A 52,911-nucleotide genomic window follows, 5' to 3' on the forward strand; every position below is an offset into this window, starting at 1 on the left:
TTATTATTATAGTCATTATTATGATGTGACAGTAAACTGGACCCTCACTTCTTGACAGCCGTGTTGAATAAGTCCATGGTTCGTGAATCCTGTGAAGAATCATCCAGCACCTGAAATCCTGATTCAACCGGCTCATGTGGTTGTCAGGAAGCTCACTGCCCTCTAGTGGTGGCGCAGTAATATAATACATTGAGCTCGTCCCAATGTAAATCTTTCAGTGTAGTGGTTCACGTTTGTTTGATTTTTTTGTCTTATGATAATTATTTTAAATTCAACTTCATGGAAAAAATGTACTGAATTGAAATTATTTCTGCTTATACAGTGCATCATACCTTGAAGCAACGGCAGCAGAAGACCATGATGGAGGACAGAACACTCCTTCCACTTTGTTTGGTGTCATTTGTACCTAATAAAGTGGCTGGGGAATATGTAAAATATCGACATTCGAGGTCAGGCTTTTAAATGTTGGTTAAAACTACTGGATTAACATTAAACAAATTCTTGCATAAGTCTAATTTCACATTTTTTGTATTTTTGTATAATTTATTTACCTTTTTTGCCAGTACATCAACATCCAATAAGCCAAATGTCACATGACTGGTCTGACCTGAGTGTTGCATGTTTTGCATGTGTCTGGCAGGAGCCCCAAGTTATCGCGTTACTTTAGTAGCTGTTACGTCACTTGCGTTGCGGAAGTGTTTGGGCGCTGATCATCGAACAAGCGGTCAAACGTCAACAAAAAAGTACAATTGTGCGTTCTAACACTGATGTTATCATAGTAAACTCTGAATTTATTTTCAACAAACAGTTGTCATGGTCTCGTGCATGATCACACGCTATTGTAAAGTATTTGGCTCGCTTTAATTGCAGTGTCTTGTCCTAAGATTGTTAGCATGTAGGCTAATAAACAATGGCTGGCTAACACATTTTTGAAGAAAAACACCTTATTCCGGTATTATTACACACGTATTAAGGACGTCCCAGCATTTAATAGCACAGTTACGAACTCTATGAATTAGTAGTGCCATGTATGTCTGCATATTAGAGTGTTGCTAAATTATTGAAGAAAGAACTACACAAGAAAGTGTGGACAAACGCGACTCAGGTGACGTCAGCTCAAGTTGTATTGTGAGTAGTGCACATACAATTTATTTTCATGCTTTATGCTCCAACTCATAATAACACTAATAACGTTATCTTCTTAATGTAGAATAACTGAACTTTGCCTCATTTTCTTGAAGCTAATTTAGAAAATACTTTTATGGCATATTAATTAATATTATTATGTCAGTCTCCTGATCTGGAAATCATTGTTTTTATTTTATTTTTCAGGCCAAGCTTATGTGGTGATACAGAGACAATAGATGAAGTGGAAAGAAAAATCAACACAGCAGTGACAATGGATTTACAGACAAAGACTGGAGCCAGGGGTTTGCGACGTGTAAAGACAGATGCTGTTTGTAAACGAATTGGACCCATTCAGCAACAGAAGCTCAAAAATACACTTGACCATTGGTTGGTTAAGCCCCAAAAGAACCTAAATACAGATGAAGTGAGCCAAACCCAGGATGATGTAGACCTTTCAGTTGATGGTGCCTTTCAAAGCACATCAGCTCAGTCAGTGGACTGTGGAAATGCTGAAAAATCTGCAGAATATAACATGGATGAAGAAACCCAGCCCATGACACCACAAGACCTGGAGGAAGATAGTCCAGTGTCTCCAGCCTCCAAGGATTCTTCAGGCAGTGGGCCTGTATGTCCCATTGATGACACAGGATTAGAAAACCAAGAAATAGAGACATGCTCAGCAAGCTCACAGGGCTTTGTCAGACACAACACCAAAATAACACATTTCTTTTCGGGGATCTCATCGCCACGTCTGCCTGTGAAACGGAAGAGGCCAGATACATCTCCAGTGAAACAGTCCACAGAGAAAAAAGGTGCAGAAAAGGAAGCCACATATGCTGGAGTTAAATGGCTGGGGACGCCAATCACTGAGCTTAAGAGAATGCCTGAATGTGGTGGTCGGCTTCCTCCCCTGAAGGATGTTCCTGGTCAGCACACTGTGATGATAAGGGTTTGAGCAGTTTTTTTTTTTTTTTGTACTATTCACTGTACAGCAAATGGTTTCATCAAAACACACACACGCACTACAGCTACACGGCACACACAAACTTGCAGCTGTTCACTCACCAGTTTTCTAAAGAAGAAATTGCTACAGGAATGCTATATTAGTATGTGGAATGTATTATGGGATACACTGTGTAATGGGTGGCCCTTGTATTCAGATATTCATATTAGTTGTCACTAAATCCAGTATTTACTTAAAATCAAGGTCAACATGGAGTTGGATAACTGAACCATATCATTAAAATGATAATTTTGTGCAATTTCTATCAAAGAGCATCTTAATCTGGAAACCTCATTTGCAACATACAATACATTTTCATCAGGCTTTAAAAATAATTTGTAAGTTTGTAAAAAGTACAAATATCAACAATATACTTTGATACAATATTTTGATTCTTTGAGTTTGTCATAAATGTTTACTGTGAATATGAAGTGTTGCATGTACTAATGTCAGTCATTTTTATTCTCTCCTGTTGACAGACAGACCTGTTTTACAAAGGCAAAGTTCCTGTTCCTTATCCTGCTAGGTTTAGGGATACTTGGGATGATGTCCATGTTAAAATGCCATGTTCCAGCAGCAACCTGTTTCCTGTTGAAGATGAGGTACTGGTTCAAGTGTTAAAAGTCATGTTATTTTAATGTAGATGCATACATTGTATATTACAGTATTTTGTAAAATTGTACACTTGTATTTGATATCAGTCATATTAATGCAAAATGTAATTGTTTTTTTTTTATGAAAGTGTAGAAATATCACTACATGTAATTCTGTCAATAGATTCTACAAACTGTGGTGCTTATTATCTGTTATGTGTCAGAGAAGCTTTTTATTTTTCTTGTCTTTTATTTTGGGGCACAGAGCTTTTTGAATACATTGAGGTCCTGCAATAAAAGGGCGCAACAACACAGCATTAATTGCGTTTATGCAACTTTTTGAAACCTGAACTGAATTCACCCTGCAGATCTATTTAAAGTTGTTCTTCCACAGGAAACACAAGAAGTGCAGAATAAGAGTCGGTGGGAGTTGATCAAAGAAACTTTAAAGAAGAAATTTACTACTTCACTTGAGTTCAAGGCAAGTTTCTTATCTTTGTTCTTTTGCTACTTAATCCTTATTTTCCACTGAATGTGATGTGAATTTGAGTTGTTACCAATCAAAACCACAAGATGGCACCATTTGCCAACGGACTATGTGACACTTGTCTCATATTTATTTAAAAACCTTGTATTTTGTCACTTAATAATTTCATTCAGAACATTTTTGCCAGGCATTCTAATATGATATTCAAATTGGTTACAGAATGCAGTACTAAAATACAGCCCCTCAAATGCTAAGAAATGGGACTTCACAGCATTTAATTTGTACGGCACTAAGGTAAGCAACAGTATCCACGACTGTCACCATAACTGATATTTTATGAATTTCAGTTAACCCAGATGTTATGCTTTCAAAAATCCAATTTTCTAGTCATTGAGAAGATTAATTGAAATTATATTGGCTTGCTGATATGTAATCACAGATGGGAACACAAGTTGAAGACATTAAATGCTTAACTGCATGATTATCAGCCGCCCAATGATGGCACTTAACTGCCCAGCAGAAGGCATCATACACCAGTGTTGGTGCTGCTCACAGAGCTCAGGTCAGTGGAGGTGCAGATGGCTCGTTAGTTACTGATGATAATATTTTTAATTTGTAAAAGGCGCCACGATACAAATGTCTTATTTAAGACCAGATTAGATTTGACTTAATCAGATTCAAAGGTTGTATTTTACAGTTCTTTTTGGGCTCCTGCTAAGTGATTTTCTTTACAGGCCGGGGGTTGAAAATAGGCCTGAATTGCGTCATGATAGTCAGCGCCCTGTTAGTTCACAGTTGTTTAGTTGTTGCTCTTAGTTCATTGGTCATTGCTCAGAGTTGTCAGTGTGTCTCCAGTCTCATTTGGAGGCCATCCATCATCTGTTGTCTTGATGCACTCTGCAGTATCCTGTATGTGTAGAGAATCAAGCAGGGCTGCACTATTGTCTGGTTCATGAAGGGAATGGGAATATTGCACTTGGCGAGATGTGCCATGTTGTGACATGATTGTTTGATTTAACAACAATAAACAATAACACCTATAAGACTGAACCATTTTCTCTTTATAGAATGGCAGCAGTGTGTGCTGGGATAGCATCATCTAGACTACACCAGTGTCATGATCTGTGATATCTTACATTTAAGGAAAAAAGTGCATTTGATGCCAGTATGTCAAACGTGGTTCTGTCATTTTTGCACAAGAACAATAATGGATTTTGTGCAGCAGAATGTTGAAGCCATTCAGAGGCAAAGTGAGAGTAGAGAAATAATTTAATCTTTTGCCAAAAGGTCATATTTACTAACTTGTCAGAAATGAAAATGGCTTGCTTTATATCACAGAGTGCTTTACTCCAGCCTTGTGCTATTGAATCAATTGTTTTCCAATTGTATGCCATAAATCATATTAGAATGGGAGTTTTATTAGATCAAATCTGAACATGTTAAGAGGCTTTAGCCATAGGCCAAGTTCTGTTGTCGAAGCTGGATTCTGTGGAAAAATTAGATTATGGTCAGACTGTGAAATGTCAAGTACCATCTATAGAAATGGAGTTAGATTTGAAATGTGCTGTCACATGGCTTGTAGCTTATTATATTAAATATTTGATCATACAGTTATGTTGATTGAAATGGAGATTGTGTGATGCTGTCATTGGTGGTTCAGGAAATACACTAAAACTTGTGACTATAACACCATGTCTGTTCCTTTTGATATTTTTCAAGTGCAACACAAAAAACTGTGAGCAAACAGTGCAATGTTTTCTACCACATTTCTCCCTTTGTTACTTCCCCTGGAGAGGCCAGATTGGAGACTCTGTAGCTGGATGATTTTGAGTGTCAGAGAAAAGTAGACATGAATGGCACAGAGTGACTGGCTGGCCACCTCCACTGAATATTCATCTCCGCACTCGCTCCTTATGAATATCTGAAAAAAGCCGTTGACAGACAGCATCACTTTTGTTCATGTCTCTTTCTCCAAGCCAGACCAGTGCTGTATTTACGGTTATGAGCATGCAGGTCTTTTATTTTTACATGGTCACACATCCACTGATGCAGTAAAACAGTTTGCTTCGCTGCCTCAGGGCTGCGGGGAATAGATGCAGGAGCATTGTGTTAAATCTGTGGTTTCTCACTGTCCACACCCTCAAATCCTGCTTGATTACTTTGTCAGTTTGCTGTGACTTACAGACCGGTATCATGTCATACAGAGAGTTAGATCAGTTGATTTGATGCACTGTCTTTTGCTGATTTAAAGAGCTCGGCTTATACTACTTCAGCTATATCCGCCATCTCGCCCTGTCAACTGCCTTCATTTATTACGCCCATAGGAGCAGTTTATGATGTCACCTAGGTCATTACTTATGACAGTGTTTAGTCAGGGTTCCTTAGCTATAATATAAATGTCCTGGGCTAAATCAACAGTCAAGGCTCCTTATCCTGGGAACACACTGTCTTTTCTGTTCCAGTCGTCTATTCCAGTCATTTGCATCCGTTCAGGAAGACTGTTTAATCAGCTGGCATGGCCCTGCAACCTTGATGGAATTGCTTTGTGATTGATCAGTGTGACATTTTGTAGCCAACATGGTGTAAATATGGGTAGTATAGTATATTGTCTATGTTGTTGCTCAGCATAGACAGCGTGATGTATCACTCAAATATTTGGTTCTTGTGATATTATCATAAATGAATCTCTCAAAAAAGGTGTATTAAAGCCATATCTTTCACCTTCCTTTTTAACCCTTTAACACCTAACCCTCAAACTTTCTGCCTGGACTTTTTTAACCATAGAAGGACCAGGCAATGTCCTGTATTTAAGTGCTTCTGCCCATTTTTCCAGAATAACTTTGAATATATGGCAGTTATTTATGATTTACTACATGTTAAAATGGTGTATTAACAATTTAGAATGGAGAAAACCAAAAAGTTTTATTCAGAAAAAAGCACTGTAGTTGTACACGAACAGTATAAAACTTTTTTTAGTACAAACATTTTTTTGGGTCTCTAAATGTTTCTCTGTCTCTCAATGTGCAAAAACAGGCCAGATTTTCAGATTACAGTAATGCAGAGTGTGCTTGTGCAAACGTGTTGTCAGCGATACACTTGGTTTTAAAGGGTTAAGGGTCAAAGATAAAACAATAGTGAGCATTTTTTTCCCCTCCTGAGCTGTTTAACATTTGTCTGTGGTACCATTTGCTGGTTATGTTGTTAAATTTGAGAAAATAACAGATCATTTTATCCAAATATGTACTTTTTCATTAATATGTGTTCCTCTATATAATTCTAGATTAACTGGTTTATGTCTGTCCATTTTAATCATCACAATCTAATACAAACAGCTAATACTGTCACAGCTGAGATTTGTGGCAAAACAACAAACAGATCTCTTGCTCTCTCCAAGGTCCTGGAGCCTGATGCTGCTGAACATCTGTTTGACTCCCTGCTGCCAGACATGGTACAATTAGCACTGAGAGCATCTGAGCTCTGTACCAAGGTAACAGCCATCACTAACCAATGAACTCTGACTCACTGGTCTGTGACGCAGTAGATCATGGCTGCAGGTTAATCCCAAAGGTCGCAGCCTGACAAATAATCTTGTGAAATGGCAGTAAAAATGTTGAGGTCAAGGCACTTAGCTATTGATGGTCATTTATCAGGTGTTTTATTGATATATGTATTTTTTTTGGCACATATATGCAGCCAGAAGGTCTCATTATGAGGGTTCTGGGTGTTCTATATAACATGCACACAAGTAAAAACACCTTTCCAATGCAATTATAGTTAAAGTTGAAATGATTGTATGAAAAGAAACTGTATAAGTCTCACGATTGTACCCAAATACAATATTCAAAAAAGACAAAAACAGAAACTGTATGAAATGGTTTCAAATGTATTATCTATCATTGATGCTGTCTAGTTTTCGCCAAAAAGCAACAGGCTTTTTCTATTGTCTTTACAATATTGCTTACACAGATTTACTGTTTATGTACAAATAAAAAACCTTTATTTGGGGGTATGGATCACTTGTGAGCATCAAGAGCCTTGATTGTAATTAGGATGGCTGATTCAAGAAGGGTAGAGTGGTGCACAGTGAGTTTGTTTATGCAGCGCACTTCAACATCTCGTTTAACAAATTGACAAAACAAATTATTTTGACCTTCCGTGGTCATCTGTCTGTTCCTCCTCCAGCCGATCCCCCTCCTCAAGAGAGGCATGGACTGCTCCATCACCATGTCTCAGGAGCAGGTGGCGTGTCTGCTCGCCAATGCCTTTTTCTGCACCTTCCCGAGACGCAGCTTTAGGAGGAGTGAGTACAGCAACTACCCGGACATCAACTTTGTCAGGTAATGCAGGGAAGTGACACTGACTCATGATCTTTAAAGGTGCAAAACAACACTATCGTGACAACCAGTCTCTTTTCCATGAGGGGGCACTACTGTATATGCTTCAGCGATCAGAGACAGCGATCAATCTCACATTGACCTCAGCTGTGTATCGTCTCAAAAAGGATACATGCGTTTCTATAACTTGAAACAGAGTACAATAAGCAGGTGAATTTACATGGTTCACATAAAATGTATGAGTAGACAACAAAGAGGACATTGAAGAGGAGGTTCACATGGGAGTCAACCCTTTTATCAAGGAGGCACGAGGATAAGCCTGCACTAAATAGTCCTGCGTCTTCGCATACAGATGCAGTACATTTAGATATGTGCTGTATTTATTCAATTATTTGTATCCCTGCAAACTTTCAGTGGCGAGACAGGTGGTCTGGGTAGTGTCATGCAAAATCAGTGTGCGGATCTCTTCTCAGTCATGTCCCCCCCCATCTCTGTTGGCATCATAGTGTAATTACCTAAATGGAGGAGGGAATTAGATTAACACTGACTCAGATGGCTGCTTTTGACAATGGTGAAGGCCATTGGCTGTTTTTCAGAAGGTTGTAGCAGAGTTCATCGCATCAGAATTTCATTCACGTGAAGGTTTTTGGCTATGACAAGAACGAAAAGCTGCCGTCATCTTTTCAGCCTGTCGGTAACACTCGTACCGGATCACCAACTTGATGTGAGAAGGAATTAGTTATTGCCTTTTCTCTATATTCTGTGACTTTCAAACCTTTTAGTAATTTTCATCATCTCCTAAAAACAATCTCAAGATAAGTAAATGATATAAAGTGAAAGCTTTTCATCTGCATATTTCTTATTTGGATTTAGCTCAAACATATTGGTATTTTACAGTTTTGTTTTTCCTTCTCATTCATTTGTCATTCCAAGTATTCATCAAAACTTCATGATTTTAAGTGTGGTCACCCACTGTAGTCAGTTTTGTCTGAGTTACATCACAGCTTCCTGCACATCTCTTGGGGGCGGTAAAGATGTTATGTAGTTGTGTATTAATTCTGTATTCCATGAGGACCATGGTGCTATTTGTTACTAAAAGCCTGCCTCTCTCCAGTGGCCCAGGGGACTGCACAACGTGCAATTGTTTCTACAGGCCATGTTGACAAAAAAGAAAAAAATGAATGCAGAAGCTGACTTCGATGAATGAGTTTTTAGTCCCTGAAGGGCCCTCGGTGCATCAACCTTTTTATCCTTATTTCATTCCACTCTCATGAAATTACTTTTTTGTTATTGTGGCTTGTGGCTTTCCAAAGTTTGCTTCAGGGGAAGATGTTGGTCTGTAAGTGCATTCAAATCCACCGACTACAACTCACATGCGGAAGTTTTTTTTTTTGTCTGTATGCTTTTGTGTGTTACTTTTCATAGGGACTCACTTTTTGCCTCCTGAGGACTCTGTTGCTTAAAAGGGACACAGGGCTTCTTAATGTATCCCCAAGGAGGGAGCAGCATTTCCTTCTCTGCTCCCTTTTTTTTTTTTTTTAATGCGAGTGCTGTGATGTGGCACAAGTGTGACTCTGTGATGGCGAGCCCGAGGCACCTCCATTGTTGTAACAGTGAAGGAGCTGCGACATAATCGGCTAGTGACTGAAAGAGAGGCTGAGTGAGAGATGAACTCATTCATATCAGGCTATTCAAGTTAAAGCATGACTGAACTCACATGGCCAAAGTAGAGCTCTTGTGCCTCTTTGACACTGGTTTTACAGAGAGCAATTTGTGCGGGTCTTGTCTGTAGCATTTTGATGGTGGTTGGCTATGATATATATATGTACAATCTTAATTTTGATTTTATTTTTGTGAAACAGTACAGTTTAAGGGAATTAAAATGCACTCTTTTTCCTCAGGCTGTTTGAGGGATCCTCTTTGAAGAAGATTGAGAAGCTAAAAACCCTGATGTGCTATTTCAAAAGTGTCACTGAGCAAAGTAGGTGTTCGAATTTAATTTTAATTAAAAAAATGCCGTAATTGGATTTTTAAAATGTTTACTTTTTTTCTTTTCAGGGCCTACTGGACTTGTAACATTCACAAGAAAAGGTTTGGACAAACCCTTAAATTGGAAAAGGTGCAGTATATTGACACTTCAATTACAACCAACAGTAAAAGAACATTGTAGCTGTAGTTTTTAAAATGTTTCTGCCAATAGTCTTAATTCAGTAAACTGTTTGGAAGCAATTAAAGATCCATCTTACCCACAGTCGATAACTGGATCACAATTTATTCTTTGTTTTAGCTCAGAGGCTCTGCTCACGAGGCTCCACATTACATGTGAGGGAACCATAGAGGATGATGGGTATGGAATGCTTCAGGTAAGACTCACAGACAAGTATGATGTAGTTGGTCATTAATTGAAAGACTGCATGATGGTGTGATTTAAAGGGGCTTCAATATACTGGGTTTTGTTGTTTTACTTCTCTGAGCTGGAGATAAACTCCGCCTTGTATTTGTCAGTCACTGAGTTGCTTCATTTCGGAGTCTTTCACCCAGATTGCTTACTACTGCAGAAAAGGCCTTTGAGGGAGTCTGTGACAAGTTGGAGGGAGTGTGTGGCGGGACCGGGGTCGAGGCCCCTGAGCCTCTTCCTCTCAGTGTGTCGGCCATGCTTCCGTCAGGATGGCCCGCTTTGCCTTTCACCTTTTGTTTGCCTCCAGTTGCCACAAGCTGACAGTTGATGTGCACACATGGCCAGCTCCGGGGGAACACTGTGGCCTGGATTGATGGATGCTCTGCTGGGGGGTGGGGGTTGCTGACAGCCTGTCAAAGCGGACTTTTGAGGCCGACTTGCTGTCCCAGAGTTGAGTGACCAGTTTGGGGAGATCTGCTCTCAGACCTTAACCCCCTCTGCCCGTCGTTGTGATGGGGTTGCTCTGTGCTCTTCTGCAGTCCAGTGAACCACAACTGTCAGTCCTGAAATTGGATTATACATATGTTCCACGTGGCTGCTTTCAGACTAAAGCAATGGGTCGTCACGTCTACGTCTATTCGCAAACGTTGAGATGCGTGTGTTTTTCTTTGAATCATAAACTGGACAAAAATAAACAAGTGAATCAATGTCACCCACAGATCCGTGCACCCGAAAGAACACCTTCAGTAAAAGATATTGCAGATATCAGTCACCAGTCAATTTAGCAGCATGTTATGACTGGAGGGTGATGCTTTCTTCACTCTTGTTTCGATATTTGCTCCAGGCAGAAGCACACTGAAGTGCTGCTCCTGAGTGGAGCTCATTTTGGCATTGGGGACAGATGTCTGAGTAATAGGAGCACCTTGGGCTCACCCTCCCCATCAGCTTGTCTGGAACAAACAAAAAAAAGGGCTATAACCCTTTCACAAGGTGTTTCCTTCATGCTGTCCAAAGGGAAGCTATGTATTAGTTAAAGAAAATGTTTACTGAGTTGCATCCATTTTGTGTTGTCTGTTGTTTCCTTTCACAGGAATACACGCTTATTGGCAAAACAATCTGCAAAGGTGGAGAGGGTTATTCACTGTGTAAATTCTCTTTCATCTGTCTTGATTTGCAGGTGGATTTCGCCAATCAGTTTGTGGGAGGGGGAGTCACCAGTTCTGGTCTGGTTCAGGAGGAAATCCGTTTTCTGATCAATCCTGAGCTCATCGTTTCTCGCCTCTTCACCGAAGCCCTGGACCATAACGAATGCTTGATTATCACAGGTTAGTGATCAGAAAGTCTCACACCTTATAAATCATAATTTCACAGAAGGAATCCTGATGATTAAGTCCACTTGATGTAAAGAGAACGATAAAGTTGACTTCTCTAATGCTCGACCTGTAATTTGACAGAAAAAACACGAGTGTTTCCCTTGACGAACACAGCATGGAGTGCACATCGCACAGCTTCAATTTACCCCATCCTGGTTTGACTTGTTCATGGCAATTACCTTGTTTTCTGTGTTTGTCCTTGTCAAACATTTACTTCTGAGTCAGCTGGGAGTCGAAGATTGGGCTTTCTTGATTGCTCTGTCGGGTCTTTCTGTTCCCATGTATTTCAGTATTGAGTGGTTGCAACAAGATTGGGACAGGCGAGCAGACCTAGTAACAAGAGCTTGCCTTACAGAGCCCCAGCAGGAGGTTGATGGAGACTGTCTGGCTCCTTTTTTTGTGTGTCTAAGACTGTTTGTGTGTATTTGTTTTGCCTGCTTGGTTGTCTTCAATGAAAACTGAAGAAAACTTGATTGTTTGGTTAGGCCTCTCCTACTATAGATGACCTATGTTTTTGTTGCTTCACATTATGTTAAGACATTAAGGACCTCTTTTCCAGGGGAGACCTGTCCAGGACGGGCAGCAGCACAAACAAAACACCACGTTACAGACATAATTATCAACAGAAAATTTCCATCTGAGGGAATCAGCCTCCAGATCTTTCATTCTTAGTTTAAAAGTATTTTTAAACTAAGAATGAAAGTAGTTTAAAAGTTTAAAAGCCTCTAGTGCAAGAGGCCATGACTTAAACCACTATGACAAAGCAAATTCCTGTCAGACGGACATAAATAGATGAAATGCCTTAGCACCGCTGAACAAGTGAATTAGTACATGAAGTGACGCAACAGAGCCTCCGCCCTCCGGCTGACCAATCACTATAGCAGGTCCGTCCTCTCGCTGGAGTCACCTTCAGACTTCTTGCCAGCCATCTACTGCACCTCCACTTACGCCACTTAACGTTATTACAGTGGCGCAGAATTAATTATAGCAGGAAGACCTGCCTCAGACCCGCTCCACTAATGGACTCTTCCATTCCATCATCTTTATTAAACCTGGCCCATATCTGCTGTTCTTGTTGTAAAAGTCCAAGTCTTTGCTGCACTGTGGGTATGTGATGAATTATATTCCCCTGTGACATGTTTTGGCATACAGAAGGGAAGCTAATGGACCTTTACTTCTGCACTGAAATTTGCAAGAGTGCCCGGGCCAAATTGAATTTTCCTTGATTGCTGGGTATCTGGCTGCTTGTGTGTGGTCAAATCTATATATAGTATCACAGATAATGTGATTTATTGTTGGACGTACTATCCAGTAAAGACGATGTAAGTTCAACACAAGAAGAAGAAACTGGATTCAGGGACATTTTTATGTAACTTTGCTATGTCATATCTACCATACTGTATAAGCGTAATTAGTTGCTTCACACTTTCAAATAGTCCTTGATCTGTGTCTCAAACTATGCTGTGATCTTTACACGCAGTACTTGAGAGGTGCCTCTGGCGTTTTTGCTGCCTTTAATCCGCCACAAATATTTGTTTTCATAAATTTGCACATGAATGAAACAAGCTCCTAATCATCACACACATATTTTCTGGGCCAACATTTATCGGCTTCCCATCACAAATGATATTTAAATGACAAACGGGTCAAAAGCATAATGTTTTATTGTTCCTGAAGGTTGTTCCTTTCAGATGCAAATACAGCTGTATAGTAGTCATAGAGTACGATATTTTTGGAGAAACTGTAAAGGTCGGCTGTCTGTGTCGTAAACACAAGTTCACTTGGTTTTACTTTTACTTTACATGGTTTACACTCTCATTTCTAACATCACTTTAAATATATTTGAACTACTCATAATGTCAGTAGGTTTGTAGCTATTTTAAACGTGGTATGCTCTGTCTTTATATTTTACGTATTGTGTGTGGACTCCAGGAAGAGTAGCTATTAGTGAGGATACAAATAGGAAACAAAAACATTTATGATTTTTCCTTTTACAGACAGCAGAGATATGATATTTTTATGATTGGTATGAGTTATCTGTCAGTAGCATACTGTTGAACTGTAGATACGATTATTCAGTGTCTAATTTGGGCCGGACAAGATTTGAGAGGGAGGCTCTGATAATTAGTGTAATGCCTGTCAAGTGGAGTCCTCTCTTGTGATTTGCTCCCCCATGTGCACCTCCTAATATCTGCTGACCAAAGCACTCACACACTACTAATCCCCTGGTTTAGTTGCTTTATGGCGTGAAGCAGTTCACAGAGAGCTCTTGACAGCCAGGTACTAATGAGCACTAATGAATGGGAAGTTAATATGTGGCCTCATTTGTTTGACTGTGCTGAGTGCACTCTGTGGACTGGTGGTCGTTTTGAATGGGGTTGGGGGATAACTTGACCTTCCATTTATCAGAAGACAGCTGCTCTTGTTTTAGCCAATCACACGAGGCAGAAATACTTTAGACGAAACTCTCTGAAAACCACTTGTTGTATGTCTCATTTTAGAATTTCCCTTCTTTGCTGTTCATATGACTATGTGAACTTTGTATAAAAGTATTTACGAACACTTAGACATTATTTTTTAGCATATTTTCTCCACCGCTAATTAAATATCAATGTCAGTCTCCTCCAAAGCCATTAATCTCTATCTAATCAAATCAAAACGCATCGATTGTATTTACATGGGGGATCGTTACACCACAATTGAAATCCTTTGGACTCAACCTCACTTTCATAGATGGAGGCAATCTTAAGCTTGACCATGTTTAAAAAATGAAGATTCATATGTTCATGCTTTGTTGTAGTGTGTGACCAATATCCACATTTGCTTCAACCACCAGGCACAGAGCAGTACAGCAAATACACAGGCTACGCTCAGACCTACCAGTGGAAGAGCAGCCACCAAGACACCACTCCAAGGTAGGGTTCTTAAAAAGCCTTAATTAATTGCATATTAGGTGAGTTGTCATTTGGTCAATCCACTATTTTAATTCGGACATGGGTTGACATCAATTTTTCATGGTCGCTTGAGAATAAAACCTATTTAATTTGGCGAAAATGACCTAACTGTTAAGAGCTAATTCCAGCAAAGATGATGAGCTTTAATTTGTGATTCTAATACATTTTTTCAGACTAGAGGGGATGATTAATGCTGTAAATATTTTCTTTTGAAAATGGCTAATCCACTCTAAAAGTACCAATACTACTAAGATACTTGTTCTTTTTTACACAGCTCTATTTATTTCTTAACAAGAAATGATCTATCTATCTTGTGAAAAGCACTTTTAATTGTCTTGCTTTTCAAATATGCTACGCAAATAAATTTGCCTCCATTGCTCTAATTTTTTTCCCCCATGCTTATTATTTCTGACATAGAACAACAAGAAATTGACGCTGTATTTGACTTAACCCCAGTTTTGTTGTGTCGATTATTTTCAGAGACGACTGGCAGAGAAGATGCACAGAGATTGTCGCCATCGATGCGCTGCAATTCAGGAACTTTCTGGAACAATTTAGTCCACAGAGAATCAACCGAGAACTTAACAAGGTTTTAATCTCTTTCCCACTTGATTTGTGTTTTACTTTCTTGTCTCCCTGTTTGGTTTCTTTACTCATGCATGTTACAATACATACTCTGGATTTCTTTGGGGATATCGCCTCATCTCTTAATCTCTCCAGGGATATCCTTATCTTGTGATTTTGGAGTGAATCAGTCTCATAAATAATTGGAAAACAGTCTCAGCACAAATGTCAACAGACACACTGACTCATGTTTACTTTTCTCTGTGTAAATATTTCATTCATAGATGAGTGTCATGTGTGTGTCATACAGACTGATGAATCGTCATACATGTGGAGAATAAGCTTCATTTTATTCATTACACTGTCCATTAGGTCCAGAATGAATTTTAATGAACATAATTGATCTTTGAGCGATTAATCTCAATTATTAACATTTACATAACACATATCTTGTTAATAGGACTCCGTCCCTATGTGCCGTTATTTCAGTCAGAGATGCTCATTTGTAATAGAAAATCAAGATGTTAATGTTGTCAAGTCTGCTGTCACAAAGCATGGAGGAGTTTGACAACTCTGACAGGGGTGTGAGGAATGCACCAACATGAAGATCAATCCTGTTTCCAATGTTGTTTAGCTGACTGTCATGTCTGCCCTTTCACATGGAGAATTTATGACCAGTCAGGAGGAGGAGGAGGGGCTCTTACAATTCATTTTCACAATTTACTTCATCTGCGACTTGAAAATAAACGTCCGGTGCACCTAAAATCTTTGTGCTGCTTTACAATGATATAACATGTGCATGACATGCACCTGGCCATGCACAATTTGTCCATCCATGTATAAAAGTATAAAAATGTAAAAGCCACAACATTTGTTGAATGATAATGTCAAGCACAAGAAATGACTTTTGTTACTTTGCCTTCGATATAACATTTACATTTGACGACAGTAGTGTGACCCTAAGACACCCAGGTTCATTCATAGTTTTGTTTGTTTATTGTAAAGCCAATTGAATTCTGTTTGTTTCATTTGATTTTCTAATTTAAACATATTTCACAAATTTGTAGCATGTTCATTACTTGTTGCTAAGAACCCTAAAGTGCAGTGCTTTGCCCTTAAAGTTGTCATTAAATATTAATATTAAAACTGTGTAACGATGATGGAAAAACATCACCATCTGCATCTATATTATACCCATGTAAGTCTTACTCTCTTGGTTACTGACATGCAGTTTTTGCAGATTATTCTGAAACAATGAAGACAAATACACCCGGTATCTACTGTGTTTTTCACACACGGTCAGTTATTATGACTCTGTGTTCTCACTTGCATCTTTATATGTTTGCTACTTTAACTTCAGTGACCAGACTGTTAGGAACATGAACGTTGTCATTTGACTCTCAAAATAACAATTATGTGAAACTACATGAACTGAGTGTAAAATAGTGACTGTTTTATGACGTGCTTATCCCTTTGCTACAGAACACTTGTCCTATCATGTCAAATTGTGTTTAATTCCCTGACCTGATTTACTGCCTTCAACTCTCTTTTTACTCTGTCATCATTCAGGCGTATTGTGGCTTTGCTCGTCCCGAGGAACAAAGCCAGAACCTTGCAGCAGTGGCAACAGGAAACTGGGGCTGTGGAGTTTTTGGAGGTGACACACGACTTAAAGGTAAACACTGGCGTAACTCTTCCGTCTTTTGGAGAAACACGATCTGATCATTTTTGCACACTTTGCAGTCCAGGCAGTCCCTCTCTTTCTGATTGAAAAGCTCCAGCAGATCAGTGTGGGCATCCATCTGTCTTCCGGGAGTGCATTCCTTTACTTAAAGCCTATTCGCTGCCTTCCTCTTATTGATCAAATGACAAAGTTAATATGTTTCATTAATAGAGGAATTGATCGCCTGCTCAGGTCCATCAATCAGTCACAGCACTTTGTCTGTGCCTTGTATCACTGTCACTGAGCAGAGAGCCGAAGGATAACAGTTTGCGGTTCTAGCTCTGCGTCTCACCTTCTTCCTATGTGTATATGTTGCTGCGTATTTGTTAATTAGGTGAAGCAAGACACAGCCCTCCATAGGCACACTCACCTACTGTCTGCTTAATGACATGCCTCCTGGGAGGAGCTTTCGTGATTCAGATGCTGATCTCCCCCTCGGTTTACCTTCTGTGGCCTCTCACAGTCACTTATTCTTTAATTGTCGCCTACTTTTTTGTAGAAAGCACTTGCAATAGAAAGGGGGAGGGGAGAAAATTGCTGACATATTCAGCTTAGTCCTGAAAATGTTGATTCAGTTTTGCTCATTAACTTGCCACCGTCCCAACCTTCATTAATCAGCAGACATGTTTCCAGTCTCTTAAAATATTCACAGCTCTCTGGGGCCAGACCTGGCTTCTCTTTGTAACTAATCCAGGGTTCTCAGTGGGGGTGAGGCCTATTCCTCCGATTATTTACCCTTTACTGTACAAGCTGCACACACAGAGACCCCGTTACATTAAACTGAAGTGTGTTTCTAAAGGAGAAGATTACAGAGCAAATCTAGAAAATAGAAGCCACGTTTCAATGCAGAGTTTCAGTCTCTCGTGCTGTTGAGTTTTAACACCCGTGTCTTTTCCTGCAGCTCTCCTCCAGATGCTGGCAGCTGCTGAGGCGGGTCGAGATGTCGCCTACTTCACCTTTGGTGACAGCCAGCTCATGACAGATGTCCACAACATGCACTCTTTCCTCACTCGGAGAAGCCTCAGTGTTGGTGAGGCAAACAACCATCCCGCATGCTCCCTGTTTATACGCAGCTGTGTTTACGCCACTGAATATTCATTTTGTGCCTTAATTAATCTTGTACACTATCTGTCAGTATTTCCACACAGGATTATGTCAAAAAAGTATTTGAACCCATGACACAACTAATAACACATTTTCCTTGCTGTCATATCAGTCCACTGTGGTGAGGTTAGACAACAATTTGTATTGCAAGTACTGTGATTTGATAGTCGGAATTTTGTTCACCCTCTTTAAACCAAAATGAAATGATCAATAAAAAAAAGTATTTTCTACTGCTCTACATGAGGGTTACGTGTGGCGCTGGTGCCAATCACAGCTGACATTGGGCAAAAGGCGGGGTCATACACTTGATAGGTTGCCAGTCCATCACAGGGACACATAGAGACAAGCAACCATCCACTCTCATACCTATTTAGAGTGTCCACTTTGTCTAATCACAATATATCAATTATTCCATTTTCTTTATCACCCCTAAAATACAATCTCTTTTTCTCCGTCATAGGAGAGGTGTATGATCTCCTGGGGGAGTACTACAGCTCCGTGTGCAGGAGCTGCCTCAGCCGGCGCCCTGACGTCAGCCTCTACTCCTTCATCTACCAACAGGTCAGCGGCTCCCTGGCACCCGATGATTCTGACAGCCACTTGGCCAGACAACATGTCCCCACAGACTGCCGTTAAGGTCAGGTGGCCGATGAGTCACCGTGCCTTCTCTTTGGAAAATGAAACACATATTAGACTCTTTCTGCCTTTAGCTGAATTTAACATAATTTTTTCCGGTGGTCTCCACCACAGCCAGACCAAAGCCAAAGGCTGGTGTGCACGTTGTTTTCCCAGAAAGTTGATTAGTTGTGACCCCGTTGTCGCTGGAGTCCGAGCTGTGTTCATTTTGCCGCCGCTGGTAATATGCCAATGAATGGCGAGTCAGTGCGACACAATTGTGATTTTAATGGTGAAGCAAAGGTTGCCATCCATCTTCAGAGTTTGTCACGCTGCCTTTTTTTTTTCCACACCCACACATATCCAGCCTAATTGAATTGGCTGTCAGAAATTGAGTTAAAGGGAAAGAATAACAAGAGCAGGGTTTAGAGAGAGCTTGAAGTGGACTCCAGAAAATGGTTTGAATAATAATAAAAAAAAAAAAAAAGGGCTAATATTCAGTTTCTCTTAAAATATTAATTTAAATTGTTTGACTGTGTTGGAATAACTGGTATTGAGTTTATTTTTGTTTTTCAAATCACTTTAATAAAAATTATTTGCTTTCACATTAAAGGAATATTCTAATTTTATCACCTGAATCACATTCTGGAGCACAATCTTGATCTGAGCCACGAGCCATGAGTCAGTGATACATCTCCACACAATTAGAATGCTGCTTTCTTGTCCTATAGATGTTACAGACGAGATGAGTTTCCACGCAGCCTCGCCATTTATTGTTCCCCCCGCTATCACCCTTTCACTCACAGTTTAATAAGGTCATCGCTTTTATATAAACTGTACATGGCACCTCATTAAGTAAAGAGTAGATCACAGAACATCCAGTCAGGCAGTGGGGCTCCTGTGCGATTTCACTGTCACACCAAACACAGCTTCATTTGCATCTGCATGAGAGGAGAAGATTGTGTTCGGTCGATGACATTTGACAATTGCTAGTCACATACATAGTGGCACAATATAACATTTAATGTACAATATACAGAGTGATATACAGCCAAAGCATACAATAACAACCTGTTTGATAATTGATTTAGTTTAGTAGGCCATGTTTTGAATTGTGTGTTATAGTTACCTGCCTAATGAGCAGGTGTCTGTCAGTTTACAGATTAACAAGCCGATACGAGATTATTGACAAAATGGTTTTTGCTTAAATATTAAATGAGTAAATGAGGAGTAGGTGTACAGTACCTCAGATTGGTGCTGACTGCCTTCATGGAATCAGGACCTGTACAAGGGGGGGGTCTCTCTTTGTAGCTTGCTGAGTTCAAAAAAAGCCTTTGGTGGAGTCTCACTCACTGTGTGTCTATCTGACATAGACACACACAGGGATTTCATCATAGATTGATTCCTCAGCAGTGAACCTGGCGTGTGTGTCTTTGACCTTTCAGCCAACATCTGTGATAAAGTCATGAACACAAACAGCGTTTTAAACATCTCTATTCCAAGCTTGTTAATCAAAAAGTTAAGCAAATAATGCAGTTGTTACGTATGACTGACCTTTATGTGCCTTGAAAATAATCCCCACGAGACCCTCATATGGAGGATAAAGCGGTAGAAGATTGGATGATGGATGGAATTGCAACAAATTGGTGTTTTTGATCGATCTATGATCTGTGCAAATGAAAAACATCAATATATTGATGCTGGAAACAATTCCTATCTTGAAGTTCTCAACTGTGTATCAGAGTTGTTCCCTCAATGCAATATTTTCCCAAAATCATGAGGCTGTAATTGAGTTCCAATTCTCCGTTTTGAACACGTACAATATGACATTGGCGTCTGCTAATGGTTTCATAAAAATGGCAAATTATGACGGGGGAAACAGCGCATCCTCTGGTGCCCCAGTGAAGATTGAAACTTTGTGTTTGTTCTCTGCCACAAATTGATAAACGTCCATTTTACAGTAATAATCCAGTTGCTAAATGCCATTCCTTAATAATCCAGTTGCTAAATGCCATTCCTTCAGCGTAATGTAGTTCATGTCAGTTAAATACATTTACGTCAGTGTTCGTCAAGGCATGAATATGAAATTGCAGCAGTCAGCTGATCACAGCACAAGTGATGAATGTGTTAAATACTTGATTATCACACACAGAAGAGCATTACAGTAATAATTGTCTCTGCTCTCAAATTATCAAAATGCATCAACTCGTTCACTGCATTCCTTTTGAAGCTGGAGCAACATTGCCATATAGACGTTACACTGATGCTGTGCATCAAAACAAGGTCAGTTCTGCCAATGTAGGGTGCTCTATTATACATGTGGAGGCCTATTTAAATTCATTATCAGATATTTACTCTCCTTGTCATTTTTGATCATCAGTGGGAACTCCCTGTTGTGTTTGGAGGAGTTATCCAAGGTTCCTTTGGCCTCAGATTAAAGGCTTTATCAACTGAATATTAATAGGTGTGATTAAACCCTGGGAGCTGTGGTTTACAGTTTGTTTGGACTGAAGACACAAGACAAAAATAGGATTCAGTGTCATGAGCTCTCTTCTGCTAATTATTCATATTTTGTTGCTTCCACAGTAAGATCCTATCCAATGAAAAAAAGATGAATGCGGCATGTACACCTCGGGCATCACCGACTAATTTGCAAATGCTTCTAATCTTCGAACATTAGTCCTGAGTTATTGTCATTAAAAGCATGGGCCGCTCACATTTTAGTAGGAAAAACAGTAATATTCAGTTAGGTTCAGCAGTTTAGGGTCTACATGTTAATTTGTAAACCTTTGCAGTACGACCATGACAAAAGTCACCTGCTCAGATTTATGTTAGACATCAAAGTTGATAGTTACAGTTCTCACAAATCTGATTAATAACATACACTTGCACAAGTTTTTTTTCTGGCAGGACCCTCAACACACGTGTATCTGGACTCAATCAAAATGTGATTTTACGTTAGGTTAAACTTTACCACAATGTGGAAAATTAAATTTGTCTTCACATCAATTTTAATCACAAACAAATATTTCAAATGAGTTCAAAGTGGAGCGCTTGGACTTCAGTCACAGACTTTTAACAGTTTAAAGTTTGAAAGTTTAATTAAAAAGATGGAAAAACTGTTTAAAGGTAGGGTGGGATATTATTTTCTGGAGCATTTTTTGCTTAAAATCCTCTTCACACCCGGATTGTAACCAATTAATTGATGCATTGTCACAAAAATGAAAAATCTCAGTCAGCTGTGGAACGTACAGGCCTGTCAAAACACCGTCTAATCATATTGAATGGCTCAAAGTCATTTATTGGACTGTGATGCCTCAATCAAACTGCCAGCTTCCCCTCCCTCCCTCCCTCCATTCGCGTATCCCTCTTCGTGCATTAATCGCACATGCTCAGAAGACAACGCCAGAGTTAATGCTAGCTTGCTAAATCCAATGAGACGAGTAGCAGCATTGTTATGACAGAAAAGGTGACGACAACAGGTGTTGGTTGCAAACAAAAGACGTTTTTTGGGAAAAGCTACTGCCAAGAAAAAGGCTGATACAGAGCGATCCAAGACCAGCGTGAATATCGGTGCTGCGTTTGAGTGGCGGCGACAGAAAGGGCTGCAAAGTGATGACATGGTGGATCTGTTTCTACTGGACCGGTAGGTTAACTTTATGTCTTTGTTATCTTTTGAGAGTATTTGTTGTTTTTCGGCGTCACGTTGTCATTTGAACAAGTATCCCAGAGTTTTTTTTGCCATCAACGGAAAGTGCCGAAAGTTACTGAATCCGTGTTCGTTGTGCGTTCCTGTGTTCTGGAGGCGGAGCTTCAGAGGGAACTCTGAAGAAAGGGGCTTGGACTTTTGAGTTCAAATTTCTCTAACTGTTTTTCCAGGATCACTAACCCTACCTTTAAGGGTTAAAAAAAAACATGAAAAGAGTTTGTTCTTACCATTACAAAACAAATAAATCAATGAGAAGTGCAAAGAAGCTCACCTAAGGAGGCAGTCTTTTGTCTTTAATCTGACTTGAGGATGATTTTGTGTTCACACATGCAAAGGAAAAACCAAAAACGTCCTTGGATCACCTCAGAATGTTTTCTCTGCTTGTTTTATCCAATTGTGATCATTCATTGAATGTGAATGTCAGATGACTGTGTCCCCAGCTCACACTGTATCTGTGAGTCTTTGAACCCGGCATGACCTAAATGTTTCAACACTTCCTCTGTGTCCTGTGTGGCGCCTCAGCAGTGGCACTGTCGCTACCGTTTGATGGTAATTGTGTCTTCCCTCCAGCTCGACACATGCTGAGATGGTTCCTCGTCCAAAGGCAGTTCCTTCACTGCTCCAAAAAAAAAAGAAAAGAAAAAACCTGCTTGCGTTGTCTTTTATTCAGTCTAAATAACCCACAGCCGGAAAGCCCTCTTTAAATATGGCCTGCTGTAGAGGAGGCGGAGGTGGTGTATAAATCCATAACAACAGCAATTATTCATTAGTGACAGCTTTCTATGGCCATTTTAGTTCAAATGTTTCCACTGCAATTGATCCAAAAGAAAAATCCATTTTTATGTGATAGCTGTGGCTTTTAACCAAACTGACTACTGCGCTCTGTAAGGTCAAGGATTGAGTGAGCGAAGTTATTTTTGCTTCTAGTGTTATTAGATTGCCTATCTATCATTGGAGTGGCGTGATTGATACCGACTCAGCTTGAATGAAAGATGGAGCAAGGCCACTGCTGCTCACACATGAGAGTAAGGAGTGGCCGGATCGCTATACAGCAGCTTGTGAAGCGGAAGAAGAAGAAGAGGAAGAGGAGGAAGAACCCCTTCATAGGAATAAAATGTGCAAGCCATCATTCCTCAGTTCAGACTATATTATTCTGTCAAAATCTTGGCACCCTCAGCATGTTAAGTGAGAAAAAAGCTGGACGGGCAATTGTAGACGGATGATAATCTCCATAGTGTTGAAGCAAATGCTGTTAATTAAGGGACAATCCACATATTCCTGAAAATTTTAATAGGTTGAACCAATTTATTTGAACAAATACACAGTTCCAAGGGTATCAGGTATGAATTAATTTAGCTGTGTGCTGTCTGTCTAAATTGGTATCTGTTTTTGAACTGACAGCATCTTCAGGCCTTTAATTGAACACTTGTTGATCCTTCCACCCATGAGGCAGATAACACCATCTGCTCTGTGTCCGCTTAAGACCCATCATCATTTCCAAATGAGGAAAGATAGATCCCGGGTTCCCTGGCAGAAAATTTCAAAGTGAAACAAGGCACTTTTTTAAGGGGAATTAAATGGAAAATGAATGTTTTTACTTAAAGATATTTGAAACTATAGCATTGTTTTTGTGTTAGAGTGAGTGTATGGATGAATGCAGGTGCTGATACTTGGGAACGTGGGCATGTTATCACATCAGACTGTTTTCTCTCTAAGGGTTTCAGAGGTGCCAGAGGCAGATGCTTCCCAAACATTTCAAAGGAGACTGCCTTTTGGCCTTGGATATGATTAGACTTCAACACATGGTAGAAACATTGGGTAAATAAGTTTGAACTTGTTCGTAGATGAAGTGCAGATATCCCATTGATTGGGCTGAAATGTAATTTAATAAAGATCAATTTCAATGGTGGAAGAATCACTTCAACATTTTTTTTTAACCACCAACCCTCAAAATGTCCACTTGGACTTTTTTGTTGTTGTTGCTTATTTTAACCATAAAAGGAAACTAAGTGCTTTTGCATTTTTCCAGAATAACTTCCAATATCTGGCAATTATTTACAATTTACTGCATGTTAAAATATGGTTTTAACTATTTAAAATCAGGAAAAACAAAAAGGTTTGCATTTTCTTTGTGTGCAAAAATAATGATTTTAAAATGATGCTAATATTTAACTTGAACTTAAAAGAGAAACCACAACCAACAACACATCAAAGTGTGTGTGTGTGTGTGTGTGTGTGCATATACTTTGCTGCATGTACAGTCCCTGACAAAAGTCTTGTCGCCTGGGTACAAGTTGACCTTAAGTGCCCCTTAAATATATGTCTAATCAATTTTTTTTTACAAGAAATGGCTAATTTTAATCCCAACAGTTTTTGAAGTAATGTTTTGGTGCCAAATGAAACTTCTGAAAAGCATTCTAACGTTCACAGCTTGGTAAAGCCCACTGAGTCAGTTTTTGCAAAGACAAAAGTCTTGTCGCCTTGTCATATGATGCACCCAATCCTAGATTACAGCCTCTCCTGTGATCAATAATTGATCAATCAATTAGCGGGTGTGTATAAAAAGAACCCCATCACATCAGACATTCACTTCAACTGCAACTTGACCTCTGACAACATGCCTAAGATTCACCCTGAGACCAAAGCGTTGATTATCAAGAGGCTGAAGACCAGATCCACTGCTGAGGTGGCTGACACCTTCAATGTGTTTCAGCGTCAAATACAAAGTATAAGAAAAAGATTAGAAGAGACTGGAGATGTTTTTGACAAGCCCAGGTCCGGCAGACCCTGCAAGACAACTGCTCGAAAATCCAAGGCCAGCCCCTTTTCCACTGCAGCAGAGCTTCACCAGGCCTGGTCACCTAAAGTCCCCATGTCAACCAGAACAGTTCGTAGAATTCTGTCTCGAAATGGCCTCTGTGCCCAGAAACCATCACTAAACAAAAGGCAATTAAAAAAACGTGCGGCATTTGCCAAGGCCCACAGCCTGCTAAAAGGATGGACGCTGGAAAAGTGGCAGAAGGTGGATTTCTCAGATGAATCTTCAGTTGAATTACATCACAGCCACCGTAAATATTGCAGGAGACCTAGTGGAGCCCGCATAGATCCGAGATTCACCCAGAAAACAGTTAAGTTTGGTGGTGGAAAAATCATGGTCTGGGGTTACATCCAGTAAAGGGGTGTGTGAGAGATTTGCAGGGTGGAAGGCAATATCAATAGCCTAAAATTTCAAGAAATATTAGCTCCCTCTTACATTCCCAAACATAAAAGGGGTCAAATTTTGTAGCAGGATGGTGCTCCATCGCATTCTTCCACCTCTACGTCAAAGTTCCTCAAGGCGATGAAGATCAAGGTGCTCCAGGACTGGCCAGCCCAGTCACCAGACATGAACATCATTGAGCATGTCTGGGGTAGAATGAAAGAGGAAGCATGGAAGACAATACCAAAGAATCTTGATGAACTCTGGGAGGCATGTAAGACTGCTTTCTTAGCTATTCCTGATGACTTGTATAAATCATTATCGAACCGCATGGATGCAGTCCTTCAAGCTCATGGAAGTCATACAAGATATTAAATATGGATCTCACAGCACCACTGCTTCATTTGCTGATGTTATGCAGCATATTTTTGTATTTGAAGTAAATTATTTGTTCAATTTTCACATTACTCTCTGTCGGCGACAAAACTTTTGTCTTGCCAAAATCTGACCTTTCTGTGTTCATTAAATGATCAATCTTTCTTCAGTGAAGCAAATTTATTTTAGTATATTGAACATGATTTGGGAGGGTTTTAGCTTTCATATGAGCCATTTCTAAAACCAATGGATTAATTTAAAGGTAGGTTATGAGCTGTTTTTTCTAGAAAATGGATAAGTGACAAGACTTTTGTCAGGCACTGTATGTACGTGTGTGTGGAACAGGTGAGGGCATGTCACATGTCACAGGTTTCCTCAGTGTAAGTCCATCCACAGAGAGGAGGGGGCTGTCTGCATGTGCCTTTAAAGCTCTTCACTGTAGCGTTGACAGAGTGGACCTCAAGGCTCTGCCATGCACTTGTCTTGTTATAGAGCTGTCACTGTAAGATGCAACAGTTTTCATCTCCTGGACGAGGTACAGGAGCTTAAACGAAGGGTGTAAGGCTGCGAGCACTTGAGTCACGATCAGATCTCCATTTGTGCCTCCCTGACTGTTGTTCAGTTTGCCGTTTCCTCCGTGACAAAGCTTTAATAACAGTGTTTTTAAAAACACAGCTATTCACCAGCAAGGCTGCACAGGGGGCTGAGGATTTCCTGGTTAGAAAGTGAATCCCTGCTGGGTCTTTATACTGAATGTTAATTGGATTTAATCTATGAAAGCCCTCCGGTCTGTACAGAGACATCCTTTTTAATCAAAACATAAATGAGACATGCAAAAGAGAAAGCACATATCATCACTCTGGGGGATTTGTGACCTCTAATTAAGATGAAAAGTACATTAGATAGATTATTTCATCTTTGCACTCTGCTTAGCGTGTTGTTAATGATCAAGTACTTAATTCAGGATCAACACAATATATGAAAGCAAAAGGGTACATGGAGAAAAAATAGATACAATCAATGTGTGCCAGGGTCTGTGCGAGGCACACACATCAACAAACTGGATTTACTGTTAGTTTGGAAAGAGACACAGATATTCACAGATAAGCCGCAATATTATAGCCAGTTAGTATATAACATGTTTGTTTTTAGACGTTGTTTTCTTGTGTCCATGTGAAAATGTGTTTATATTCTGCTTGTGTGCAACATTCTATGGATGTCCAGGCGAATCATGCGTGTAAGAATTAGTGTGAGGTAATGGTGAGACTGCACATTGTAACTCCTATAACCTTTCAGAGAACTACGGTGGCCTCGGCACACCAGAATAGTTTTTCCATTCAGGCTGCTGTAGAAACATGGTTACTCTAAACGTCTTTGTGCACTAGACGTGTTGTGAATATCCAGGACGAGAGTGCAAATCCCATGCATATCAAGTGCAATGCCAAGAAACTAATACATTATGAGGACGAGGGTGGAAAAAAATGACATCAGGTCCTGTCTCTCGCTGCTGCTGGAACGAATGTCAGTGAAAACTATTTTGAAGCTTACACACACCATCCCACTGAAGCTCCACCCCCCCACGCCTTGTAAACTGTTTCATAGTTTTTCTTGTTTATTAAAAAGCAAAGCAGTTTGTTTGGGAAACAAACACAATCGAGCGAGTTGCTGCCGTGTCAAAAGTTTGGACTGCATGTCATCAACAACACTCGTTCTGATTGGTTCGCTGTGAATTCACCTGAAAAAATAACAGTCGATGTGAATGCTGTGTTGACTGGACACTAAAAATACTTCAAACGGGCAAATACTTTGCCTGAAAAAACGCCTCCGGTGTGCAAAGGCCTTCAGGCTATGAAAACCAAACGTGATTATATTCTTTTACAAATATACTTATGTAAGGTTTACATTTCTGCCAATAAACCCTCCTAAAAAATATCAGTCACTGGACCTTTGAATTCATTTTGGAAAAGCAACAGCGAGCCATGTGTCAGCTAATATTTCTCTGAGTCAGCTCAGAGACTGAAGATGCCATAGAGTCCGTCTCTGTGTTGGGTAATTTTAAACTGCGGAGACAAAGCCTATTCGTCGTGCCCATCCGAGGTGTCTTATCGGCCACTTTCTCTGACAAGTGGTGGTGTGAGGGGCCATAAAGCGGCTCCGCCACCATCCCTCAGTCCCGTCCTCTATTACATATGAACTAGTGGCTAAACTGACAGGCTTATTTACACCCGGACACATGTCGCCGAGATGATATCATCGCTCCAGTGTCAAACACACCAACATCTCACTGACAAACTACTATGAATGAAAGGCAACCGAGATTCTCCAGTATTTCAGTTTGGATTCACCACCTTCACTTGCACGTGGATTAGACCTTCTTACCTCTGGCTGTTCAATTACCCAAGCACCCATAAAAACCGGAAGTTCTGTCTCTGGAGTGACATACTGCCGCACCGGTCCAGGCAATAAGAGCGAGATTTAGGATGAGTCTTTCCACTGTGACAGAGACGCAGCAGAGGGACCCTCTCTGTCACCACATATTGCGATCCCCAGCCGCTCATTAAAAATGAAGCCATTACTTCACAGCTCCGGTTCGCTTCCCTCTCTGCTGTTCCTTCATCTACCTCCACAGCCCCCTGGAAGTAAATAAACAACGCAAATGAGCTCAAGAATGTACAGAAGGTACATGAAGTGAATCTGAGTGTGAAAGTTGGCCATACAGTGTAACTTCACAGCTGTGTGGCCCATTAAGTTCTTAATGTGTCTAATTTTTACTTCTGACAATATTTCTTTGCGGTGGGATCAGTTCCTTTCACAGGAGAGTCCCCTGTGATCCATGCAGCAGAATGTGTTTGTTGATCAGGACGTGTGCGCTCCCCACGGAACTGTGTGCCTCACCAGCAGAGGTGGAAAAAAGTGTATTCATTTACTTAGTTTAGATCTGTGTGTTGTTGCAAAGTAGCATTCGAAGACTCTGTGGAATCCACAATGCTCTCTAATAATCTGTGATGTTACAACAGCAGCCATCATAGTAGCAAGTAAAAATACTAAACGGTAAGCAGGTTTTAAACACCTCGTGTTGTAAAGATATTACAGAGAACACAAAGAGTGGAATAATAGAAATACAAGCAACACAAAACCTCACAGCAAAATATGTAAAGTATGTATTTACAGAGTTTGTACAATGTAAACAGTGTCCACATGAGCATTGATGTACATTTTCAGACAACAAATGCGGTAAATATTTGACAACGTGATGCACACGCAAAGGAAAACTGTATATTTACAAGAATTAGCAAACATCATTAACATTTCATCTTCTGCATTTCCTCGATTGAAGCAATTTCATACAAACTCTAACAAACACTGCTATTAAAAATTGCACTTTGGTAAAATAGCCATTTAAAAATCACATAAAAACAAGAATGATCAACAGATTCAGGGAAGCTCGTCTCTTGTGTCGCTTTAATGCAGAGAAAAAGAACAACCCTTAGCGTCATAATTACGGAGCTCTGTCTTCTCTTTCATCAAAACAAGCGCTTGAATACACCTCCATTCACCCATCTGTTGAAGCTGCGTTCGTTCCTCATGATAGGTCACTGCAATTGGCGGAGTCAGTAAGCGGGCGCCGCTCCATGGCGTGTGGTTAAGTTAGTGGAGTCCTGAGAGTGATGAAGCCACTGGCAGCTGTGGGCTCCAGGAAGCTGCTGCTGCTGCTGCTGTCACCGCCTGCCTCTGTTCTCCTCTTCACCTCACACAGCTCTGCTCCACAGGGACGATATTACTGGGACAAATGGTCACCAGGGACTTAAGCACTTAGTGGAGCACACCTTTTTTAATTTTTTTTTTATCCCTCTTCTCCTCAGTCAACCCCTGTTCCTCCCCCTTTTCCTAATGCACATCCCACATCTGGCCTGGCAGTAGAGCAGATCTGTTGAGGAACTTGGGAATGAGAGAACTGCCTTTTTGCAAACTGTGTGTCTCGCATGACCGGAGCCACAAAGCTCACACTCATGCAAACTCATGCCTTTTTATTTGCCTTCATGACAGTATAGCTATTAGCTGCCTGGTGGCGGTTTTCACGTGTCAAGCAGGGAGAGATATCCTTCAGAACTCCAAGGCCAGTTCACAAATGTGTTTGTGAGGAGAGTGTAGAGCTCCTAATGAGTTCCTTCCATCTAACTTTCTCCTTCCTGTCGTCTTGGATCCATTCACATTTGGCTCTTATGCAAGCGGCGTTCACGCTGAACTTGGAGGTTGTTACTCCAATGTGAGGAGAGCATTTAAGCAATTGTCTCTTTGCATCTCTTTCATGGATGATTGACTCTTGTTGAAGATGATGGCCTTGCACAACCATTTACCTTCCACAGTCACACGGAGCTCTCGTTCCATCTCATTTTTTTTGCATGTGTGTACTCGACAGCATCATTTAATGTCTCTGTGAGCGTCACAACGTGCGTCTGATAATGAATATGATAATAAAGCTAATGATTAATGTCCCTTGAGCTGATTTTCATCATCCCCAATGACAACGTTCTGCACTTTCCAACGCCCTGACCCTTTCACTTACCATCCCCACCATTCACTCCGCTACCTCTTTCACTGAGGCCACTCAAATTAGCCCCGGGCCGTTCGATGAGAGCCCAACCGCTACAGGACATGTCGCAGCACTGAGGCATAAATCATTCCCCAGAGCAGGAGCAGTGGCAGGCCTCGGTGCACATCCAGCACCTGAGATTTACGCTGCACATCGAGGCAGAGCCCTGCAATCTGGATCCTCTCCACCAGGTCATCTTCAAATTGGTTATTGATCTTCCAATCACAAAATGAATCATACGTTGCCAACAATGTTTAGGTACGACATTTACAGTAGCACGGCTTGTGCCGCGGCTGATATGCAGCCCGGGGATGGATTATTGTTTAGAAGCCATGCGAAAGCAAGCATCTGCACTGAACAGGCAGTAAATAAGAAAAAGGAATTTGAAGCAATCTGGCTAGAGAAAAATGGCCGACACGTCATCCAGCAGAGCCTCATTATAACATATCAAAACAAGTGAAGAAACTGTTGACAGTCGCTGGCGTAAGAAGCCTGAAGTTGGCTATCCTGCTGCTGCGGTATGCACCAATGAGTGATTATGACTTCATTAATTTTAATATTTTCTTTCAAGATTAATTTTCGTCGCAGTCCTTAGGAAAATATTCACAATTCATGCAATTCCTCTTTTTACTGTGTGTGTGTGTAACATTATTTTTTTAAACAGCATTTGATTTAAAAAAATGTTCCTTCTTATGACAATGACAGAAACCATGCGCTTCCTCAAATACATCATTGGCTTTTATCGACGTGTAACTTAAATGGCTCCAAGCTCCCTCCTTTCAGCTCTTGTCATATACTATATTGTGGCGTATCATTTAATGGGGCTTCACTTCTTGCCCAATTAGGCTCCAAGATGGTGTGTAAATGTAGCGCCTGCACTGGGAGCAGTTCCCCCCATAAATGCCAGAATGGCCATTATCAGAATTCCGTTGTGAGTGAAAGCAGACAGCTATAACAGACTCCCAAGCTTAATTGAAAGATTTTAAGAATGGCAGCAGAAGTACCTTTGGATTTATTCTTAAATGCCAACGTGTCACGTCAACTTCACTTTCACTTTTAAAGATGGCTGCATCATTGCTTGTTGCTTCTAAATTACCCAGTCGTGTGTGTGTACATTTGGATGACAGGTTGAGTCTAACTAACAGGCTGTTTAATGGAATCAGAGTGTAATCTCTTAGCTGTTGTTCTTGATTCATGTGCACATGTTCAATTACAGAGGCTCATTAGGACAACATGATTAGTGATTGCAGTGTATGATTTGTGGGAGCTGAGTCCACTTGTCTTATGTAACGACCGAATGCTAACTTTTCAAGGCATAATTCCTTGTTTTGGCTCGTGTGAGGGAAATGTTGTTGGTTGAGGAGAAACACGTCTAATGATGGATGAATTCTGAAGCAGAATTATTGCGACTGAGCAGATGGGAATTGTTTTTTTTTTGCCAAATTTGAGCTGTCCTTGCAGTGTACGCCTTTAAAGTGAAGGAAGCCACATGCCATCAGATTGAATGTGGAGCTTCCTTAAGGGTTAAAAGTTTCCTCCAGTTGGTTTCAGTGGAGCTTCCTCATTAAATACTTGGGTCCAAAGGGCACTGGAAAAGAGAGGACATGGCGTGTTAAAACACAAATATTGTGAAAGAAAAACAAAACTAACATGTGTTAAAATAATTTAGATCTGGAGGAAGGAGATCAGAGTGAGCTCAAAATCCAAACAAGGGTTTAAACTTGTACAAGAGGAGCATTCACAAAGCAATACACAGGCCAGTTACATAGTGAAGACTCACTGTCTCTGTAGGAATGTCATCACACTGCCATAAAAGGAAGTCTCACCTTGTAGGAAGTGATAACATTGAGTTCAAAACATTGAACATTTCTCTACATGTAGGACATGAAATACATCATTTCCATCACATATCCCTCCTGTTTATGCTGATTTCCAGCATAATTATAACAAATGTTGTGCAGTGTGAGAGCGAAAACCCTATCGGGCAGTTCAAAACATTCTAATTATCCATTTTAAACACATAAACAGCAATTATCCCTTAAACTGTGTTGTCCTTATCTTCATCCCACAGGTTACCATGTAGATCATCGTCTATCAAATCAGACGGAGCATTTTCCGGTGCTGCATTCTCATAGTCCTCTCGGTGGTCATCGGTGGTGGGGACTCTTTCATACAGCATAGTGGTTTTGGTCAAAGCGGTGTCACTGATTCTCTGTAACAGTCCTCTCAAACAGGGAATACAACAACATCCACAAGTGATTAGAATAGCAATCATCACAGCTACAGATAACATCATAGTTTTTATAGAACCTGCCCATTTTCCGAAAATGTCCTGAAGCCGTCCTATCAGAGGATCATTGAAACCAGAATTTTCAGCTAACTCTACAGATAGGGTGGTTAATCCATCCAATGCCTTAGTGATGCTGCCATCAGGTGCTGTATTATTAGGAATAAATGTACAACACATTTCTCCAAACATTCTACAGTACTCCTCCTTTTTCAGCCATCCTATTCTGCCATGCCATTAAACTAGTCTTATCCAACTGTTGCCCCCAATTGCTTCCTTAGTGAAATTCAAAAATCTCTGTTGATTATAGTACACATAATTTATCCAGTCCACATTTTTATTAACGGTTACCCACCAAGCTAGTAGTGATTCAAACCCTGCAGCGACCTGATTTCTGGCTTTAAACTTGTCTGGAACACCAATTGCATCTATATAAATGTTGTTATCAAACCATCCTGCTGGTGCATTTCTCTTTATAATACTCCTTTAGTATTCACACGTATTTTAGGCATCTCTCGTTTCCCTCAGGACACAGGGAGGATTCTCGCTCTTGATACCAAACGAGGCAGTCTTTTTCAACCCCCCCAAAAAAAATTTTTCCAAGGTTTCACTGAGTGTCCCACCTAGATTGTGTTCCTCATTTTATCATGTACCTGGCCTTGTGTCACTATATTTAAAATAAGGAATGCAATTGTAGTCATACATGAAACAGTTATTAAACACAGCTTTCATTCCGGCATGGTGAATGACAGGCATTTGTGCTCTTTTGCAGTGTGTGATCCACGTCTGTCTTTCAGCTATGTGTACTGCTGTGGACAGTAGTACTTGATAGGGCCCTTCCCAGCGTGAAGCTGACCAATTCTTCTGCGTCAGGACTTTGATGAACACCCAATCTCCTGGATTTATTGGCCCTCCTGTGGGTGTTGGATCTGGTTTTGGACGTAGTCTGCCTTGAGCATTGTGTGTAGAGTATATTAATCATGAGGCACAAACATTTCTTTTTAGTAGTTTTAAAATCCATGTAGTAAATATGTTCTCTATTGTGGATACCATTTCTTCTCCTTCTACATTTAAACTCACTGACTTCTTTGGAGGAGAGAGTATAGGCATGTTAGAAGGGTTATAAAAATCATACCACTTACCAGATCTTGTTGTTTTTGGACCTTCTATGGCTTTTCCTGTCAGTGTTGGACCGGAGAGAGTAGGTGCAGAGAGACGAGGGTGAAGAACCTGAGCAGAGGCCTGTGCAGGAGGTGGCGGTAGTTGATAGTTGATGTACGGCGGAGATAATCATCATCCTCCTGTTTATCTCGGTTGGAGTACAAAATAGGATAAAGTTGATTACCTCTTTCCTGACCCTTTCTTATGAGTCCCTGACTCTTTCCAATGGGTCCCTGACCCTGACATCTTTTTGTTTTCTCAGCCCTGAGGGATTAGTTTAAACCTTGTCCTTCCAAAGACAGGTTCCTGCCTTAAATCTAAGAGAGTCCTGCTCCCTGACTTGCTTTACTTATTTAGAAATGTTTTTTTCTTACCCTTTTGATGATTTGAGTCTCTGACTCAGTGTTTGCCTGGCTGATCCTTGGTTGGCCCCGTCACTATCCCACTCTTCACAGGACCTGGCCTCCCTGACGGAGCTTTAAGAGCCCTGTGGTGGAGGTCTTTTTAGGAGGATTTGCAAGGTCTTCAGGTCCACTGATGTGAAGAGAGCGACATGTTGAGCGCCAAAGTTCTGTTAAAATAATTTAGATCTGGAGGAAGGAGATCGGAGTCAGCTCAAAATTCAGCGTTCAGTGTTTTGGCATTTCTGCTATTGAATTGCACTCAAGATAGATGGAGGACAGAGCAACATTGCACTAGTACAGAGGGACGGTTTAAGCATGGCTGAAAACATGAAGAAATGCCTAAGAAAATGTTTCAGAAGTGAATTCTGCTGCACAAAAAACCCAGTAGTTCTTGCCCCTGCTTGTGCCTGCACTGCTGCTGTATACACACACATGCTCCCTCCATCAGTTCTGATAGTATTGCTGGACAAATCCTGCTTTCAGATGGAAGGATACAGTGTACCAAATAATGTTACATCATCACTTGTGTTCAACAACAAAAATCATATACTGCAGCTTTAAATCATAACCTCAAAGCCTCTAATTCTTTTTTTAACCAGATCCTGCTTAGATCTCGGTGGATCCATCTGTGACTAACCACACCTATAGACACCCAGCTGACTCAGTTTATTGCATGGTTGTTAACCAGCATGGACACTGCCCCTACTTTGCTGTGGCCATTTTCAGCTGAGGTAGAAACTGTAGCCTCAGTGGTTTTTCATTTCTCTTGGACTCGATCGGACCCCTGAGCAGAGAGGAGAGAACATAGACGGACAGCTCTGCTCCCCTCCGCTCCCCTCTCCAGTCGATAGCAGCCAGCAGGTGAGATGCTGCCTCCATCTGCAGCGTGGCAGCCACTTGTTAGTGCTAATATTCTCCCATCATCCATCTCCTGGTGGGCTTCCGCCATTGATCTCAAGGCCAAAGCTTGTCACTATAGTTTGTCCTCACACAGTGAAAGCTGTGGTCCCCTCCAGCACTGGCACTGGCTTTAGATGTCCGCAGCTTAATGTTCTGTCAATAGACTCATGGCTGAGCAGCCAGCATTAGACCTGTGAGGTGACTTTCCTCGCAGTGGAATGAATATGTTTTCATGAAAAACAACGTTTTCACAAAACAAGGGGGCAACAATTATATGTTCATTCAAATAAATGCACCCAGATATACCCCATCTATTTCTATTTTTTTTTATTTTAAAGAATACTATATATATATATATATATATATATATATACATATATATATGTATATATATATCCACATACTATATCCCTCCCTTTCAGTTTTACCTAGATTGCATAGCAGCGGTAACTGCAGTGGAAATCAAATAAAACAGGTGATTTTTTTAGGTAATAATATATATATAATAATATACCAGATATAATCACTCTAAGTCATTAATCCTTTTGTTGTCACGTTAATGCAGTGCCAACTTAACTTAAAGGGTTGTGGTTAAGGGTTATTTGCAATATTTATTTATTAACTTATTTACCATATGCATTTATGTGTGTATTTTTAGGTATTTATCACTATTGTTTTAACCTGGGCACTTTTTATTCCCTGTATTCTTATTAATTAATTTATTTTTAGACCAGTTTGGCTCTACTTTGTAGCACCTTGGATTTTGTTTTTAATATAAGGCGTTGAACATTCTTTCCCACATGCCATGTAATGTTTCTTTATGCACTCTGGATTTGTGTCCCGGTGAATGTTTGCGTGTGGAGCGGTGAACCTGTGGAAGCTGAATTGTCCAAAGGGGATAAATAAAGTTATTTGTATCTGTAACTGTACATCTCTATTCTCCATTTTCTCCATATTCTTTTCAGTACCAGTGGTTCAACCAGTCCCTCAGTTCAGCAGGGATGTGATAAATCATTTATAGATTTACAATGTCACTGTTTTGTGTTTGTTTTATATGTGTCACTCTATATGTTTTATCTCTACCCCAGTGTGTAATTTAACCTGCACTTAACGGAAGTTTGACTTCATGTCAAAGGTTTTTTGGGCCCCTGGTCGACCTGGTTCAGTGTTTTAACCAACAGAGAATTGAATTTGGGTCTCTCCCTGAAGACTTTGTCAGATGGCAGTGAAACAAGGACATCTGTTGGGAGTGTGTCAGTGAAGTAGCTCTATACTCTGTGCAAGAGAAAGTCCAGTTGTTTGAGACGTACTACCACTGATGTTTAGAATCATAAATCAACTTGAAGTTTTTCTCTTTTTACATTACAAGAATAAAAGTGACGTTGTTGTTGTATTGCATGGAAATTGTCTAGTGGATTTGCTTCTAGCTTTAGTAGATTTACTAGATTAGATATCTTCATAGTTTGAAGCTCTGTGTATGTTTCTACTAAATGATTCAAACACCACGGACTCAATTAAAAACATTTTCATCTGTCCCTTCCTTATATATTTAAATGAGGCTGGAGGAACTGGATGATTTTCTTTTCTCACTTCAACCTCCCTACAAAGTTTTGGACCTAACAGACTGCCTTCAAATATGTTATTATGTTTATGTTTTCTTGTCTGGTTGTATTCATGCGATGTGAAAAAAATACTTTACATACATGTACAATATATCATGTTCAACCCTCTCAGTTTATACTGTACATATCAATACTGTATATAGTCTGGTAACTGTCTATAATGTACATTCTATTTTGACTTTTTCTAGTCGTATTGTTAATATCTTTCTATATTATACTTTCACATTTTGTGGAAATGCATGTTTATCATTTATTATGTTGACTGTCTTTGCTGCTGTGACAATGTAAATGTCCCCACTGCAGGACTTTACTTATCTCATCTTATCCTGATCGGCTTTATTTTTTTTATATACTAAAATTACCAGAGAGCAGTTCACAGAAGTTGATTTTATTTTCAGAATGATCAGTTTTTAGCTTCACAGCAGAGTGAAAGTCATTTCTTCTTTAAGCAAATAGAGTTAATTTATCAACAAAATACTATAATATCTTATTGTAACCTAAAAAAATAAATCCACAATTTCAACATTCATTGAATATAACATGACGTAGTGCCTTTCACATACACGTTGGATTATGAATAAAATTATTTTCTCCGCCAACATTAACACTACACTGTGGTACAATAGATACGACCTAAGAGGACCGAGGACAAAGAGAAAATCCACAAATATTACATTCTTTTACATGTATCAGTCAAACTAGACAGTGAACACCAATCAGACTCACATCATTAGTAAAACATGGAATAATTCTAGAATAGTAGATCTTATCAACAGTTTGCATGACTTTATTTTAAGGCATTATTGTCTTATACTTTAAATATATTCTATACTATATGAACATTTAAGCTCTTGGCGTGACATATAAAAATACATCTAATATGTAAGAATAAACATGCGTGTGTCTCTGATGTGGCAGATGTGGCGGACATTCACTTTAGAGAGAAATCAAACACGGATGAGGTGGCATCATGACAAACAACAAAGTATCTCCACACTTTCACTGTCGAGCTCCACTGATTTGATAAACTACCACGAGTCTAAACACACGACAGACGTTTGACTCTAACAGCATGCATATGACGTCGTTGATTGCAATAATGTCACTCCAAGGTTTCTGAAAAGGAACCATAGGTCATTTCCTTTCACATACAGTAAGCTCCATGCATCGTATAAAGTGATCTAGTAAATTGCACATACATATACAGTATAACCCTCACTGCACTTAGTTATTTTATTGCACACGGTTCCTACTGGACGACGACGACACATCACGACCTTCATTTAACATTGAAGTGCAGATAAAAAGCACTTATGTACACATGAACACAGTGGTTTGCCTCACCTATAGTCACCACTGGACTGTATCTTGTTAATAAAGTAGCACTGGCCGTTACACGTGACAACTATTGCTGTAATTTCTAACACACACGAGAGCTACGAGACGACTTCGACTGTGCCACTGAAACCATATCACATGCGTCTTCTCTCTAAACACGCACACACATTGTCTATGTTTTCATTCGTCGCTTTCAATAAATATCTTAAAGTGCCTCTTCACATGGACTCCACATACACACAACATCTTTGGCAACTCACTAATGTCAGGATGTGAGGATTTTACACGACAATGTCAAAACAACTTTAAAGTGGACCTAAGAGCAACATTGATCCGGTTTGTTGTGAACACAGCAGCACACACATTTATAGGACGTCGTGATTGTTAGACTACATTTACTAAAGCACACTTTTGACATAAATCTATCGTGACTATGACACTACTACTCTACAGGTGTGTATGTGTGAGATACAGACAGGTGACAAATAGTGGGATGGTGGGTCACTTGCGTGTCATCAACCTTAGATTAATGTGGATGAATACCTCTGTGTCAAAAGGTATTGCCTTAAAGTGACGATCAAACTGCTCATTGACCCTCCGTGTCCGGCGGATGTCGGGTGTCGTTAACCTGTAACTCTTCTCATTTGTCACCCGTCTGTATATACTGGGGTCACACAGTTTATTCACTCTCTGACTGAGGAGTCTCTCCTCACACCAGTGCTACAAATCAGACATGGCTTCAGATTCCTAAAGGCAGCAGACTAGTCCATTTTAGTCTGCTGAGGGGGTCAATTTCGACCTTTCGAGTGTTCTGATGACCCAAAATGATGTTTTTTATTTATTTATTTTTTTTAAATGTATTTTGTATTAAGGCTTTGTGTTTCGTTGTGAAGGTAAAACTATTGCACATATAACAAAAAATACACACAAAGGCATCTCAATGACTGAGTCTAAAGCTAAAATCTAAGTTCTAAAAGTACAGTGAGGAGCAGCTGTGTAGATTATGCTCCCTCAGTATGGCTTACTTCCCTGATTTATGAGGCTGGCCGCCTCCCTGGCTGCTGTCAGCCAGTTTGGTAGCTGCAGCGCTGCATCTATTGCACAGGTCCCTGATCTCCAGCAGGCCCTCGTTTAGGGCTTTGACGAAAACGGCCGAGCTCGTCTCGGTGTTCTCCCAGAAACTGGACACACAGAAGAGGATGTGGTCCGACTGTGGGTCGTAACAGGCGCCGTAGCCGTTGGGAACCACGGGGCCGTAGCAACAGAACATCTCCACAGTGGTCGGAACCTAGTGGCAACAGGACACAGTTCAGTTAGCCAAGAGGGAAGACCCATAAAAATGTTAAATGCTCTTGAGTCCTGCACAAACAAAAATGTTGTTTTTTTACTGATCATAGACTCTTCCCTCAAAGGATGAGCTGAATGGATGGATGGATGGATGAATGGATGGATGGACTTCAGTTGGCAGGAAACATGCTGTTGGTAGTGAGTTTATCTTTCTGAAAAAGGTACAATAAGCATCGTTTTAAAGTTGTTGTAAATTTAAAAAGTTGGTGGTTTACTCAAGAGAATCTGACAATTTCAAATAACTGTGCGTGTTACAGCTGCGTATCTCTCACCTCATCCTTCCCTTTCAAGCATTCATGCAGGAGAAACTAAGGTAGCCTGCAGTTATTATTAAAAGGTGTTTAGTTTGTCCATGAAACACATGGTGGTCCTACACTGCGACCTCCATAGAGAAGACCCGCTCCTGATGTATATAAAAAAGAGCTCACGTTCAAAAAACATCAGTGTAATTTTATATTCAATTTCTGCTTTAATCACAATCTAACACACTGTACCTTTAAGTGTTGAAGGAACTCAAAACATTCCCTTGTTTCTTCATCGCTTTATCAGGCCGAGGTACGAATCTTAACACGTATGTATGTGACGTATAATCCACCTCTGATGCTCATGACACATTTAGAAGAAATGGAAGCATATAGGCATGGATTCTCAGAGTGAAGAGATGTTAACTGCATTACTTGTTACCTGACTGGTGGAGAGAATGAATCGGTTACTGGCCACATACGTCTCATCACAGAAGATGTCTGGCTTCTCCATCTTGAGCTCCTTTGAGATCCTCAGAAGCCCGAGGAGATGATTGTCTATTGCCATTCCCGTAACAGCCTGAAATACATTTTTAATCAGTGCTCATTAAATCTTTTGGAGGAAAAATGGGCTTTACAGTTTTCTCTTATTAACAGTTTCTCTTTACATTTGCCAACATGAGGACTTCTATCTTTCCTACTCCTCACACATTTAAATGCAACATCATTGTGCATGGGATGTTATTTTATTAAAAACTGGTTTAAAATACTTACTGCAATCGTATAATCCGTCTGGGCTTTAAGTGCGTCCTGCAGTCGTTTCATTTTCTCTGAATCCTGGAGAATGAAACAGAAAACACATTTTTTCATTGATCCAATAACTCTGCAGGGAGATCATCTGTTTGGTGTGCCGATGCTGCCAGACGCACCTGTTTTAAGGAGGTGTGATGAGCAGTGATATGGGAGTTGCTCAGTAATTGGGGTCAAAGTGAGAAAAATGACTCACGGTGAAAGTGACCCTCTCGTCTGTCATGGACTTCACAAAGGCCAGGGCCTGGAGAGTTGCAGAGCGGATGTTGTCTACTCGACCTTGCTGGAAACGCCGCATGGACGCACTCTCGTAAGTGGGCACGAGTCTTCCTCTGCATCTGAGAACATCATTAACATGGTCGAGACGATATCAGCACATTTAAACGGCTACTGGAATAAAAAATGAAGCACAGATATTTCTTTTTTACTTGAAAAATGCAAGTTGTAAGGCGACTTGTATAAATGCATCCGGACTCATCCTCTGCTTTTTGATGAACTCTTTCCCATAAGCTTTGAACGTGAGAACATCCATGTCGAGATTATTCACCAGCCTAAAGAAGAGAAGACAAATGATGTGAGACCTCATGTCTTGGTAAAGACTTTGAATGAAATGTGGATATTTGTCCTTCTTGCCTCTGGAGTCTGTCTCCAGATGCTGCTAAGAGTCCCTGGATGTGTGGGTTGGATTTCCACAACAGCCTCTTTGGAGGAGGGAGCTCTCTGATGCTGGACGCACTCGCCATCCTGGAGGGACTCCCTGTTCTTTGGTGAAAAAACAACATTTACAGTAAGTCTTCAACCTTTTATTCACTGCCAGGGTTTTGAACTTCAACACTTTTGTGGTATTGACTGGATGTTAAACTTCCACTGTATTTAATGTTGGATATAGAAATCAGTAAAGAGTTAATATCATCAGCATCAGTTAGCCAATAAGCATACAGCGTGCTGTTTGACCAAGTTAAAACTGGAGACTAGAGTCAGACAGAAGGGGAGGAGTCCTGCTCTTATCAATCAATGAATATCAATACTGTATTGAACATTTTAAATCAATACCCAGTCCTGTTCATGCCTTACTTACATATATTTCATCAGGTATTCAGAGCACTGCACCAGAACTATCCCCTCGAAAGGTGAGTGTTCGCACACCACTCCACAAATCCCATCCATTCCTATAACAAACTGAGATAATCTGGATTAATAAAGAGAGCAAGCTCTTTTTTCCGTTGAGAGCTAAAGCGCCTTGAACGTGCTCCTGTACCTGCATCGACTTGTCATACCAACGGTTTGAGCCGTTTTTCTCGCGGCCGCCGCCGTGCAGCATCAGCAGGGCCCTGTTGGTGTCACTGGGCACGAGGTCGCTTGGTTCATCCAGACACACCACGCACAGGCAGCTCTCAATCTGAGCCAGAGAGTCTCTGTTGGTTTGATCTGCGTGGAACAAGAGGAAAAAGAAAAAATACTGTATAATACTATATTTTCCATCGGGTAATAATTTACGTCGTTCAACATGTTTAAGCTGAGACCTTTCATGAGCACATCCCTGGCTTGAGCCCATTCTGTTCTCCCATCGGATGTTAAAATACCAAAAGGAGGAAATCTCTCTTTAGGATTTTCCATCATTTTCCAGATCCTCTCCAGCTGGGACAAGATCTCTGTCTCATTGAGCTGCTTTCCACATGCGACGACATTCAACACGAAAAACTAGAGAGGAAAAATAAATATAACATACATAATCATGTTACGTCCACATATTGTTATTATGGTGCAATGTTTGTGTCGCCAAAATAAGATACATGTGAGACATTAGTTACAGAGATATCACTGGGCTTTGTTGCTGCGATTGGTCAGAGATGCTTTTTGATGTATTGGAACAGTCAGTCAACAGTAATTTAATTTAACGCCTGTATCTCCATAGGGACGGGCCCTTATGTGCTAAAGATTGATAGTTCCCAGAAGCATTTCACTGTAAGACTGCCCACTAACTGTGCCTTGTTATGGCGTCATTCATCGGCACAGCGTGACAATCAACATTTTGTGTTTCTCATGAAAAACATAAAATGTTGATTTTGCATCCATAACCATTTCCCTAAAACCTTCAGTCGTGTGTCACAGACACACACATGCTCAGACCTGCCTCTCTTATCCCTGTAAAATTCAGCCACTGATTATATCAGTCAAATAGTTTCCTGCAGCCAGTAATAGAAGTCATTCTCCACATTTGTGGAACAGTATTTGTTTAATGATTTCCTTGCCCTTTTTCATATTACATCACATTGTGTTGCAATAGTGAGTTTGTAAAAAAAAAAAAAGCCATTTTAACCATAAAATGTCCTTTGCGTAAGTGTTTTTGCCCATTTTTATAACATAATAACTTTCAATATTTGTCAGTTATTTACAATTTACTGCATGTTAAAATAGTGTAACAATTTAAAATAATTACCTTTACATTGCATTTAGGTTCAAGGAAAATGTTATATTCTGCACCACAAGGCAGTGTCACATTGTCAAGTAAAATACCAAAAGAATAAAAAAAAATCCTATTTCATTGTCTGAAGTGATGAGGTGTACTTGCAAACTGAATATTATATTAAAATATCCTCACATTCACTCCTATTTTCTTTCAGACTGAGCATCACAAGTCTCATGTATGGTGTTCTGACCTGAGACCTGCAGGCCACGACGATGTGCTCCTCTGCTGACGAGGCTGCCTTCATCTGCACCTTCAGCGTGTCTGTCTTCAACCCCGGGTAGCGGTAAGAGGTGAAGAGGCGGTAGTACTGCTCCATGCACAGAGGGGTTCCCGCTAACTGGCCACGGCCCACATCCGCAGGCAGCGCTCGCCTGGCAGACACAATCACACAGCTTCACATTACCTCTGAGGTCTCATCGTTACTCTTACTGTTTCATTTCCACCCTCCATTTACTCACTCTCCTCTGGAGACGTGGTAACTTACTCGTCAATGAGTCTTTTATACTCCAGCAGCCCTCTGATGAGACGAGCTGCAAATCTTACAAGAAAGAAAAGAAGACACAGAGTCACTGTAACCAGCCAGTGATTATAATTACAGTACAGTCTCGTCTCTCAAAGGGGCCTACGGTAATCACATTATGGTAAATGACTGGATTACAGCTGTGGGTTTTTCTGTGTTTGTGAGAATGAAGCATGTCTCTGTGTGTGAGTGGGCGCCGTGGGCAAATAGGGAAACACAGAGCCCGTGTCAGATCTCATGTTGTGTGTCATTTGTCTTGTTGTTATTACGCTCAAAGCTGGATCAATACAAAAAGGAGTCAGCAGCAGCAGCAGTGCACCACACCCCAAGACGAGGCCTGACACAGAGAGAGTCTCTGTGGAGAGCTTGGCCCTGTCACTCCCAATCTAATAAGTGACTGTGTCAGTAAATAACCAGCTGCTCAGGGTGCTCTGGAAATATTCACTAAGTGCACCACGGAGCTGACACAAGTTAATGGTGAGTTATAGGGCTGGACGGACTGGTGTAATGTCTGCTTTGACCATGGCTCATTTAATAACAGGGAGGGATTTGGCCCGAGACATGATGCCAGTGATTCTGTCTGAGTCTGTGATGCAGATGTTGATCTGAGTCTGTGTCTGCGGAGGAAATCATAAACCCTGTCAGCAGCAACAGAGCTGGACCATATGTGTATGTTTTGTATTGTTCGTGATGAAGTGCAGGAATCAGTCGTTTTTTTTTTCTCCACAGTGCCTGAATGTAACTGCAGAAGGAATTTTACTGAGCATCACATGATCTCATCAAATCTGACATGAGGTGCAATTATATTCCTTCATTTAAGTCTGCTTTGAAATCTGTCAAAGAAACAACCACTCAGCCTTTGGATTTAACTTCTATTAATTACAACAAATTTGAGAATTAAGTTGCCAGATTTTCCATCACCAGACGTCAATGTAAACTCAACATCATTGGTTTATGCCAGGCATGTCCAAAGTCCGGCCGTCCTCGGTCAGATTTTGTACGGCCCGCAGCTTTTGGTTTAATAATGTATTATTTATGGCCCCGTATGGAGTTGTGCTTTGAAACTAGAGTCCCAGCTGTGACAGTCAGATACAAGATGTGAGTGGAATTTCTTCATCATTTTTTTCTCTCCTGTGTGGCTTAGATTTGGTGACATTGTCATTTAAAAATGATAATTGTGTCAATGAAAATAAGATTATTATAAAACAGTGCATTTGTGTGTAACATTTACTGCTAATAAAAAAAATGGTCTGAAGGAATTCTTCACATTATCAAATGTTGCCCTCGTTTGGACGCCCCTGGTTTCTGCTTTGTTGATGGACAAAGAAAGTAACTTGATGTTTACTTGGACTCATTTTGCAGACAAAATCAATTAATTAACCAAGAAAGTAAAAGTAAGATTAAATGTATTTGTTTTTAAATGCTGCATTTGTTGTATCCTGGTCTGTTGTGGCAGTTTCCATATATATATATATAAATGGGTTTTATGTCTAAAACCCTTTGTTGCAGATACAATTTTCACCTCTTACACTACTTTTGATAATAAACTTGATTGATTATGCTGTCACATGCAGTTAATTGCAAATTTAATTGACTCATAATGTGAAAATTATTATTATGATTCAGCACCTACCTCAGAGTGTCTTTATGGTCTCTGAAAGTCTGTTTGGGAAACACCATGACAGGACTGGAGTTGACCGGCAGAGCCAACCTGTTGTTCAAATACATGTCCTCAAGCCAGTAATCGTAGACCTGAATAAAAACGAACACACACACACACAAACAAACAAACAGGCAATTTGTGTTGTTTTGTAAAGTTTTTCGACTCAAGTCGTTACTTTCAAAGTGGAGACCTGTGGGCAGTAGAGTAAAAAAGCCCATTACAGTGTATCACTGCCAGATGAAAGAAAGAGTGGGAGAGAGTGTCAGTGTGAGAGTGGGAGTGTGATGGATTTCACTGAGCTGGATGAGTTGTGGACTGACCGATGAGATGCAGGAGGACAGACAACAAAGGATGAGCAGAGGCACCATAAATCTCTATCGTGTGCTGTTACTCTTTTTTTCCCCAACTATTTTATGAACAGTTCTTAAAATAGTGATGGGTAGAAGCCATGCAAGATTGCTTTCTGTCCAGTTCATGCACCTATGTGGCAAAAACCACTTGTTTTTTTGTAGAATTTTACCCAGTTGATGGTCTTGTCCCGTCTCTCCAACAGCTTCTTCTGGAGAGCCTCTCCAACTCCTCCAGGAGCTCCAAACTTCTCCACAACGGCTTTAGTTTTCATGAACTGCTGCTCTGTGACCAGGTGCTGGACACACCTCAGGTACATGTCCAGGGTTTGCTTCAGTGGCGGCACCGGGACCTTTGGCAACACCTGGCGTCACATAACAGAGGTGGTATAAACAGAGATGAATGAAAGGACGGGAGCTGCTTAGCATGTCTTTCATTAAAGAGGTGATTCCCTCACGTCTTTTCTTTACACTTTTATTATTAGAAACACAGTTAATAATTGATCTTGAAAGCTTCGGGGCCTGTTTTTTTTTTTATTTCCACGGCCACCTGGGACTAGAAAACATCTTCTTTTTGAAAGGATAAAAAATGCAAATTGGTTATGTTTGAAGTATGAAGTCTGATCATTTGCAAACTGGAGTTAAGTTGAAGATATGAGTTCCAGGAAATGGAGACTTAAGTTCTTAACTGCGCAAAAAACATAAATGTTAAACTTCAATGTTTGAAATGAGGTTTCATATCACTGAGGGATCGAAATCCAGGTTGGTCAGGTTTGATTCCCTAGCGGCAAATGAGTGAAATTGCAGCAGCCCACGTTGCTGCGTTTTCAGCACCATGGACAGCGACAGCTGACAACTTGATGCGGGATGAGTAAATGAATGCAGCAACAATAAGAAACTAAAAGATATCTTTTCATACTTGGCTGCCTCGATCTCTGGACGTCTCTCTCTCCAGAACTGGCATCTTTGCGTTCGAGTCCACTCAAGAAAAAGTGTTGTGGAAAACTCTAGAAGTGGAATGAATTCAGGATTCCCTGCACAAAAATGTTGAGACATTTGATAAAGAGAGGATCAAGAAAGTAAAAGCTCAATAAACAAAAGCAGAGCTGCTGACAAATGGAGCTCTACGCGGTGCTGTCTGACACAGCATGGCTTCCATTCCTCCTCAGCCTAATGTAATTTACTGCTTGACCTTGAGTTCTTCTTCGCTCACCACAGCACACACATTTACATCTTTGTGCAAATTCTTTAAAAGTATATACAAAGGATACATCACAGGAGAATATCTGTACTTATTCTAAACGCAGGTTTTTAATTTAAAAGATTTAAAAATAAATATCTACCATTAGAGGAAATGTGAAATTGTAATCATAGGAAAGCAACTAAAATAAAGAATGTTAGGGAAACTTATACGACTTTTAAGCAGCTTTACACAAACACAAAACTCGACTTTGTTGTAGTTTAGAAAGAAAAGAAAGTTAGTCGCCTACCTTATCGGCGTGGGACCCATGAAGTGTGTGTTGAGTCGCCTCCCACGTCCGCGCCGTGAAATCCCATATTAGAGTAATAGAGTTCCTCTCGTGCCTGCTGCACTGCTCCCACGTCCCCACGCCTCACCATAAGGCTGTGGCTCCACATTAAAGCGCGCCGTGAAAACGTAAAAAAAAAGAAGAAAAGAAAAAGGGTATGCTGAAGGTGCGTCCACCTCCCCACCCTCGAGCTACGAGACTCCTCCCATCGACATCTATTCGAGGAACATATGATCTGACAGCTAACCCACCCTCCCCCACACACCCAACCACCCTCACCCACATGTGACAATAATGTTCAGAGGCATCAAGAAAAGGTTCTGATTCTGGCTTCGTCATCGGTGCAGGTCAGCAGGAATGACTTTGCTCCAGGAGCTGAAAGTTATTGAAGACATGTATCAGCCTGACGGTGCGCAAAAATACTTGGATTTGTTCATGTGTGTAGTTTTAATCTCATGGTTTTGTGTGTTTTCTCTTTATTTCTCAACTTCCTCTTTTGTTGTTGAAGCAAAACTGGGGAAGGTCAAATTAACTAGCGTATAATTTTTCAGCGTTCATATAAATTCATCCAAGACATTTTGTTTAAATCTGAACTCCAGAAAATATACATTTCCTCTCCTGTTTTTGGTTGAAAGAAGGATGTTTTTGTTTTTTTGTTTTAATCCAGGACTAAAAAGGAAGCCATCACTGTCACAGATCCAAACAAATTTATTAAAACGACAGAACAGCCTACATGTATGTTCATCTTAAAGAGACTGACTTCAATATCTACGTCTTGACAAAAAAATGTTCATACATTACTTACACACATACACACACACGCGCGCGCGCACAAACGCACATTCTCTCCGTTTTAGAGGTCCACGTAGTTTTTTTTTTTTAAACAATTTACATTGTGCATTTTTATCCACATATGTACAAAATCCATTTATTATCATGTATAATTTCAACCAACAAAAAACATGAAATAAAAATAAAGCACAGGCCCATTTTTTTTAAAAGAAAAAGAAATAAAATGGTAATAAAATAAGAAATTGAGGCCTTTGATGTCTAAGTTAAAAAAAAAAACGTTGTCGAGACTAAAAATAGAGGCTATTTTTGTATAAGAGGGGAAAGTGTGCTTTTTATAGTTGGTCCCATATAATCGTGTACATGAATCCATTTATTTATTTTACAATACTGAGACACAGAAACCTCTCACAAAACTCCACGTCCATGACAAACGATACAGAGACTCGTTGGACACAATGAAATCACAGTGAGAAATCAAAAAATAAACTTTGGGGAAACGCGTCACACAATCGTGATTGTGGTGACCGGGTGTTTATATTGCACATCGGTACTGACATAAAAGTTTAAAATCACTATAGTCATAGCCAAATCTTTTTCAGGGGAATGTTTCAGGGGCGGTAAAGAGCGAGACCCGGTCTAAGTGAACTCCGGACCGGACGACTCTTCTGACAATGACCGCTGTGCTCGGAATGGGTCGAACCCGTTTTCATCTACTGACAGACAGTTTCCAGCAGAACTGTAGCCCTTCTTTTTAGCTCTCCTCTCCTCCATCTTGATAGTGTCGTACAGCCCCTGCGGAGCCTCCTCTAACAGGTTATCTCTCTCGGAGTGGGACGGTTTCATTTGGCACACGTTGCGCAGCAGCAGCAGAGCTGGTGCGTAAAGCACATTGACGAGACCCATACCCAGATTGAGTTGCACGAAGCCGAGATTGTGCACTATCTGCCCGGCTACTATAGGACCCATAGCATATGCAACAGAGTACGAAATATCCGCTATAGCATAAATACTACCGTACACGGAAGAATGACGCATGTCTACTAGAAACGCCAGTGTGGGCAGCAGCGCAGTGTCTACGAGTGCAATGCCAAAACAAATGCCGCACAACGGCGCAATGAGCTGCCCAAAAGTTTTGCATGCGGGGACTGTGCAGGAGCTCGCGCCTATGATAACCATGCCTACAGCTCCGTAGAACCACTGTAAATGTGGATGCTGCGCCGCCAGTTTCACTGTAATGTACACACCGAAGACGTGAGGAACGAAGGCTGGTAGCCAGGTGAGGCCCATCTCCCACTGGGAGGAGTGCATGGTGCTCTCCATCCAGTTGGCGATGGTGGGTTCGAGAAAGGCCAGCGGGATGTTGCACACTGTGAGCGCCCCGGCCACCACTGCTATGTACGGGTCAATCATGAGTCTGTATATGGGCGTGCCGACCGGCATATTCTCTCTAGTCCTGTTGGAGAACGGCTTAATGACGGTCAGCAGCAGAATGCCGTCCGCCAGGCAAATGCATGCCAACGCGATGAAGGGAACTCTCTTGCCCACAAACTCATACAGGATTCCCCCGAAGGGAGGCGCCACCAGACTCCCGAAAGAGATGAACGCCAGAGCGATGCCGAGCGCCCTGGTTCTCTCTGCCTCCTCCGTGTACTTGTCAGCAATCATTGCGAGTCCGGACGTGTCCGCGAAAGCAGACCCCAGACCCTGTAAACTTCTGGCCACAAAGAGCGTGGCGTAGTTCTCCGCGAAAGCGAAGATGCAGGTGGATACAAACATGACAGTGAGTCCAATTAAAAGCGGGATGTCATATCCGACCCTGTCTATGAAAGTTCCCGACAGCGGGTTGACTATCAGCTGCAGAATGGCTTTGGACGCAAAGAGCACTCCTATCTGGACATCTAAATTGTTCTTGTTGCTTTTGTCTTGGCTTGTGCTGTTGGCTGCTGAGGTGTTGGGGTGCAGGACGACGTGGACGTGCTCTGACTGCTCACTCTCCAGGTCAGCGAGATAGTCTGGAATAATTGGAACGATTACCATGTAGAGCATATTGTCCAGCAAGAGAGCCACGCAAACAATCACTAATATGATCCGTCTCTGCCGGTGAGGATCCCGCATCGCGGTGCCTAATTGCTTGGTCCTTTGGCCCATCTCGGACAGTTTTACGGCGGCTGATTTAGCCAAACCGGAGGATCCTCCTTGTCCATCCATTGTGTGCTTTTATTGTTTTTTCTTTTTTGTCTAAGTTTTAAAATAGTTCTTGTGCTTCTTCTGTCCGCTGCCACTGATCTCTCAGCACCTCTGGTGACTCATTGGTGTGTCCTCGACATGGATGTGATGCTCGCTGTCCTCACTCCGCCTGTGCGTAAAGAAGGAAGAGGCGCACAGGAACTTGGCTGCTTCATCAGTGGAGAAGCGTCTCTTCCGCTGCCTCAACTTGTCCTCGCCTCAGCCCCGTCCGGTATTGTTTCATGGTCATCCGAGGAGTGACGTGATGGTGAGCTCGCAGACTTTCTGCACCGCGCAGATGAGGTTTCGGTCGCTAATCTCACATGGCAACGTTTAGTCTGGAGCGGTTTTCTCACTTATTTGAGGAACCTATACGACCAAGACTCTCACCTCTGTGCTCATGTCTCCCATCACCTGTGGCACTTTTGCGCTCAGCTCTGAGACCACCACTGACTTCGTGGTCTTTGGTGCACATTAACCCGCAGGTTCGGCGCTTTTCGTTACACCATTATTTTCTCTCCCCCTTTTTCAACAAGAGCTATGACGCATGCATCGCCAGCTTGCCCCCAAGTGGATCCCTTCGTCACTTGCCTCATTTATGTTAATTTCCAACCATGGCAGCAATCACTTCAACCAATAAGAGCCAGTGAGTTCACCACATCCCCTCAACAAGAGCAGGGAAGGAGGAAAAAAAAGAAATGTATTCTTAATATCCACTATGTGATTCCTGATTTGTTGTAATTGTTGCAGGAAAATGTCACATTTCACATTCATGAATTGGCATCGACTGTATATGCACGTGTTACACGAGTTGGGATATATACAAGATATATGCAATGCTAAAAGTTAATTTAAAACACATTAAATGACATCCCCATAACACTAATCTTAAACTAAATGGCATACAGTGAGTCACACACCTAAATATCAAGAAAGATTGTTTGAGAGAAGTAAATTATCAGAGACAAAATGCAGAGGATCAGTAAAAGTGAATTTACTGACTCAACTTAAAGAGTTTGTTGTTAAATATAACAGAAATTCTGTTCTGGAATCATCAACGAGCAATTGCTGCAGGAGCTGAGAAGATTTCAGCACCACGAGTCCGTGGACAGCTCCCTCAACCACGGACCTATCAGGAAGCCTCTGACACTTTTTCACCACTTCATCACTTAATTTACTTGTTTCCCCAGAACAAAAAAACACGACAACAATTAAAGTATCTTTTAACAGAATAAGACCTGTCCGTGCAGCTCGTCAGTCCTGAGAGCACAGTGCAGGTCATGAGGAGAGTCCCTCTCTTAATTTGGCACAAGACACAGGCGACCCCTTGTGGTGGAATTCTGAAAGTACAAGCAAACTCCCACGAAAACAGCCCCAGTCACCTAAACTAGGTAATAGGATCCACTAATTATTGTTTAGCCTATTATAATTGCATGGCAGTTTACATTATTTGGCAGCTTCGTATTTTATTTCCCCCCAATGTAGTATTAGTAAAATGTGTTAGTGTAAAAATAATAATACACTATAGTTTTCAAGATATTCTGTTTTTCTTTATGCATTTGTCAACAATTAAGCTATAAATCCAAATAAGGTGACTTAAATTGTTACAGATGACTTCATTTTATATTATAAATCAGTGTGTGGACTTCATCTATTAGCATTTGCCAGTAGAGGGCAGCACAACACTTGCAATGACAATGACAAATATTCATGATCTAATAATGTAAAGCCTTATTATAACAACCTTATGACATTTTTGGTCAGTTATTACATCACTAACGTTTAGTTTAGACATGATTGGCTGTTACACAAAGATAATACTGATTTACATCCCACAAAACTGCACAAATACACGGATTAAATGCACAAATGTAAAACCGGCCAATAAAAGTGATCACAGTTGCAGGTGCCATGTGATGGTTGGACAGTAATCTAGCAAATTAAAAACAGGGAAGATAAGTAATTAGATCTAAAAAGTTCTCCAGCTGTGTCCTGTAGCTGCAGTTTGTGCAGCATATGAAGATGATTTTCTCTTTTATAACACACAATCTATGAGTGTAACATAACTATTCAAGCACAGTCAGGAATACAATCCTCACTCGTCTGAATAAAAAGTGTCACAGTCAGATGTAGTTATTGGAAACATGTTTGAGGAGCTCAGCGTGGCTATATGTGTCTTCTCCTTTCTTCTTCCTGTGGGCTTGATGCCATTACTGCTGCTCCTATCTACAGCTCTGACTTAATTAGATCACTAGTCCAGTACACCGCCTCGTAATCAGTTGTCAGTCAGAGGGAACGCTCCTTCCAAGAAAATGGTGCTAATCTGCTGGATTCTTCAGTCCCAAGAAAATAAAAATAAACCCTCACCATCTCAAATGCATGTGCAGCAGCAGAGGTGATGAGGAAGTGTGTAATTAAGTTCAGCATCAAACACCTGAGCGGACATGAATAACTGAAGAGTCACATGCAACTTGAGAAAAAACTATAGTCAACAATTTTGACATAACTTGGGACAAACTTGAGTTTTCCCATGTTCATTTATTAAAAAAATCTCTTCCTTTCATACTCTGAGGACGCAGCTGCTTTACCTTCTGCACATATTCACACACTGATGACCTGTGATGAAGCACAGCATCAGGGCTGCTGCTAATAAGTCTGCAGTGAAGGCATGAAAACAGTGCGTCGCTGTTCTAACTTTCAGGGGTCAGTGGGACTATTTCAGGTGCTGCTTCATTAGAGCCGACGACTCCTCTGGTTAAAACTGGCGTCGAGTGACGGTGAGAGGATTTGGCCTTCTGACGACTGCCTGGCATGAACGTCAGTCACCTGTGAGGTTAGTGTGACACACTTGGTCTCATTGGGTCTTATTTTTGGAGTGCGTGTGGTGAGCCGTTCAGAGATCAGCCGGAGGGCAGGAGTCTCTGCAGCCTCACTGTCCCTGGAGCACTTTTAATAATGTGGCCTGCGTTTAGAAAAGGACAAAACGAAATGTGGATATACCGTATATTTGCAGTGTGGGGAAACACTGACAATATAATGCAGAAAAGGGCAATCCGATTAATAAATAACACAGGATATAGAGACCACACAAATTAAATAC

General features: G+C 40.8%; 3 protein-coding genes across 7 annotated transcripts; 1 reads left to right on the top strand and 2 right to left on the bottom strand.

The window, feature by feature from the left end:
- Positions 1-685: 685 nt before the first annotated feature.
- Positions 686-18,747, top strand: LOC122759226 (poly(ADP-ribose) glycohydrolase-like). Of its 2 annotated transcripts, none has more exons than XM_044013908.1 (16): positions 686-1,128; positions 1,333-2,077; positions 2,611-2,733; positions 3,119-3,205; positions 3,431-3,505; positions 6,606-6,698; positions 7,394-7,548; positions 9,447-9,526; positions 9,604-9,664; positions 9,833-9,908; positions 11,121-11,268; positions 14,153-14,231; positions 14,751-14,859; positions 16,404-16,509; positions 17,459-17,587; positions 18,122-18,747. In XM_044013908.1, exons 2-16 carry the CDS (start codon positions 1,400-1,402, stop codon positions 18,295-18,297), a joined length of 2,175 nt encoding a protein of 724 aa, XP_043869843.1. In that variant the 5' UTR covers positions 686-1,128; positions 1,333-1,399; the 3' UTR covers positions 18,298-18,747. The 2 variants fall into 2 exon arrangements, with proteins under 2 accessions (XP_043869843.1, XP_043869844.1); XM_044013909.1 differs by having other exon boundaries at positions 689-751.
- An 18,152-nt stretch (positions 18,748-36,899) lies between these two features.
- On the bottom strand, positions 36,900-46,924 carry LOC122759702 (choline O-acetyltransferase-like). 4 transcript variants are annotated; one of them, XR_006358292.1, is made up of 16 exons: positions 46,755-46,924; positions 46,184-46,298; positions 45,438-45,629; positions 44,888-45,006; positions 43,219-43,272; positions 42,925-43,105; positions 41,788-41,965; positions 41,523-41,692; positions 41,343-41,443; positions 40,898-41,026; positions 40,693-40,815; positions 40,461-40,602; positions 40,229-40,291; positions 39,707-40,034; positions 39,254-39,615; positions 39,087-39,153 (listed from the first exon to the last, which is right to left on the bottom strand). XR_006358292.1 is itself a non-coding variant. In XM_044014729.1 (15 exons), exons 2-15 carry the CDS (start codon positions 46,226-46,228, stop codon positions 38,887-38,889), a joined length of 1,902 nt encoding a protein of 633 aa, XP_043870664.1. In that variant the 5' UTR covers positions 46,229-46,298; positions 46,755-46,922; the 3' UTR covers positions 36,900-38,886. The 4 variants fall into 4 exon arrangements, 1 of the variants encoding a protein (XP_043870664.1); XR_006358291.1 differs by having other exon boundaries at positions 39,254-39,364; positions 39,485-40,034; XM_044014729.1 differs by lacking the exon at positions 39,254-39,615 and having other exon boundaries at positions 36,900-39,153; positions 39,897-40,034; positions 46,755-46,922.
- Positions 46,925-47,814: 890 nt separating this feature from the next.
- On the bottom strand, positions 47,815-50,367 carry LOC122758907 (probable vesicular acetylcholine transporter-B). The gene has a single exon (XM_044013302.1). The coding sequence runs from the start codon at positions 49,791-49,793 to the stop codon at positions 48,222-48,224; it is 1,572 nt and encodes a 523-aa protein (XP_043869237.1). The 5' UTR covers positions 49,794-50,367; the 3' UTR covers positions 47,815-48,221.
- Positions 50,368-52,911: the final 2,544 nt, after the last annotated feature.

Source organism: Solea senegalensis, linkage group LG18 (genome assembly GCF_019176455.1).
Source record: "Solea senegalensis isolate Sse05_10M linkage group LG18, IFAPA_SoseM_1, whole genome shotgun sequence".
Taxonomy (NCBI): domain Eukaryota; kingdom Metazoa; phylum Chordata; class Actinopteri; order Pleuronectiformes; family Soleidae; genus Solea; species Solea senegalensis.

Bases quoted from the DNA above. Each gene is read 5' to 3' on its own strand.
- LOC122759702 (XM_044014729.1), bottom strand. From the start codon at position 46,228: ATGCCAGTTCTGGAGAGAGAGACGTCCAGAGATCGAGGCAGCCAA. The intron at 43,273-44,887 runs GTAGGTGCTGAA...CTTTCTTGTAAG, and splicing joins GACCATAAAGACACTCTGAG to ATTTGCAGCTCGTCTCATCA. The intron at 41,693-41,787 runs GTCTCAGCTTAA...TGTTCCACGCAG, and splicing joins CAGGGATGTGCTCATGAAAG to ATCAAACCAACAGAGACTCT.
- LOC122758907 (XM_044013302.1), bottom strand. From the start codon at position 49,793: ATGGATGGACAAGGAGGATCCTCCGGTTTGGCTAAATCAGCCGCCGTA.
- LOC122759226 (XM_044013908.1), top strand. From the start codon at position 1,400: ATGGATTTACAGACAAAGACTGGAGCCAGGGGTTTGCGACGTGTAAAG. The intron at 2,078-2,610 runs GTTTGAGCAGTT...TCCTGTTGACAG, and splicing joins AGCACACTGTGATGATAAGG to ACAGACCTGTTTTACAAAGG. The intron at 11,269-14,152 runs GTTAGTGATCAG...TTCAACCACCAG, and splicing joins CGAATGCTTGATTATCACAG to GCACAGAGCAGTACAGCAAA.